Raw genomic sequence first — 60,948 nt, forward strand, 5'->3', positions numbered from 1 at the left:
CGAATTCAATACGAATTCGGAACAAAATGTTAGCTGGGTTGTTTACGTTTCCACTCACACTAGCGCAAGTTATAATAAGCAAATGTGTGTTTTGGCCATCACTGCTGTATATCTTCGCACGATTTAAGGCCTTTGGTGCACGAAACACGCTATATACATATGTCCGATTTCAATGAAATTTGGAATAAGCGACGCAATTTTGTGTAGAAATAAGTGTACCAAATTATATAGAAATCGGTTCAGATTTGGATATAGCTCCGATATATATTTTACATGTTCAGAGTGGTGTAGGGTATTATATAGTCGGCCCCGCCCGACTTTGATCATTTCCTTAATGGTCTATGCTGGTGTACACTGTATTCTTGCATACATACAGTATGCAAAGTTCATATTCGTACACCTCTAAAAAATGAATAAAATCGTTATTAATTCCATATTTTATGTGCAAATATAAAATAATTGATGAGAATTACCATAACGAAGAAAGTTTTGAGAATAAAATAACAAATTTTTAATTTATTCCGTCATTTAGGTATAGGTGGCGCCTGTGTGGTTGGCAAAATTCGTATTCGTACAACTATAAGCACTATATATTTGGAGTTTTTAAGGATTTTCAAAGCAAAATACCGCAGATTTTTGTTATTTTCTTCTTTCGGAATGCCTCTGCTTTAGAAATATGTACAAATAACGGTAATTTTATTAAAAATTTTGCATGAATAAAAAGTCGGACAAATATTCGAAATACAGTCAACCAAAAAAGTCTACATACACCATATAACTCTCGAGTTTTAAGGGTAAGGAAGCATTTTTATGAAAATCCAAGTACATAGATCTATTTCATATCCCTAATAAACAATATTATATATAATTATATTATAAATGCACAAAACGACCACGAAAACGCGACAAAATCGATTTGTTGTCAATGAGAGCCGTACCTAAATTTTTCTGAGCGACATTTTTGCAGAACATTTCGAAGCTGAAAAACGTCATCTTGTGGTACTTTTATAGCGGCTCTTAAAATAAAGGACGAAAAGGACATGGAAGGAAGCGAGTTCGAAGGTCGAAATGTTCTACGAAAAAGATCCTCATTAGATTTGACTGAAGAAATGTCATCTTAAAAATAAGCTAAAATAACTGCGAACAAAGATATACCGCTAGTTTCTGATGGCTTATAGGGTATCCAGTGAAAAATTCATCACGCCATAACTCAAAAGTTCGACTCACGGCGGATCTGCCCTTTGGGATTCTGAATATACTCATCAAGGGCTTTCACCCCCAAAAGGAATTTTCCACCCCCAGACCACGAGCTCCATTTTGTTGCACAGTGTTATTTAAACTAAGTTCGACTAAATATTCAAAAATAAGCAAAAATTCCCTTTATTTCTGCCGTTTTTATAATAAAATATAAACAGTTTTCTCTTTTCTAGGATAGCGTTTTTCCTTAGCCCTAAATTTTGATAATTTGCTAAGAAATATGATATTTGTGCACACAGGAACAAAGATTCTGTTCGAAATTATTAAAATGTATACTAGTATTGCAGAAAAAGTTCGATAATGACATGTTTTTGCTAAAATATTTAACAAAAGTTACAAAAACCGAATATTTTTGACGCATTGAAAACAGGGTTAACAACTTCTTCTTTGTTATTCTCACTTATAGGGTTGCCATGGATCCATGTTAAATACATTTTTAATTGCCACAGCACCCACATTTTTTTAAGTATTTGGTTTTTTGAATATTGGGTATGAGCTTCTAAAATACTGAGGTGTTATTGTTGGTGAAATTTAAAACCGAATATTTTTGACACTCACTGTATGTACTTGGATTTTCATAAAAATGTTTCCTTACCCTTAAAACCCGAGATTGATAGGGTGTATGTAGACTTTTTTGGTTGACTGTAATTAAGAAAAAAGTGCTAGATATGATTAACTATTGCAATTTATTCCCGAATTTTGGACGAAAATAGCTAATAGCAGTCCTTCTGAACAAATATTCGAGGTCTAATATGAAAATAAATGTTGTCAGCCTTCGGAAATTCAAAGAAACGTAATCCGAGCTTAAGTAAAGTAAACACATTTTTGGTTTTTACAGTGTTTTATTTAACTTGCCTTGGTGTGTGTTTAGTTCAAATCTGGTAACTCATTTTTAACACGGTTGCAGTTGACCAATCGAACTAAAACTTTGCACACTTCTCAGATTTGGATGACAATACATGAATATGAAACCAAAACCAATATGGGTCCATTTTTTCCTATAGCCTCCATATAAAGGTACCACCCGACTTCTGGTATTTTGAGGATTTTGTCTTCATTTTTAGCCCGAATTGGCTGTAACTTGGCATTTGGAGTTCTGAATAGTCCAGGAACTTCCCCACGTAGGTCAAGGTTTAATATAGCATCCATATAACTGTACCACCCAATTTCAAGCATCTTAATCTACATTTTCTGCTCAAATGGACTGTAATTCGGCATTTGGGGATCTCAGTGGTCAAAAAATGTATTTACTAAAAAGATAAAAATAAAAAATAATTTAAAAAAATTAAGTTTCAGTGTTTTTATTTAGAAATGCACTTAAAACTAAAAAATAATTTGTCGCATAGCCTCAATATATATATTCTTTCTAATGATAGAATCTCTCAAATAAAACGCTTGCCGTTTAATTTTGCCACCATTCATAATTTGAATGCAAGCGTTTTATTTGAGAGATTCTATCATGAGAAAGAATATATACAGTGAGTGTCGAAAATATTCGGTTTTAAGTTTCACCAATAATAACACCTCAGTATTTTAGAAGCCCATGCCCAATATCCAAAAATCCAAAAACTTAAAAAAATGTTGGTCCTATGGCAATTAAAAAGTGTATGTAACATGGATCCATGGCAACCCTATAAGCGAGAATAACAAAGAAAACGTTGTTAACCCTGTTTTCTATGCGTCAAAAATATTCGGTTTTTATAACTTTTGTTAAATATATTGGCAAAACCCGGTCAATATCGAACTTTTTCTGCAATATTAGTATAAATTTCAATAATTGCGAACAGAATCTTCGTTCCTGTGTGCAAAAATTTTACATTTTATAGCAAATTATTACAATTTAGCGCTAAGGAAAACGATATCCCAGAAAAGGGAAAACTGATCATATTTCATTATAAAAACAGCAGAAATAAAAGGAAATTTTTCTTATATTTAGTCGAATATAGTTGAAATAATATGCAAAAGTCACGAAAATATAGAAATAATCGATTTCGTGGAACACATAAGCCTGCCAAACCAAGGACTGGGAGGGAAAGTAGAGAAATCTCCTGAAAAATTACGGCTAAACCGCTCTTAATTTTCTTGAAATTGATCACCGAGCCCTAAATGACTTTCAGAAGATAGAAAATATGCACGTACTTTCCAAAAAAATCTTGAGGATAAGGCCTTTCATGGCCTTGCAACACATCATAAGTCATTGATATATAATTGCCTCCTAGAAGCTCCTTCGTACTTCTTGTGTTGGAGTACACAGAAAGGCCGGAAACTTGGTGGTATACTGATTTTCCTGCTAAGACATTCAAAACTAACTTCATTTCACCAAATTTCTGATGTACACCAAGTTTTGAAGGTACATCAAGGCGAAATTTGAACCAGATTTTTGGTTATGTAATAAGCCGATGGTGTGTAATGTGTTACAAGGCCGTGAAAGGCTTTATCCTTACGATTTTTTTGGAATGTAAGTGCATATTTTTTATCTTCTGAAAGTAATTTAGTACTCGGTGACTATTTTCAAGAAAATTAGGGGCGGTTTAGCCGTAATTTTTCGGGAGATTCCTCTACATTCCCTCCCAGTCCTTGCTTTGGCTGGCTTATGTGTTTCACGAAATCGATTATTTCTGTATTTTCTTGACTTTTGCACATTATTTCAACTATATTCGACCAATTATTAAAAAATAAGCAAAAATTTTCTTTATTTCTGCCGTTTTTATAATAAAATATAAACAGTTTTCTGTTTCTAGGATAGCGTTTTTCCTTAGCCGTAAATTTTTATAATTTGCTATGAAATATAATATTTTTGCACACAGGAACGAAGATTCTGTTCGCAATTATTGAAATTTATACTAATATTGCAGAAAAAGTTCGATATTGATCGGTTTTTTGCCAAAATATTTAACAAAAGTTACAAAAACCGAATATTTTTGACGCATAGAAAACAGGGTTAACAACTTATTATTTGTTATTCTCGCTTATAGGGTTGCCATGGATCCATGTTACATACACTTTTTAATTGCCACAGGACCAACATTTTTTTAAGTATTTGGTTTTTTGAATATTGGGCATGGGCTTCTAAAATACTGAGGTGTTATTATTGGTGAAATTTAAAACCGAATATTTTCGACACTCACTGTATATTGAGGCTAAGCGACAAATTATTTTTTAGTTTTAAGTGCATTTCTAAATAAAACACTGAAACTTAATTTTTTTAAATTATTTTTTATTACTTGGTGAAAATCGCACGTTTAGTTTTATATTCGACATTAAATGTATTGAAGTTTTAGAATACGGTTTCGAACATCATTTCATGTCAAGATATATCGGAAATTACGAGGAATAATAATTTTTTAAGGATGAAAATTTCCCCGAAAATAATGCATTTCTTCCAAAGGTTACCCCACGTTCTTTCCTGGACAATTTACTTCATTCTTTTGACATTTTTGCACTAATTTTGGATCCTTCGTTAAAGAAATATAATTTTCAAGAAATAAAAACCATTATTTTCCCAATTTTGGCAGCCATAACCCTCGTTCATAGTAAGCGTAGAATTTCAGTCGTACGCGGACAGTATGAAAACTTGTACAGTTTCATTTTTCTTCATAATTTCTCACAGTTTTTGACATAAAATGATTTTCGAAAGCGTATTCTAAAACTTCAATACATTTAATGTCAAATATGCAACGAAACTTACGATTTTCAAAAAGTAAAAACCAAAAATGTGTTTACTTTACCTAGGCCCGGATTACGTTTCTTCCCATTTCCAAACGCTGACAACATTTATTTTCATATTAGGCCTCGAATATTGTTACAGAAGGACTGCTATTAGCTATTTTCGTCCAAAATTCGGGAATAAATTGCAATAGTTAATCATATCTAGCAATTTTTTCTTAATTATTTCAAATATTCGTCCGACTTTTTATTCATGCAAAATTCTTAATAAAATTACCGTTATTTGTACATATTTCTATAGCAGAGGCATTCCAAAAGAAGAAAAGAACAAAAATCTGCGGTATTTTGCTTTGAAAATCCTTAAAAACTCCAAATATATAGTGCTTATAGGTGTACGAATACGAACTTTGCCACCCACACAGGCGCCATCTATACCTAAATGACGGAATAAATTAAAAATTTGTTTTGTTATTCTCAAATCTTTCTTCGTTATGGTAATTCCCATCAATTATTTCATATTTGCACATAAAATATGGAATTAATAACGATTTTATTCATTTTTTAGGGGTGTACGAATATGAACTTTGCATACTGTACCTTCTTCCTGTGCTGTCTGCGACACTGTTGCCAGTAATCTCATAGTGAACCCAGTAGCCGATGTCGATGTAAAAGTGAAAACCTATTGAAGACAGTAGTTAGATTACATGCAACTTCAAATTAGAGTTACAAAATCAACTTACCACTGCCCACTGTACCACAGTAAAAAATATTAGGAATAGGGGAATAGGAATGGGGAGGAATTTAAGGAAGGAAACGGGCATGCCCTTCTCTACGCAGCAAAAGGCTGCAAAAAGATTAAATTAGTAAAAAGATTTAATAAAAATGAGAACTTACTCATGCAGTGAAATAGAAGCCATTCTGGGGCATTCTGGGCATTGAAAAGACTTCACATGAGTTCTTTCATGGTTTTTGAGCTGGCTTGCTCTGATAAACCTCTTGCAGAACCTAGGACACTTAAACGGTTTTTCCGCCTGGTGCCTCAACATGTGCCTTTCTAAACATTTGACCGATGCCAGTACAGAATGGCACTGAAAAGAAGTAAATAAATGTAAGTCCCAATTTACATTGGGCGAGTTTACTTGCGGCAATTGTCATTTTGTAGGAGAGAGAGGTGAGGCATATGGTAACCCTTTGCCTCTCAGCACCCTCTCTCACCTGCAAACTGACAATTGCCGCAAGTAAACTCGCCTAATGTAAATTGAGACTAAATGTTTACTTGCAATATAAGCTGTGTTCCAGAACTAAAAAGTTTTTACAATTTTTACGACTTTTACACATTTTACTCGAAAAAGCGTTCCCGTACACAAAAAAGTTGTAAAATGTTCACTTCTCTTTAAACAAAAATGGCGCTGAATGACGCTCTCTTTAAAAACTTTTTACACGACAAATTTGGGCGAGCAAAAAAATAGTAACATGCTTGCCGGCGTCTGATTGGCTGATACGCCGACTTTGACATTTGTTCCAGTTTTTTTTGACGTATTTTCCATTTTTCCGTTCCCGAACTATTTCAGAAAACTTGTGTGTAAGAACAAATTTTTTGCAGTTCTCTCTTTTACGAGTTTTACCATTAAAAAGTACGGGAACGAAGCTATAATAATACGTACAATAGAGCAAATATGTTGGCTTCTGACTTCCTGCCTGACATCGTAGCCTCCTGAATTGCCGGCTTGCATTTCTTTTATGCAGGGTCACCATCTTCGTACTGTTCCATAATTTCTCCATATGTCTCCAGAACACTTTGTGTGGTACTATTGTGATCGTAGATTTCTGGTGGTGTCTGGGAAGTGGTGACAGAAGTGGTTCGGATAGTGGAGTTGATTTTGGTGTGGAGGTTATTGTAGGTAGGGGATTTCATTTTGATGGGGGGGGGTTGTTAGTGGAGTTGATTTTGGTGTGGAGGTTATTGTAGGTAGGGAAGTTGATTTTGATAGGGGGTTGGTAGTGGAGTTGATTTTGGTGTGGAGATTATTGTAGGTAGTGGTGTTGATTTTGGTGGGGGTTTGGTAGTGGAGGTTATTATAGGTGCGGAGAGGCTGCGCTCCGGTGCGGAGAGTCTTCGCTGCGGTACGGAGAGGCTTCCATAACCTTGCTGACTTCGCTTTTCATAGCCAGCAGCCTATTCCGCAACGCATCCCTCTCATTTTCGGCAGCCTTCCGCACCCTCTTCTTTGCCAAAAATTTGGCTTTCATAGCCAGCAGCCTATTCCGCAACGCATCCCTCTCATTTTCGGAAGCCTTCCGCTCCCTCTTCTTTGCCAAAAATTTGGCTTTCATGGCAAGCACCCTATTCCGCAGCGCATCCCCCCCCCCGTCAGGTTTGTATGGCGGATAAATTTAGATTAAGATTATTGTTGGAGTGTAGGAGTTTTGGAAATTCGTATATACGTACGAAAATTACTAAACGGTCGTGAATTTTGTACAATTTGGATTTGAGTGAACGGATAGAGTTTGAAATGTGAAATTTAGAATAATGATTACAATAGAAGTTTAGGATTGAGATATGGAGTTATTTTCGGAAATTCGTATTTAAAAGGTACTAAATTTAGTCCTATTTGGATTTATTGAACCGATAGAGAAGGAATTCTGAAATTTGGAATTAAGATTACTTTTGAAGAGTAGGATAGAGATATGAGGGTGGTTTTTGAATTTTGTGTACGAAAAGTACTAAATGGACAACTTAAGCGTTATTACAATAAGACCAGTCAAAACAATTTCCGTTGCTGTAACTAAATACATTTTGTTTGTTTCTTTTTAATTTATTTATCTACAGTGAATCACAGTCAAAAGTATCCACTTCAGTTTCTTTCATTAAAACGGCGATTGCTAAGAATTGTTTAATGATAGCGATTTCATTCCTTTTTATTATACCCTCCACCATAGTATGGAGGGTATATTAAGTTTGTTTTTCCGTTTGTAACGCATTGAAATACTCATTTGCGACCCTATAAAGTATATATATTCTTGATCAGGGTAAAATTCTAAGTCGATCTGAGCACGTCCGTCCGTCCGTCCGTCCGTCCGTCTGTGGTAATCACTCTAGCATCCACAAAAATAGAGATAGGACGCTGAAATTTTGGGAAAATGCGTCTTTTGTTTGCAGGCAGGTCAAGTTCGATGATGGGCTATATCGGTCCACGTTTTGGTATAGCCCCCATATAACGATACCCCCCGATTTACGGTATTTTGAAGTTTTTAGCTACATTTTCAGACCGATTTGGCTATAATTTGACATTTAGGGTTCTTAAGTGTCAACAAACATATATAACAAAACTTGTGGACATAGGTCCACGTTTTGGTATAGCCCCCATATAACGGTACCCCCCGATATGCGGTATTTTGACGTTTTTAGCTACATTTTTAGACCGATTTAGCTATAATTTGAAATTTAGGGTTCTTAAGTATCAATAAACTTATATAACAAAAGTTGTGGACATAGGTCCACGTTTTGGTATAGCCCCCATATAACGGTACCCCCCGATATACGGTATTTTGACGTTTTTAGCTACATTATCAGACCGATGTAGCTATAATTTGACATTCAGGGTTCTTAAGTGTTGATAAACTTATAAATTAGAAGTTGTGGACATAAGTCCACGTTTTGGTATAGCCCCCATATAACGGTACCCCCCGATTTGCGGTATTTTGACGTTTTTAGCTACATTTTCAGACCGATGTAGCTATAATTTGACATTTGGGGTTCTTAAAAGTCAATAAACTTATATAACAAAAGTTGTGGACATAGGTCCACGTATTGGTATAGCCCCCATATAACGGTACCCCCCGATTTACGGTATTTTGACGGGTTTAGCTACATTTTCAGACCGATTTAGCTATAATTTGACATTTAGGGTTCTTAAAAGTCAATAAACTTATATAACAAAAGTTGTGGACAGAGGTCCACGTATTGGTATAGCCCCCATATAACGGTACCCCCCGATTTACGGTATTTTGACGGGTTTAGCTACATTTTCAGACCGATTTAGCTATAATTTGACATTTGAAGTTCTTAAATGTCAGTAAACTTATGTGACAAAACTTGTGGACATAGGTCCACGTTTTGGTATAGCCCCCATATAACGGTACCCCCCGATTTACGGTATTTTGACGTTTTTAGCTACATTTTCAGACCGATATAGCTATAATTAGACATTTAGGGTTCTTAAGTGTAACTAAACTTATATAACAAAAGTTGTGGACCTAGGTCCAAGTTTTGGTATAGCCCCCATATAACGTTACCCCCGATTTACGGCATTTTGACGTTTTTATCTACATTTTCAGACCGATTTAGCTATCAATTGACATTTAGGGTTCTTAAATGTCAATAAACTTATATAACTAGTGGACATAGGTCCATGTTTTGGAATAGCCCCCATATAACGTTACTGCCCGATTTCAGGTATTTTGAGAATTTTACCAACAAGTTTTAACCGAATTATCTGTAATTTGAACATTTGACATTTGAAATTCTTAGTGGTCACCACACCTCTCCACCAAAAATTGTCAAGAAAGCCCCCATATAACGGTACCTCCCGATTTTCAGTAATTTGATGATTTTAGCTACAATATTAAACCGAACAAGCAGTAATTTGACATTTGAAGTTCTTAGTGGTCACAACACTCTCCATCAAAAATTGTCAACATAGGTCCATGTTCGGATATAGCTCCCATGTAACGGTACCTCCCAATTTTCAGTAATTTGGCAATTTTAGCTACAATTTTTAACAGAACTAACTGTAATTTGACATTTGAAGGTTGTAGTGGTCACCACACATCTGCATCAACAATTTTAACATAGCCCCAATATAACGATACTTCCCTATTTTCGGTACTTTGAGGATTTTACTTAAAATGTTTAACCGAACGTAGGTCCATGTTTTTGTATAGCCCCAAAACAAACCTCCCGATTTTCCGTACCTTAGCTTTATTTTTTGGACGAACTTTCTGTAATTTGAAATTTAAAAGTCAACAAAAATTCTGCAACAAAAATTGTTCATTTAAGTTCATATTTTCGTATAGCCCAGATACCTCCGAACTTGCTGTTAATGACATTTGAAGTTCCCACGTTATGTACCGATTTTCGATATTTTGAGGATTCTAGCTAAATTTTTTAACCGAATTAGGAGTTATTTGACATTAAAGGCTCCCATCAAAAACTGTCAACATAGGCCCATGTTTTATTATAACCCCTATATAACAGTACCTCCCAATTTCTAGCCCACCAAAAATTGTCAACAGTTAGATATAGGCACCATAAAAAAGGGCCTCCCGAATGAAGCATTTTATGTACATTATCTGACATTTTAACGTACTCACTTAAAGTTGGGGACAGGAATGAATATTTTATGGTGGAGGGTATGAAAAGTTCGGCCCGGCTGAACTTAATGCTTTTTTACTTGTTATATTATTACAATAGTGTCTTAACTTAAATATAATAACAAAAATTAACGAAATTCAGATAAATTTAGATACAAAAATAAAAATGGGTAAACAACTTCGATTTCTACCTTAAGCGCTCGGCACATACGATGCGTTGATCGTCGCGCTACAACAACCACATGAAAAATGTGTAGGTGATGCCAAGTTTTTTGAAAAACAACAACATGGCTGACGCATTAAAGTTAAACATAATTTAACTTTTTTGGGACAACGTGTGTCCCAACGTGTCACTAAACGGACCGTATGTGCCGAGGGCTTTACAGTGAAAAGTATTCACTCTAAAGGTTCATGAAACAAAAAGGATGTTTAAAAATTTAGCACTTGGTATGACATCCCTTGTTATCCTTTACAGCTTTTATCCTTTTTGGCAAAAATTTAACTAAATTTTCGGTGCACGATATCGGAATTTTCCCCATTCTTCTTGCAAGGCATATTTAGGGGGTTCCTATACTTTAGATGTTATAAATTCCTATATTTGTCTCCAAAATACTCGATAAATTGCCTATAAGATTCAAATCCGGGGTCGGGGAGGTGTTGGAATCACTTTTGGACAGTTACATAGCATCCATTTTGGAAAAATATGTGATTTGTGATCGGGCTCATATATTGATAAAATTGGAATGCTGTCCCAAATCCATTATGTCCCAAATCATTATTTCCGATATGTCTTGACATAAAATGATTTTCGAAACCGTATGCTAAAACTCCAATACATTTTATGTATGTCAAATATAAAACGAAACTTGCGATTTTTACCAAGTAAAAACAAAAAATTTGTTTACTTTACCTAAGCCCGGATTACGTTTCTTTGCATTTCCAAACGCAGGCAGCATTTATTTTCATATTAGACCTCGAATATTGTTACAGAAGGACTGCTATTAGCTATTTTCGTCCAAAATTCTGGAATAAATTGCAATAGTTAATAATATCTAGCAAATTTTTCTTATGTATTGCAAATATTCGTCCGACTTTTTATTCATGCAAAATTTTTTAATAAAATTACCGTTATTTTTACATATTTTTATAGCAAAGGATTTCCAAAAGAAGAAAAGAACAAAAAAGAACAAATGGAATGCAACTGGTGTTCTTATATAATATATAATATAATATAACATAATAAATAAATGAAAATAAAAAATTTATTACTTACCATTGTTGTTATTTCCTGTGGATTCTGTGTAAATAAATAAATATAATAAATAAATGAAAATAAAAAATTTATTACTTACCATAGTTGTTATTTCCTGTGGATCCTGTGGAATTGGTTGGTGGGGTGCGTGGAGTGGTTATTGGGGAAAATGAGGGAGATGGTGACATTGAAGAGGCTAGGCTGCGGGGGCTACGGCTTGGGGGGAAGGGACTGGGCTACGGCTTGGGGAAGGGCTTGGGGCTGGGCAGCGGAGAGGCTGCTGACGGAGCCATCTTATCTTTCATAGCCAGCATCCTCTGCAGAGCATCCCGCTCCATTTCAGCAGCCTTCCGCTCCCTCTTCCCTGCCAACCATCTCCCTTTCATTGCCTCCACCCTGTGCCGCAGAGCATCCCGCTCCATTTCCGCAGCCTTCCGCTCCCTCTTCTCTGCCAACCACTTCCCTTCCATTGGCTCCACCCTGTGCCGCATAGCATCCCGCTCCATTTCCGCAACCTGCTTCTCATCGGAGAGGCTTTGGATGGTAATTCCAAGAGAAGCATACTTTTCCCATGTCTCCTCCTCCATTTTACACGATGATAGTACAAGTCAAAATACGTCGTATGATACTAGAATGTCGCGTTTTTCTATATGTTTTGCCCTTGTCGAAAAAGGTCGTATGTCCATAAAACGCACAAATTTGAGTACGAAAAGGTCGTAAGTCCACAGGAAAATGTATACTTTAAAAGAATGCTACACCTAATGTAGTTCAGATAATAATGTCTCCACGGTTGGGGTACAATGCAAAGAACAGCCTAGATAGAACTAGCCTACTACTGATGATAATCGGATGATATTTGGAGTTGCCTGTGGACCCAACTTTTGAACAAAAATGTGATAATTTCTATATTGCAACGAAAATTTACATTTGAAATCTATTTTTATATGTTGCAGTATAAGTACTGATAATAAGGGTAGATACTTAGAGGCCTAGTTGGTTCCAATTTGAAATTTTCGAATTTCAAATGGAATAATTCAAATTACAAATGGAATAAATCGAATTACAAATGAAATAGTTCGATGGAAATTTTCGGATTTCAAATGGAATAATTCGAATTACATATCGAATTCTCGAATTACAATTGAAATGTTTCGAATTACAAGTAAATTGTTTCGAATTACATTGTCAGAATACATAGACAATGCTATGGTTTTTTGGATTTTTGTCACTGATTTTTTGTCGTTACGTTACCGTCCATCATATCATGCCTCCATTTTCTGTCAAAATACATATGTATATTGTCGTAGTTTGAAATTGAACAAAAAAAAAACATAGTTACCCATAGCAAAATTATCAAAACAAATTTTGGTTATTTCAACCATATGTTTAAGTTCTTTTGAAATATCGCGAATACAATTATCTTTTTGTTTTGTGGCGTTTATTGTTGTGTAATATAAAAGAAACCAAAAATAAATAATAACAAATTCAAAACGAAATAATTTTTATTCGCAGCAACAACAACTTTTATTTTATGTATTTTTTGGTGAATTTGCCGATTGGATGACCTTCTTTACTGGGCCATGAGTAACGCTAAAATTACTGCAAAATCTGCAAAATCTCAGCTACGCTATGAAAATATCAACTTTGAATGGGGAAAATTCCGATATCGTGCACCGAAAATTTAGTTAAATTTTCGCCAAAAAGGCTAAAAGCTGTAAAGGATAACAAAGGCTGTCATACCAAGTGCTAAACTCCTAAAAACTCCTTTTGGTTTCATAAAACTTTTAGAGTGGATACTTTTCACTGTGAGGTAGAAATCGAAGTTGTCTAACAATTTTTGTTTTTTTATCTAAACTTACCTGAATTTTGTTAATTTTATTTTATAATATTTAAGTTAAGACACTAATGTAACAATATAAAAAAGAATGAAATCGCTATCAATAATTAACTCTTAGAAATCGCAGTTTTAATGAAAGAAAGTGAAGTGGACACTTATGACTGTGATTCACTGTATGTATAAAAGTACAAAAAGAGTAAAAAATAAAAACCACTTTTGCTATGCTCCAGAATATTGTTGATAGAAAAGTATAGCAAAAATATCAAAAGTATACAAACTTATCGCAGGGAAAACAAAAACGCCATTCTCTTTGTTATAGTTAACAGACCTATTATTTCGATGAGGCATGTAAATGTTTTACTTGTGAAATGTTTGGCAACACTGAATGTGAACTTGTTGTTTATATTAGAACTTTGTTTTGATTCCCAGCTTTATCATCGGTTCTTCCAACTATCCATTCAATCGTTTCAGAGATGCCACATTGGTGTAATGCGTTTTGTTTTGATTCTATGGTCTGTAATCTTGTAATACCATTGAAAACACCTAACCGGAGGAGCTTCACATACATACATTATTGTGGATAATAAATTTCATTATTGTGTACAAAGACTGTTGGAAAGTAAAACTAAACAACAATGGGACAGGCACAGAGTTTGGCAGATTCTCTGCCGGATGTGGATAGCGTTCATATGCAGTTAGTACGTCATACAAAAGTTTTATCAGAAATGAATTCCTTAACTTATGAAGAGTTCAAAACTTGTCTGGGTAATTTAAATGCGCTGTAAGTTATCCGTGTCCAGTTATAAATGTTCATAATATTGATTTTTTCTTTTTTTCAATTAGTTCCCGAAAATGCATAGATCCCAATGGAAAGCAACTGGTGTTCTTGGTTAAAAATGGCACAGACACATCACTACTGTGGAAAGCTACCGTTAAGATAGCTTGTGTAAAAGTGAATCCCGAGACAAGACAAATCGTTTCATATAAATTTCTTAATCTCAAGCAATTTTTGTGTGTATTCAAGACATTTCAAGCCCACTTGGAGAGTCTGGTGAGCAGTGAAAAACGAAGGGTAATAATTTGTAAAGCATTTTATCATTCATATTAATTTTTAATATATTGTTGTGGATAATTTTTAGAGGGTATGGTAATTATTGATAAACTTTTTGTGAGAAAAGTTTAAGCGGCTTTAAGGGGAAATATTATTATTAAAAAGACGATATTAACAATGACTAAATAATTATGCACGGTTGGAATGAGTTGAGTGTACTACGTCCACAACACGAACAAATAAATATGTTCTTTATATATGGTGGCATTGGAAAGAAATGCTTTTGGTAAGGTTATTAAAGTTTTACATGCGAGTTAGTCATAATGTTAAAGGGAGAGATAACACTGTTCTTTAAATGTGCATTAAAAAATACATACGCCTAGTAAAGGAAGTAAAATTAATTACGTTGTTGTCTCAAGGAATAATCGCAAAAGTCTGTGCATTCAAGTAATTTTAAAGGCAAATTGACGAACACACCGAGAGTTACAGGACTATGAGTATGAATTCACATAAGACCTCTTCCATTTCATTCCAGGAGATATTATCACAGTTTACAATTGAATTCCGAATTCTGAGACATTTAGAAACGTGATTACCTTACTGAAGACTTCAATTTGTCGATAAACACCCCCATTGTTGCCGAATTCTAAAATTGGGAAGGATGTTTCGACAATTGAAGTCATCCAAGGTTATTAGCAATGTAGTGAAGTGTTTGGAAAAAATTGAATACTCTACCAGCTGACGGAAAAAATTTTAATTTTTTTTTTTTAATTGTAAGTTTTTTCTAAGTAGCCGGCCTTCGGCTGGGGATTTAAGACTTTCTTCTATGGAAAGGAGCCAATTTAGGGCACGAAAACATTTTTTTTAATTTAAAATTTTTTTCTTACTTTAACAAGGGAATTTTCGGAACTTAAGAGGCCCATATCTCGGGAAGTATGGACTTCCCCCGGAAAAGTTTATATATTTGTGATCAGGACAACAAGATCTACCTGTGGTAATTTTTCCAGATTTTTCCGCCTGGTGGGAGTGTATTCTATTTATGCCAAGTGTTTTAAAACGTTTGCGATGAAGCTGATGAAGTACTACCAAAATTGCGATGGATTATGTTACAGATGTATGTATCTACGGAATTTCAACGGCGATGTTAGAAAAGCTGGACGTACGAGGAGTCGAGTATTTCACTAAAGTCGTTAGTGACACTAATTCTTACACTACTGAAAGCGAAGACTGTGAATTCATTACAACTCTGCAGCTTAAACACGGTGTCTGAAGGCAACGTATCATCACATTTTTATTAATCGGCTCACTGCGTATATCATTATTCTTGTAGCCATCTTCTTCCATACGAGAAATATGAAAACTTCCGCCACTGAGTCCACGGCCACATTTTTACAACATCGAATGCCTGAATGTTCGTACACGTATGATTGTGCGTCAGAACATCAATATTTTCGGCGGTGGCAAATCCCCTTAATGTAATGTTGGCTAACATTTCCTGGGTATTTCAGTCATGAAAAACTTCTCTACAAGTGATGTCGTAAGACACGCCGATCGGACTCGGCTAAGTAGATCCCATATCATTGAGCCAATATGAATCGGCGGACTCTCATTGATATGAGAGGGAATGTTGTGAGAACGTATGCGTGTATGTGATTCTATCTAATTGATCTCGTAGCTCCTTCTATACGAGGACTATGAAATCAAGTCACATTTGTTTAGATAGATGGGTCAATATCTGCGCATTCCACAGCTATCTGTGATAAATTAAGAAGTAGGAGGTATCATAAGGAAACCTTGTTGGACATATTTTGGTTCAAATAACATTTTTTTAAATTTGAAAATTTTGCTTATTAGGGCAAAGATTATTTTTAATATTAATTTAATTCTCGTTGGAGTCGAGCTTAATGACCGATAATATTTTGCAATGTTTTTCATTATGTTTCGCGGTGGGCAGCGGCTCGTCAAACATATCGCCTGTGGAGTGGCTTTTGCAATTTATGTTTTACAGTGGTCGATATTTGTCCACACAATCTGTATGGTTTCCATGGCAAACGCTTAGCGCAGGCTTTGGAAGTACTGAGTTTTGGCTCTGAACGCTAACACGCCGTGAAAACATTTATTTTGTTGTTTACTCTCATATCATAAAATAGGAACTAAAACACTTTCTTAAATTACTTTTAAATTCATATGTATTTATAAATACTAATTAAATATTTTTTTATATTCAAAGGAACAACGACGAAATTCCCAATCAACACCAGATGATGAGGAGTCAGTAAATAGTCAACAACGGCACCCATTGCCATCGCAATTCACGACGTCAATGTTTATGAATGCCATGGGTAATAGTTCGGATAGTAGCAGCGGTCTTACTAGCCCATCAATGTCAACCTGTAACCATAATGATCACATCGATGAGTGTTCAATATGTTTAGACAGACAAACTGAGGTTATTCTACCATGTACACATTCCTTTTGTACACCATGTATTGAGCAATGGTAAACAATTTAATTAAACACTAGAAATATAAACTAACCTTATTGCCATTATTTTTCCAGGAATGTCAATAATAAAACCTGTCCCATATGTTGTGAAAGCTTAGAAAGTACGGATGAAACGTGGGTTATGTCGAACATACCAGAAGTTGAAGAGATAAATGAAGAAATTTGTGCTGAATTTATGAGTTTAGCCAAAGAAAAATGAATATAAATTTGGAGGATTATTTGTTTGTTTTTTGAAAAAGTAGAATTTTTAGAGCCAAAGACAAAGCATTATTTTATTATATGCAATATTTAAGTTGTAGTATACATATACATATGTACGAATGTTAAAATATCTCAATATTTAATAACAGTGTTTGTTTCCTTATGTAAGTTATTACTTATTCAAGTAGGAATAAAACCAATACCAGATTTATTTCAAAATTGTATTGAAAATCATCACGATTAGAATGGAACACTTATATCAATTAACTTGTAATAAATTATATATACAGATGTGATGCATTTTTATTGCTCAGTAGATCTCTTGTTAAAGAAAAAAACAATAACATGAAAATATTTATTTATTAATCAAGAATCGTTTCGAATCATACACCAGATTACAGCGGGAAAGAGGTTGAATCTTGAGTGCATGTGATTCCGGACTACATATATCGGCTGACTTTCGTATCGTCATTTCATAATATGTTTTTCAGTATTTTAGGTCATTATAAGCGAATTAATGGAAGTCAGGCTGACTTCCGTATCGTCCGTTGCTTGGCAAAAGACTGCAAATTTGTGAAGTACTATTTTTCTTAACGTCGTAATACTTAACAATTGCGAAGCTATGTGTTTTAAAACGTCAAAAATACGCATTTTTAACGCAGGTAAAAAGCAAATACAGTCAACCAAAAAAGTCTACATACACCCTATAAATCTCGGGTTTTAAGGGTAAGGAAGAATTTTTATGAAAATCCAAGAACACAGATCTATTTCATATCCCTTATAAACAATATTACATACAGCAAAAATACATTCCATAATACGAATAACGGTAAATTCAATAAAAATTAAAAAAATAATAGGGAAAAAGTTTACATACACCCAATGAAATATTAAGATTACCGTAAAATTTATGGAATAAGCAACACAAATTTTACATTTTATTGCTTAATCGAATGTCTCTGGTTGTCTATGATATATTTTAGACAAAATAGGAACATATTTGTGCTTTAATTGACGTTATTTAAGGTCAGACTTCGCGTATAGCTCGTTAAGGCGGACCCTTGCAGATTTCTTTGAGTTTTTCAGTCTGATAGTTTATGAAAACCCAGGAAATACAGTGGGACTAATTATTTTGAAATCCTAGAGCGCTTTGAAGTTGTTCTTATGGATAATATATGCCCCTGAGCTTCTCTAAAAATGCGAATTCCTGAGTTTTTCATAAATTTTATAGTTTTCACAGCATTCCAAGGGTCAAATTACAAGCAAGAACCTTGGAATTACCTTGTAATACATTTTTGGACCTTAACTCAATCAGAAATGTACAACATTATTCTACAAACCCGCCCCTAAAGTTTCCAAAGCATCAAAATAAAAGCACCACCAAAGAATGCATGAAATTTGTATGAAATTTACACTGTTACTTGTATGCTCTCGTATTATGATCGTTAGGGTCACTTGAAGCGCTATAAATGTCGGATACTTTTTCATTTCTGATTCAATGGATGCTCGATGATTCTACCAGACCTTATTACAAGGTAATTCGAAGGCTTCTGCATGTAATTTGCCCTTTGGAATGTTGTGAAAACTATAAAATTTATGAAAAACTCAGGAATTCGTATATTTAGCGAAGCTCAGGATCATATATTATCCATAAGGACAACTTCAAAGCGCTCTAGGATCTCAAAATAATTAGTCCCACTGTATTTCCTGGGGTTTCATAAAATACCAGACTGAAAAACTCAAAGAAATCTGCAAGGGTCTGCCTTAACGAGTTATACGCGAAGTCTGACCTTAAATAACGTCAATTAAAGTACAAATATGTTCCTAGTTTGTCTAAAATATATCATAGACAACCAGAGACATTCGATAAAGCAATAAAATGTAAAATTTGTATTGCTTATTCCATACATTTTACGGTAATCTTAATATTTCATTGGGTGTATGTACACTTTTTCCCTATTAATTTTTTAATTTTTATAGAATTTACCGTTATTCGTATTATGGAATATATTTTTGTTGTATGTAATATTGTTTATTAGGGATATGAAATAGATCTTTGTACTTGGATTCTCATAAAAATGCTTCCTTGCCCTTAAAACCCGGGATTTATAGGGTGTATGTAGTCTTTTTTGGTTGACTGTATATACGAGTACATAAAGTTATAGTTATCTAAAATGATAAGTTCAGTGGAACTATTTTTTGATGATAGTAAAGAAAAACTGTGTAAAATATGGATTGTTTCCAAATTAACCAAACTTTTTTTATTCAAAAACAAATTTCCCGGGCGTTGTCGGATGCATTGACGCAACACACGTACTTATAATGGGACCAAAGGAAGATGTTCGCCATTTATATCTGGATAGAAAAGGATATTTTAGTTTAAACGTTTTGTTGGCAAGTACGTTGTAAATTTTTACTTCATTTTGAGGCTTTTCATTTTCTACCTCAGCAGTTTGTTTAATTTCACTGTTATTATGATCCCATGTCTCTTCAATTCCGTACATCGCACCTGCAGGATTTGAAACCACATTGATTTGCAGTAAGTCTGCTACCACTTGCTCCATCGACGACAAACATATTTCTTGTGATGGTCCACCTCCTGTAGCTGTAATGTTCTTCTTATTTTGAGAAACTTTTTCTTTAGTTTGGATTTAAACTACTCTGTGCCACAACTATTTAATTGCTCCGCAACATTCTTTCACACCTCATCAAAAGTGGCTTTAGTTTCGCCAAAATGTTTGGCTCCACGAGCTACGTTTGGTTGGGCATCCATTTTTTCAAGCAGCATTTCAAATTGCTGTTTTGTAGAAATTTTTACCAATATAAATACTGAAACACCAATCGGAATTTTCCCCATTCTTCTAGCAAAGCATTTTTCAGGGTTCCTATACTTTAGATGTTATGACTTCTTATATTTGTCTCTAAAATACTCCATCAATTTTCTATAGGGTTCAAATCCGGGGATTGGGGAGGTCTTTGAATCACTAGTTATATAGCATCCATTCTCGAACAATGTTTGAATTGTGCTTGGGTTATTATTATCTTGGAATGTTATCCCAAATCCTATTTTTCAGCGCAACATTTCAAATTATCCATCAGAGTGTTTAAATAACACATCTTATCCATAATTCCTTAGATAAAGACAATATTCCCGATACCGGAAGCACTCATACAACCCCATACTATAACAGATTCTCTTCCGTGCTTTACGGTTGAAATTGTTTGGTTAGGATCCAAGGCCTTATTTGATATACGCCATACCTTAATTGGTCGATCTATCCTAAACAGACCGTTATTTTTGCCAATGAAAGCAAATTTAACATGTTTGGGTTGGATGGACCAAACCAACGTATAAGGTGTTGGTATTGGACCTACTTCAGCAGGAGGATTACAGGGCGAAACAAATGTATCAGGTGCCGCAACGCACGAATACAAAGTTTGGCGATAACTTGTCACAGATGACCTTCGCAAGCAATTTTCCCCATATATGACCCATTCAACATTTTAGACATACGCATGCACAATTTGGACTCCAATGTATATGTATGAAATGGCCAAACCTCGATAAGAATATTACCACCTGATAGCCGAGAGGTCTACAAAATACAAACGAAACTGGAAGAAAAACGGATCAAGAGAAAGAAACAACAACTTATACAAATGCTGCAACAACAGCAAGGGATTGGGCCTACTTCAGCAGGTGGATTACCGGACTAACAAGTGCCTTCTGGTGGTCATTCACGATAACAGCAAATGCAGTACTAAATACGACACATAGGAGGCGTTGGTGGTCCTAAGGAGACCAATATCAATATCTAACCGTTATCATAGGCTTGTTTTTATAACCTTAAACAGTGTTACACGTCTAATTCCTTTTTAATTTCTAATGTTGTGTAACAAAATGTTTAATATTTAACAATGATCAACCGCGCGTTTTAATTATGTCATAGTGCAGACATAACAAAAATGTTATATATATAAAAGCTACACGAATGTGTCATTTCTGTGAAGGACCATCATTATCAATATTAATATTCCGTATCGTAATTATCTGCTAAGCATCTACAATTGAACCTACAATGAAAGATTGTTAATTTTTCTTTTAAATAACTTAATTAAAAAACAAAATATTTTTTATATAAATACATTATATTTAAACAATAAAAATCTTAATACCTATTACCTTCAGAGACTAAACAAAGTTTCTTCTTTGAGGAATTTTTAAGTATATTTTTTTGGAAAATCACGTTTCACAGTGATCGATGTTTTGTTTTATGGATAAGACTATGTTTAAAAACGACGTTATTGTTAATCATTTTCTAAAACATTACAATGCGTATTTACACAAAAAGAAACTTTTTTTGGTGAGAAAACAAAAAAGAAACGACTTGATGGATATTTTTGTATTAAAATGAAAGGAAAAAACAATAAATTAATTGCAATTATACATAAAAAAGAAACTAAAACATATAATAAAAATTATTTCGATATTCTCTCTTTACAATAAACGATTAATTTTATATCGCTTGGTTGGAAGATTTTATAAGAAGAAAACTATTATTAATAATAAAAACTAAATCAACAGTTCAATGCTTTACAAAAAAAACTAAAGACTTTTGTTTTCCTAAGCAGAAATATAATAAAATATGTATATGATAAATTAATTTAATTTATTAATGGATGGTGGAGTAAAAGCAACTGCTGGTTGTTGTTTAGAAGTGTTAAGGTGTCATCAGTTGGCACGTCGTTTTATTGTCACCTTACCCTTGGCTAAATGGGACATATTGATTTTAACCTTACTACTGCTACTGTCATTGACCTTTTTAACCCAAACCTAAAAACCGGAAATAAGTTAAACATATGTCATTGCTTTATTACATTGATTTGTTAATAGATTTACCACTTCATTTCCTATGGCGGTAATGGTAGCTGCAAATTTTGGCAGATCCTTGCCCTCTACATAAATTTGTTGGCCACGATGAAACCAACGTTTCTCATATAATAGTTTGCCATCTTCTATGCGCGTTTCCACATACTGAGTAGTACCATTATCAGATACCATGGGGGATTGTTGGTGATTATTCGAACCATATGAGCTACTGACAGAAACTCCATTCTGTTGTAATGCTAAAATTGTATAAATGTATAATTTTGTATGTTTAAGGTTTACTCCATAATAAACACTTACTTGGTGTTAAAGGTTTTCCCCTTTGTATTGTTTTAAGATCATTTTCAATTTCTTTTTCATCTAACAAATATACCAAAAATTGGCCGGTGGTAGGTTTACGTCTTTTTTCAACTACTGGCACTGGATCATTAGGTCTTCTACGCAATTTACGTGTCACTGTGGGTTTAATCTGTTTACAAATAGATGCATTAATACCGCAATTCAATAACAAAAAAAAACTTAATTGTAATTACGAACCTCCATTGAGTCATTTGTTAATTCCAGACTATAACGTTCATTTTCTATTAGTTTCCGTCGTTCTTCAAAATCTGTTAAAATGTTGTCTTTTAAATCGATCTGAAAATATACAATTTTTCAAGCAATGTTCTTTTAAAATTTGTGTACAAATGAATTGCGAGGCGATATCGTATGAAAAAACTTGTCTTTGGGGTCAATTAATGAATGTAATGTGTTTTGTGGAAATGAAACAACTATTATATATTCCGTAAAATTCTTTTTTTCTTTACCCTGATGGTATCAATACAAGAAATATGCAGTTTTCAGTACAAAATTTCCGATGATGAGAAGACCGAAGAACATCTTTATCACGTAAATCGAGTCCAGATCGATTTCAAGTTCTACTGACTGAAGATTCTCATATTTATAACTACTAAAACAACTCCTATTACCAAAGGGTCACACAATCAGATATTTTATCTGATGATCTCTCCACGCAATACTGTACGCAATCTCTTCCTCTATATCACAAAGATTAGGCTTGGCGGGACAGTTGAAAAGGTGCAGGGTGTTGTGCGGACCTGTAACGCATGCTGGGCACATGTTTTGGCCCTTTCTTGATATGCTTGCTGATCTAGGAGTTCTCTCTTATTTCATAGAACATCTCTAGCCAGATCACAAAGATCAGTCTTGAAATGCCTGGGCAGTTCCCAGGGCGGCGCACAGTGGTTCAGAATCGTTTTTTCCTGGTCAAAATTCTGTAACTTTTGAACGGATAGAGATATATTCATAATTCTTTTTTTTTTGTTAGACAGATAACACAATCAGCTTTCAGACGAATTATAAACGGTCATGTTCGGTCCGGTAGTTGCAGAGAAATTCATAGGTCAAAGTTAAACTTTTGAGTTTTTTAATTATTTTTCATCAAAATATGAGTGTTTTTGTGGTTTTTATATCTTCCTATGTATTAAAGATGGTCAAACACCAACAAATAAACAAAATAATTATCAAAAAAACTAAAAAAAAAAAATTCGAAAAAATGTCGAAAAAAAATTTTTCAAAAATTTGCAAAAAAAAAAAATTTAACAAAAAAAATTAAAATTTTTTCAAAAATTAAAAAAATTCTCCTTGGGTTTTAATAAAACTTATATAACTCGTATAAAAACTCATATACTCAAAAAATTCATACGGAAACAGTATAGAAAAATACACATTTTTACCCATGTAATTTCAATCAATTGAAAAAAGTGTTAAACGGACGGAACGGGACGGGTACAAAAGTACATATGGGCTGGAAGAGGAGACTTTCGGGCATCTTTCCGTGAAAACAGAACATGTTGTTCCACAAAAGTTCTAGTCCACTAAATTTGGAATTTCATAAAATTTAGTACCCGAGGAAAAATAAAATAGATCATGTTGTGTAAACGCTATGGTAATTTACTGAAACTATTTTTAAAGGCCACAATCCTACCTACCTTACAAAAAAAACAATGAACACAAAAACTGTTATAGTTTCAGAGACATAGCTTCGTCTTTCTCCAGAAATTTGCAAAAATTACGTATTTCCCAAAAATTGGGAAAATGCTTGTCTTCCAATATTTGTAATTTTTTGGTTTCCTTAGTTTCAATATGTTTACTATCGAATCCCATATAGAAATTAAATATCTTTGACAAAACAAAATTTTGATTTTTGGCCAGGAAAATCGATTCCTGAGCCATTGTGCGGCGTTCTGACAGGTTTGAATGTTCTTTAATCGCGTTGCACTTATGTTCGCGGACCACGCTGGCACCGCACACCTTGCCACAGACCGGCATATTGCATTATATGTGATCAGCAAGGTTGACCCCCAAGTGCTGCCGGCAAGGGACTTGAGAACCTTGTTCATACATCTCAGGTCACTATTGACCAGGACATTCAACTATTTGCTCATCCCTGCAGTACATGGCGTGAACAGAGTGGCCGTAGGCTTAGTGGCGGATATTTTATATTTCTCGCGTGGAAAATGTGGTAACATACATCAAATAGAAGTCCAGCCTTGCGCAAATGACATCAGGGAAGGAATCTGACGCCAAGATCGTAGAATCATTTACATAAGTTACGATTTCAATACCGTCTGGAGGGGCGGGTTACAAGAGCTTAAACAGTTCCGGAAATCCCCGTCCCACTCTACTCTTGTTCATGAATTCCACATACGACTGGCATCCACAGATATAACTGTTACCCAACGTTTCAAATTTGGTCGAAGGATAGTTTGCGGAGTGCTTGATAGTATCAAAGGCTTTTGATAAGTCGAGTGGGTGCCACCAAAACTTTCCTCTCGCACGGGTTGTTCTGGTTGAGTCGTTGCTTCGGGGTAGCGGAACTACCTTGATTATTTTCCAGACTTCGGGCACGATGTGAGATTCGTGAAATACTCCCGGCTCATCCAGCTGTTTCAACATAACCGTGGAGATACAGTGAAGATCTAAAGCTTCGAATGATTTGCCGTACCTAATAACATTTCCTCCATTGTAAATTTTGATCGCTCCTCCACGGCGTGGTTTAACCCAGGCACTGGCAGTATAAACGCCAATCAAAAAACAAGGGATTAGCATATAAAGATACACCTATATTACCCTCCCAAGTTTTTTGGCTGCAGGAAAAGATACCTTTTAGAAAAAAGTTATTTTTTTCAAAAACACAATTTTCATAAAAAATTTTAAGTTTTCTCGCAAAAATATTCTCGGCGCTAATTGACATAATTTCCTATGTCATCAGAACATAAATTAAGACAAAAGTTAAACATCGAAAGGTGGAACGGACGCTCGCCACTCTGAACCATCAACAGACAAAGAATTTCAATCGCCATGTAGTTAAATCATCAGTGCAAGCGATTCCTGAAAACATCGATTTTCAAGCGAAAAAGTCATGTCAAATGCTACCTTAATCTTACACCGGCCCTTCAAGGCATTCTACTTGTTTTAAAGATAAACTTCATAGATTCAATATATACAAGCAAACCTGTCATTCCGTACAGCGTCCATTATTGAACTTTCAAATTTATTTAAACTCCCAAGAAGGTATATATTTGTCCTTACCCCTACTCTATACTTGTTGGTGTCAATGTTGGAGATGTTTTTAGAAAGTGTTGATTTAAATATTTTACTTTAATTTCGTCAACTTACCTTCTTTTCATCATATTCTTTTTGAGCTGCTTTCTTTTCCAATATATAATCTCTCTCGACACATTCTTTTAAATAGTCTCGATAGATTTCATTTAATTTTAATCTTTCCTTATATTGATACTCCAGCTTCTTAAGGCGCTTTAAATACTCCGGATGTGTTAGATTCTTTAGTTCTTCGAGTTGTTTATTCAAGCTGGCCAATTTGTGTTGATACATCCTGACGAAAAAAGAAGAAAAATCCAAATATCAACTTCAATCAAACACCCTGTATCTTATATTGTTTACGTACTGTTCTTTAAGTTCATGGTTGTGGTTGTTGGTGTTGTTGGTGCCATTTGTTGTTTGATTGGAACTAGAATAGCTGGGAGTTCGTCCATTGTTACGAAATTCTGTTTCACTGGCATCATCCGTATCTTTAAGAAATATATTAGTCCAACAATTATTACACGAATTAATTAACAAAGTAATGTATTTTTGCCTTTCACTCTCATCTTACCTTCTTCACTATCATAGTTGTTCGGTTCAAAGTTATTATTGGAACGAGAATCATCATTATAGTCTGCAAATCGTTCATCATCACTTGCGACACCGTAATTTGGGTACGACATAATGATTTCCTTATAATTATTATTTCAAAATTATTGTTCTTTAAAGTGTTTTGTTAAAACACAAAAAGTTTTGTACACTTTAATTTATTAGGACAAAATGTAGGGTTGTATAAGTGGACTTTTGATCGATTGCAGCGATTATTTTCATGTACTTGTTGTGACATTGATTCGATAATCAAACCGTCATCGATAACTTAAAGCAAACTGGCGACACCTCAAATGTTTATAACTAAAAACTTAATTGGTCTGTTCCAGTACTGCACATTTCTACACATTTTTACTATTTTTTTCGATAACATAAAGGAAAAATCGGTTATCGGAGTAAAAATGTGTAGAAATGTGTAGTACGGGAACAGACCATTTAACATGGTATAAGTAAAGAGGTAGATTTAAATGAAAAAATCTATAGAACCCTTGTTTTTCTTGAATTCCTAAAACTTCAAAATAAAAGCAACAAGTGGGTTTGTTTACAATGAATTTTTTGAGCATTTTATAAAAAATGCGAAAAATGAATGAAGCGTTAAGTTTTCTCCACATAATCGAGTTGTGAATATGATGAACTGATTGTTTCCATGCAAATCTCACCAATTTCTTCCATACAAATGGTCTAAAAACAATTTTAAAAATCATTGAATTCGATTTTTTTTAAAATTGTTTGGCATATTCAGTGTTCGAAAAGAAACAGTACACTAAAATAACGTACCGTACCAGGTACGGTATCACTAAAAAATATTTTAGTGTACCGTACCGGTACGCAACCACTAAAAAATATTTTAGCGTACCGTACCGGAGCACAACGAAAATTGTAGTGAACCGCAGTCGGTACACTAAAAAATCGTAGCGTACCGCAGTCGGTACACTAAAATATCGTAGTGTACCACTGGTCGGTTCACTAAAAAATAACGTACCGGTAATGTACCACACATGTGTTTTTTAATTATGAGAAATTATGAATTGTTATATGCTTTCTTGGGAAAGAAGGCAAGTATAATAAATAAAATTCAATATTGTATAAATTAATTACATTTTAATCGTTTATAAATATTGAGAAAATTACTAGAAAATATAATGTTGTTTAAGAAAATCGTGAATTATAAAATCATTTACATGAATGAGTAAAGAATAATTTTACTTTTTTTGATGTTATTAGCATTTTTTGGAAAAAGATTATTCAGAAAAATTTAATATTTGCTATACAATCCACATTAATATTACCAGTACCAACAAAAAATACCCATCTATTTTGTTTGTAGCGAACAGTACTGTTCATCACTAAGGTTTTTTTCCAAGCTATGTTTATTTACACATTTAAAAGTATTTGTAGCCAAATTACAAATTTTATTATGATTTTTTCAATATGGAATGTATTTATCATAACACCAGTATGAGGTTACTAATTGATGTCATAAGGATGTTTAAAAATCCCCTCGTGCAAAATCATTATTATTGGCGGCACCAATAACAGAAAATCTATTCATAGCAAGGTAATGTGGACGATCAACGAGAATTTTGCCTGTTACTTTGTGGTACTACTGAAAAGGACGAAGCCGTAAAACTTCGTAGTTCGTATTGTTGGAACAATGAAAATAATATACGTATCTGTAATGTAACATACATGTGTTTTTATGAATTATGAGAAAATGTAAAATATTTAATGGTTTTTTGTTTTATTATGGAAGACTATATAAATTGACCCCATAATTGTGTTATATACATATGTATATCCAAAATATTTGTATAAAGTAATAAGGCACGTGTTGGTGTCACATTGATGTTTTTTTGGCCAAACGAACAGTGGAAAAAATACAGATATAGCGCGCCAAAACTTAAAAAAATCACATACGCCTATGTAAAAATTATTGGTGCAGTATTGATCTAAGGTGTCCACAGAATCTAACGACAGTTACAATAATTTGTTTTACATCAGCCAAAGCAAAATAACGTTTAATTTTTTGTTCACAATTTATGGACTGGTTTTTATAATATATTTTAGTAGTAAATTTGCGATCGTCGTATGCAGTCTTCCTACAAAGTAATTTTAAAGCTTTTCGTGAAGACAGGTGAGCAAAAAATATTTTATATAATATGTTATTTATTGTAACTCGGATTTTACACATATGTAAATCACGTGACATCCGCTTTTCTTTCAAATTCTGTACTTTGTTAAAGCATCTTAGTAGGGAGTGTCGCGGGATGGCGCGTAGATTTTTTATTTTATTTTTAGTACATATATTTCTTACCAAATTTGTAAAGTTTTAGCTGCAACAAAGTGCAACAAAATATTTTATAATTGTTTTTATTATTATTTTCTATCTAATATTAGCAAAATTCGAGCGGTACATTTCTATGGGGGTCATATCAAAACATGAACCTGTGCAGACAATTCTCCGTCGGAATATTTTATACTCCCAACATAGACTAAATGCCAAGTTTCAACTAATTCGGTTGGATAACGTGGCTACAACCTTCAAAATAATCAATATCGGCGGAACCGTTCTATGGGGGCTATATAAAAACGTGGACCTGTACCGAAAATTCTTATAGGAATGCATATATAACCCCAACGGACACTAGATACCAAATCTAAGCCATTTCGGTGGGATAAATTATGGACAAACGTAAACGTATTCTACCAGCAGAAAGTTTGAGTTTTTGGAGGCATTATTCTCATATTCTTACCATGGCAGAACTACCAGGAAGTGGTATCACACCAGCTGATCAAATATGAAAAGTAAAATCACTTTATAAAAAAATTATTTTTGTTGTAATTTCCCCAACAACATAAAGAAAGTTTTGACATAACATATTCAAATTTTTACATTGCCACTACCTGTGTAATTGTGCCTTGATTCTTACCATTTTTTTTGTTACCTATTACAAACGGATTTTATGTTTTATGCAATTTTATTTTAATTAATTCAAACATATCAACATTAAAACTTCAACAGAATAAACATATTAAAATTTTAAAATATACTACCTGGAGACTCAATCTTTAGTGATCCGACTGTGGCTGTTTTGTTTGTTCATGTGGATTGGACAACAAACATAACCTTTCTATGAATTGACTTTTGCCGCAAATAAACATCCTTATGACACCAACATATTAACGTTATTCTTTTCCATTCATAGAAATGGTTTTATGATACATGCATTATCACCCCTTTTTACTTGTAAAAACTGTCTAATTTTTAACTAGGGAACAAATAATATTTAAAAAGCAGTGTTTTAATATGTACATTGACTACAAGGACCCTAATGAGCCCATAATAAAATTTTCTCAAAGCGAGTAAATAGAAATACATACATTAATATTATGGGTTTTAAACCTAATACTATAATAGAGGGCAAATTTATTAAAATATGTATTGGTTGGAAATTTTAGCTAATTTCATATTTTATACTAATTTTCTTAACATTCGTATACCGACCGAATTTACCACATTCATGCATTTAATTTATATAATCTTGAATTTTAGTTACTATTCTTGCCCTTATTTTCAAAAACATCAAACATATAATTTTTCATCACAATTTACAAAAAACACACGTGCGGTACATTACCGGTACGTTATGTTTTAGTGAACCGACCAGTGGTACACTACGATATTCGTACTGTACCGCAGTCGGTTCACTAAAAAATCGTAGCGTACCGCAGTCGGTACACTAAAAATCGTTGTGTACCGCAGTCGGTACAGTAAGATTTTCGTTGTGCTCCGGTACAGTATCACTAAAATATTTTTTAGTGTTTGTGTACCGGTACGGTACATTATCGTAGCGTACCTATCCACCTTGGTACGGTACAGAACGATACGGTACGATTCCATAGTGTTTATTTTCGAACACTGGGCATATTATTCAAACACCACACACACATACACAGTTTATTTATATTGTTTTGAAGTTTTAGGCATACTCGAATGAAAAAAATTTAAATTGACATAAGGCTTTGGCTAACCTTTCTTATTAAACCATGCTTTTTACAATTTTTACCACTTTTACACATTTTACTCGAAAAAGCGTTCCCGTACACAAAAAAGTTGTAAAATGTTCACTTCTCTTTAAACAAAAACGGCGCTGAATGACGCTCTTTTAAAAAACTTTTTACTCGAAGAATTTGAGCGTGTAAATAATAGTAAAGTGGTTGCCGGCGTCTGATTGGCTTATACGCTGACCTTGACATTTGTTTCAATTGTTTTGACGTATTTTGCATTTTTTCGTTCCCGAACCATTTCAAAAAACCTTTATGTGAGAATAATTTTTTTACAGTTCTCTCTTTTACGAGTTTTACTATTAAAAAGTACGAGAACAAAGCTAATATTTGGTATGTTCCAGAACTGCCAGAATCTACTAATTTTTACTATTTTTTCCGATAACATAAAGGAAAAAATGTTATCGTAGTAAAAAAAATAGTAGCTTCTTGCATGTTCTGGAACAGAGCAATTATTGGTCTGTTCCTTAACTTTTGAAAGTGGTAAAACCGGCAAAAGTAGCAAAAGTTGTAATCTGCTTCCAATGAATTGTATGGTGTCTGAAGTAAAGGAACGCTTTTCGAGTAAAAAGTTGTAAAACTTGAAGATTCTTGCACGTAAAGGAACAGAGCTTATGCTACTCATGGTACAATAATACAGGTAGCATTATCATGCCAGCTGATGGTAACATAAGCTTCGTTCCAGAACTAAAAAGTTTTTACACATTTAACACATTTTGAACATTTTTCACCGAAATGCGTTCCCGTACACCAAAGAAGTTGCAAAATGTTCACTTCTCTTTGAACAAAAATGGCGCTGAATGGCTCTCTCTTTAGAAACTTTTTACACGACAAATTTGAGCGAGCAAAAATGTGCTACATGTTTGCCGGCTTCCGATTGGCTGACACGCCGACTTTGACATTTGTTCCAGTTTTTTTGACATTTCTGCCATTTTTTCGTTCCTGTACATTTAGGAAAAATGTGTGCGTTGAACTCGTTTTTGACGGTTTTCTCTTTTGAACATTTTAGCATTAAAAAAGTACTGGAACGGAGCTATAATGTGCATGGCCCAATTACACAGGTCAACAGGACTTTTGTTTCAATGGAAGTTGCAGTTGTTTCTAGATGAAATCGGCGAGTTAGTTTCAAATCCGGTCCCGGTTTTTTTTCCATCAGCTCTTGTTTTTGAGATATAGTTCAAAATCAGTTTTGAGAGTTTAACCCGGACTTTCGTTATTTTCGGGTACAAAAAAATATTTTTGTGGGTTTTTCGACATTAATATATTAAGGAGATGTTGTACGCTCGATACAAATCGTTTTTGCAATAGTTATGGTGAGTATATAGGTGTTTACGATAACCCAATAATTTGTACAAATTCGTACAAATTTTTACTGAATGTTGTTCGATAACAAATTTATCCAGCAAAAGAGAGCGAGTTTGGAGAGATTTTTGGAGAGTTTTGTGACTGAGAAAATTTGTTCCGCAAAAATTTGCAAGTCTGATCAGCTGACTTTTAATCACCCGTTCAATGTAAACAACTCGGAATGTTAACACTTTTAACAAAGAAAATTTCACAATTGCACATTTTTTTATATTCTAAATCGTTGTGGATAGGATTAAATAAGTAAACTGTAATTTTAAAATATATGTTTTTGTTCCGTTTGGTTTAAATATCAAAACAAAAACAAATTTCATACATTTTCGGAAACAGCTGACTTTCTTGCAAGTTTTTGCGAAATGGTGTTCGATAACTTTCTGCAATTTTTCTTGTTTGAGAGAGTAAAATTCACTGAGAGAGGTTGCTGGAACTGACTGAGTAATTATTGCTGGGAAAGTTATCGTACACACCTTATATCAAAAAAAAATGTAGAAAATATACGACGGACCTTGTAAAAATTGCATATTTTGAGTACTTTAAGCTGTAATTACGTCATCGGTTGAAGTCGTAGGATCTTCATATGGTACTCCGAATATGCTTAGAGTGTCTACTATATAATCCAGTATTCAAATATATAATATAAAGTTCATAGCCCCCATGATTCGGCCATAAACTAAAAATCGCCATGAAGACTGCTAAAGGGAAATAATTTGCCAGTGATATCATTACCACATAAGCCATTTACTTTTCAATGGCAGTCTTCATGATGATTTTTAGGTTATGGCCGAATTATCGGCGCTATGAACTTTATATTATATATTTGAATACTGGACTATATAGTAGACACCCTAAGCATATCCGCATTGCCATATGAAGATCCTATGACTTCCCCCGATGACGTAATTACAGCTTAAAGTACTCAAAATAAGCAATTTTTACAAGGTACAATAGAGTAGTTCCAAAAACATAAATACATTTTGAAAATCCTCTAAAATAGAACAATATTCAATCAAAATTTAAAAATAAAGCATTCAGAACTGTCGTAGATCATTATTATTACACGTTTACGAATAGACCCTATTATATTTTGAAAACCAAATTTACAAAAAAGTAAAAATATAGCTGATTGTCACTTCTACCTCATATAAATAGACCTTGCCTTGATATTTTTATTTCCTATGTACATTACGGATATACATTTTTTGAGAGCAAAATATCATTCAGAATAAAATCTATTTCCCACGAATATCTCCGAAGATGAAACGGGAAGACCTCTCTCATATGCATGAAAGATTCTTCTAGTCCGAACGAACTGCCTCACATATTATGACACATATTGTTGTTGCAACCTAAAAGAATACAAAGAAACAAATTGTTAGTTCTTGACATGTCACATCCACCCAAAAACACACCAACATTAATTACATACTTTTGTTGCAATTGTTGTTGCTTGAGCTTGTGTTTGATATTTGGACAGAAAGGCACTGGACACTTTTGCTCTTGGCAATGTTTGGCATGATAACAGCACAGAGCAATAAGTTGCTTGCAAATGGGACAGTTCTTTGTGTGCTGCACCACACGTTTCATCTTCTGGCACGAAGGTAGTCGACAATTGGCATCGCGACACTGACAAGCATGAACCAAAGATTGTATACAACGCTGTATGGATTGCTTCCATTGTACGGTGTGTGATGTAAGTAGAATTTTATTCAAATCTCACAAAATGTTTTATATTTTTACCACTTGTAATTGTTTTCATTTGTCTCCATCCTCTCCTTTTTAGGACTTTGACTTGTGTACAATATGTAATGAAAAGATTGGCCATCCTCACAAAATGGAGAAACTGGGCTTCGATCTGGATGATGGCTCTTCTCCAGCCGATTTGAAACAAGCCAATTTTGCAATTGTTGCAGGTGTAGACAAATTTGTCTTGTCCTTGATTATGTATTGAAACCCAATTTTGCAATTGTTGCAGGTGTAGACAAATTTGTCTTGTCCTTGATTATGTAACTCGTACAACATACATAATGTGGAAAATTGTGCTCTGCGCAATGATGAGAATTCGTAGTGTTTATCACGAGCCAAGGTAAGGAATGCATCACGACCATCCATGAGATCGCATTGTAACAATGGATCAGGATCTTGAATGGGCTGTTGGAGTATGGAAAGATATATATTCAATTTATCATTGACATTTTGTTATATGTGGCGTAATATGTATAACATACCGCTAAACTGGCCGCTGACTGGGCGGAATGCAGCCTTATAACGAAGAACACTTCTTTGTGCTTTTCCATGGTGGCATAGATTTTCGCCGAAAGATCATTACCCGCCTGTTGTTCATTGGACTTTTTGTTGTTTTTGCGTTGAGCAGCCTTTGATTTGTTTGATTTTTTGGCCTTCTTCTGGCCCTTCTTTTTACCATCTCCGCTAACATCACTGTCCTCAATTGAGAAAATCTATTGGAAAGAAATTGTAAATTACAGAAACAAAAATTGCATTCTCTAAGAAAAACATACATTTGCGGCAGCAGCAGCTGCTGCTTCGGCAGCTTCAGCTTGTTTACGCTTTTCCTCTTCCTCTTGATCGAGCTCCTTTATACTTTCCTCCAAAACATTTGGCCAGAAATCACCCTCGAAATACGGCAGTTCAGCTGCCGACGTTAGTTTATCTTCTACAGCCTGCTTGAGGATATCCTTGTAGTCTTGGATGGTACGTTCAATCATACCTTTATCTAACATTTTCTTATACCATTCTTGTAAACGTTTTGGTTTGGGTATTCTCTGATCTGTAGGATGGCAGTGGAATATATAATCATCACCTTCCGATGGCGGACAAGCCCAAATATGAGCCATTGTATAGCCCAATTGTTTGACATAGTCCATGTAACCAAGTAAAATTTCATGGTATACTGCAGTACGATATTGACGGGGTCTAAAGAAATGCACCGAATCCAAATAGGCAATATATACACGTCTGGTATTCGGAGGTGGACATTCTGACCCGTATTCTTGTACATGCATGCCAAAGAAACAAACATCAATGCCATCAACTTCCTCGAAAGCGAACAATGCTTTTGCTCTGTATGGGAATTCTGCATTCATTTCACCATTTTCCACGGTTTCACTTCTACGCACTTATCCGATGATGAGACAACACGAATGTGTACTTCACCAGCACCAGCTTCTTTTTTCTTGAGGAAATTATTGACGCGTGTCTCAATGTAAATACCCAATTTAGTGGTGTGTAAACGTTTAGCATTGAATTTATTCTCTTTTCGTTTGGAATTCTTCTTCTCCAGACAACGGGCACAAACAAAACCACCTGGCCATATGGAATCCAACCATAAAACACAAATTTGATGCTGTTTACGACCGCATTCTTGGCAATCAACAAATGGTTCAAGTTCCAAATGATCATTTTTCATTTCTTTGAATTGATCCTTTTTAATTTGACTAGAAAAGGGAGGGGGGGAAGAAGAAAGGTAGGCAATAAGATAAGAGTTTAAATGATAAATTGTGTAATCAAAATTTGAGTCACAGTAGTAGATTGATATAACCAATCCCTCAATCAATCTCACGATTTTGTCAAAGCTTTTTTATACCAAGGTGTCCTGTAATTTGTTCAATGGATATTCTTCAATAAGATGAACGATTGGTAAGCAAACGATAGAGAAGAAGTTGGTATGTTCCTCAAAGCGTGTCGTTCTAATGCAGGGATGACTATCATTTTCCGAACTTCTATGCCAACATCTTCGTTAATTTTTTCCTCCTTTGTTGTTAACTAAATGCCGACAACAATGTTCGTGCATCAGTCAAAATTTTCTTAAATTTCTTTATTGGAGAGCGCCCTAAACAAGTGGTAGACTTAACTAAATATATTTGGTGAGGTAATATGAGCAACTAAGATCAATATGAAATTCGAGGCATCCACTGATAAAAAGCGACTGAACCCAGCTTCCCAGCAAAAATAATACAAATCCACTTACTATACTAATTCATTATTTTAACAAGGATTTGTCCCGCGAAATACGTGTTTTTTGGGCCACTAAAATAAGTAGTTAAATAAGTGCTTTCTAGAAGTCGTAAACACTTATTTTAGAGGCCTAAAAATAACCAAACACTTCGCACGACATGTCCCTCTTAAAATAGTAGGTTAGTAAGGGGTTTTGTAATGAAGGCTCTGTTGTGAAGAGTTGTTGTCACCATCAACGAGCAATGTTCCAAAAAGGTCATCCTATAGAAGACTTAAATTTCTTCCTATTAGAGACTAACAGGTCTTCCTATAAATAACCAAAAGATATTCCTATAGAAGAACAAAAAGTCTTCCTATAAAGGACCAAAGGTCTTCCTATAAAAGACCAAATGATATTCCTATAGATGACCAAATGGTCTTCAAATAAAATCCTGTAGAAGACTAAAATTTCTTCCTATAAAAGACAAAAATCTTTCTATAGAAGACCAAAAGTTCTTCCTATAGAGGACGAAAAGGTATTTAAATAGAAGACGTAAAAGTCTTCCTATAGAAGACCAAAATTTATTTCTATAGATTTCAAAAGTTTTTCATATAGAAGAAGGTTTTTCTATAGAAGACCAAAATGTGTTCCTATAGAATATCAAAAGGTCTTCCTTTAGAAAATCAAACGGTCTTCAAATAGAAGGCCAAAAGGAATTCATATAGAAGAGCATAAGGTTTTCCTGTATAGGAGCAAAAGGTCTTCAAATAGAATACCAAATGGTCTTTAAATACAAGACCAAATGGTCTTCCTATAGAAGACCAAATGGTCCTCCCTCCTACAGAATATCAAAAGGTCTGCCTATAGAAGACCTAAAGGTCATTCTTTTGAAGACCTGAAGGCCTTTCTATAGAAGACCAAAAAGGTCTTTCCATTGAAGACTAAATGGTTTTCCTATAGAAGAGTAAAAAAGAAGACCAAAAGGTCTTTCTAGAGAATATATAAATTGAAGACTAAAAGGTCTTTCTTTAAAAGACGATGTCTTCAAATAGAAGACCAACAGAAAGAACAAAATGTCTTCGTATAGAAGACAAAAAATTCTTTACATAGAAAAAGAAATTGACTCCCTATAGAAAATTAAAATGTCTTCCTATAGAAGATCAGATGGTCTTCACATAGTGGTCAGATTGGTCTTTCTATAGAAGACCAAAAATTCTTTATATTGAAGACTATAATTTCTTTCTTTAGAATATTAAAATGCCCTCTAATAGAAGACCAATAGAGCTTCCACCATGGTACAAATACACAGGTAGCCGCATCGGCAATTGTTGGTAACATAAGATGTCAAAATTTGACATCAATTCAATGCAATTGACACATTATATTACCATCAGCTGGCTTGATAATGCTACCTGTATTATTGTACCATGGCTTCCACATATTACATTTAATGTTAAATAATAGTTATGTTCCTGAATAAACAAGTTTTTACAATTTTAAATAACATTGCATATTACTCAAAAAAAAAAAAAAAACTTTCCGTACTCCAAAAAGTTGCAAACTGCTCACTTCTCTTTTTAGAAAATGGCAATGAATAGCGTTCTCATAAGAAACCTTTTACACAACAAAGTTGGGGGAGTAAAAAGTAGCGACATGATAGATTGCTGGCTAGATTTTTGACGTTTCTACATTTTATGTTTGCTTACTTTTTGAACAAATTTTTATGTGGAAATAATTTCGGACGAAACATACTGCATATATTTGATAATAACTTTATTTGATAACTGAATTTTTCCTGTATAATCTTTTCAGATAAAATTTCTTAAAATTATCGTGACTCCATCATTCTTATAAATAAAATATTAGCGGTTTTCACTCATATATGTACTAGGGTACTGTTGTATATGTACTAGGGTTTTTTACAACGAAGTGTGAACGTTGTTTTATGAATATTGTAAACAAATCAAAACATCATCTTCAGTATATTATTTAGTTTCAGTTTTATTGTCCTTTTCCATAAAAAATTTTATTTTCTTGCGCTCCATTCTTTCATTCTTTTTATTTTTCCCATTTTGTCTACCACAAAACAAGACTACAACAAAATAAAACTCACAACAAAACTGTTCTCATCAGCTGTTCTGCACCCTAGTAAAAGTACACTGCAATGTTTACAATACTTTTAGGTCGAGTAAATTAACAACCCTGTAGTAAATTAAGCTTGCTTGTATTTTGTTGGTATGGTATTGTAAACTGTTGTAGATCTACAATATTAACAACATGTACAATATCTACAATGCCACTTTACCACCATGAGTGAATACCGCGCTATTTACATAATAAAATTTCAAATGTTGTTACTTACGTTTGTGACTGCAGTGGATCATCTCCCAGTGTAACGGTGTCTCCTTGGATGTCATTAAAGCACTTCTGGCAGAAGGTATATCTGTTTGAGGCAACACCATAATCCTTTAGACTATTATTCGTTCATTATAAGAATTTGATATAAGGTTTTGTAATTGATTATATAGATTTATTGTGTGTTTGTGGTTGTTTTTTGGTTGATTGGTTGGTTTGGTGGTGAAGGATGGTGGTACGCGCGCAACAATCCAAAATTAATTAATACAAACAAGCAGAGCGATCGTATATTTTTTAGCGGCAGTTTTTTGGTTTTTGATGGTGAATAATGGCAGTTTTTTGTATGTTTTTGTGCGTGCGAACAATTTTGATATTCATTTACAACAACATAGAATTTGAAAGGCGAGGGGGGGGGCGGACACAGGGAAATAATGATTAGGATATGGAACAAATAATATAAAAATACAATACGATATCAAGGAGTTAGAAAGTAGAGAAGGTGTTATGAATAAGCAAGAAAATATTCAAATGTTTTTTTTATAGATTAACAGGAAAAGCGTATAGAAAATAAATAATTGAATAATATTGATAAATAATAGTTTAAAAACATTTGGCATATGACAATTAATATTGTTTTTTTTTTTTTTTTTTTTTTTTTTGATTCATTAAAAGTGTCATTAGTTGTTTTTTTTTTTTTGTGGGGGAAGACAACATCAATTTCAGTACCAACGCCGCCAACACCACCACCCCCTGCTACATTACTGGGTCCAGCTCCAACTCCTCCAGCACCAACCCCTTGTTGTTGCTGTTGCTGCTGCATTTGAATAAGTTGTTGTTCCTTCCTCTTGATCCTTTTTTCCTCCAGTTCCTTCTGAATTTTGTAGATCTTATCGGCTACCAGGTGGTAGTATTCTGATCGAGATTTGGCCATTTCGTACATATCACGCTCGACCTTTTCTGCGTAGGAGACAAGATTGTGCATGCGTTTGTCTAACATGGTGGCTGGGTCGGATGTGGGGTACATTGCTTGTACTAATTTGTGCACTAAATGCTTACGAAGGTCATCTGTGACAAGTTCTCGCCAATCTTTGTTTTCGTCCGTTCCCCCACCAGAAGCATTTGTTCCACCTGATCCACCCCCAGGTACACCACCAGAATTTTGTGAAGTAGTCGGCACACCTCCGGCTCCGGAATTATTAGGTCCGCCAGGAACATTTGGTACACCTTGCATGCCACCAGACGCATTTTGATTGCCTGCTACATTGTTATTGGGAGCGGCATTATTAGGGCCACCCACTAAGCCACCGGCTCCACCTCCTGCTTGGGCTTGCATTTTCATCTTGGCCAATTCTTGTGGTGTAAGTTGTTTATTTGGTGGTGCTCCACCAACAGGCCCACCGGCTCCAACCATATCACCGGCATTTCCACCACCCAGAAGGTTGTTTATATTGGAATTATTGAAATTGTTGTGTACATTGACCGAGAGGGGAATGTTCGATTGTTGCTGCTGTTGTTGTTGCTGATTAAGGGCATTCGCTTGAACTTGGTTGGGATCTGTCGGTACCTTGACACCGGGTTTCAGCAAATCAGATAGACGAGGCGTGGGCACTGACATTTGAAATTTATTAGGTCCACCTGCTCCGCCTTGCAGCAGCATTTGTTGCTGTTGGTTTTGCATTCCTCCATCGGGACCTGGACCATTTCCACCACCACTAATCAAAAGATTATTAACAACTTGACGCATGCCGCCTTGATCATTATTTCCGGCAGAGGATGGACCTACTGGCACACCGCCACCTCCAGGTCCTCCAACCGCTGTAGACATTACGCGCGCAGTTGGCGGAACTCCGGCCATTCGAATGCCTTGCATTTGTTGTTGTTGTGCATTCACGGCATTACCCTGTAACATATTATTTGGTCCGCCCGCATTGCCCACAGCTCCCTGCATACCCATGCTATCGAATCTTCTAATCTCTTGATTGGGATTCTGAGAGGCATTTTGCATTTGCTGTTGCATATCACCAGCATTAGGTTTCATATTCATTTGGCCTTGATTAGGTCCGACTAATCCCGGACCTACTGGCATGCCGCCTGCGCCAGCCGTAACATTTGGAGCAACACCGCCACCTTGTTGTACTCCTCCAACACCACTTGGCTGCTGTGGACCACCAACCTGTTGTGGACCGCCAACTCCTCCTGGAACTTGTTTATCGTTGGCATTAGGTTGTCCTTGTTGTTGATTGGCATTGTTAGGTCCCCCGCCGCCACCAGCATTGCCTCCATGATTTTGACGGAATGGGAAGCAAATAATACAATCGGATCGCTGGCAAGTCTTGTAATGCAGAAGAATTTGTCTCGATGATATGCAGTGCTGCATGGTACAATCTCGACTCTGCTTACACGTAGCCATGTGTGTAAGAACATCCTGCATTGGTTTACAATATTGGACGTTACATTTCTCGCGATTTGGATTGAGACTTTCTCGCCGATTACACTTGTGTGCGTGCAATAGCAGCATAAGTTGCTGTTGATTTTGTTTTTTACGCTCATCCGAGATATGTTGACCTCCAGTGCCACCACCACCTGCACCACTGCCAGCACCTGCATTGCCACCACCGCCGGCGTTACCACCTTGTTGAGATGTTCCTGGCTGTTGTTGTTGCTGTTGTTGTTGTTGTTGCGACAACATCATGGAATTTTGTTGTGGACCGCCGGGTCCAGCGCCCGCTTGTGGTGGTCGAATACCACCCATAACACCAGCACCCATTAGACCGCCCTGTGGGTTTTGTTGTTGATTGGGATTCATTTGAGCATTGTTCATCTGTTGTTGCTGTGGTCCACCGACCAAACCAGCACCATCAGTACCACCTACACCGGCGCCACCCATTCCGAGTGGTACACCGCCTGGTCCACGTTGTCCCTGTTGCATAGCCGCAGTCATGTTTGGTGGTACTCCACCATGCTGCGCTGCGATCTGTTGAGCTAACATTTGTTGCTGGGGATTATTGGCATTGACATTGATGCCACCTTGAGGACCGCCAGGGCCTCCATAGTTGCCAACGTTGCCGACACCAACCCCACCGACATAGGGTCCGTTCGGTCCAACACCGCCACCAACCATGTTGTTCATTTGACCTATAACACCAACGAAGGAATCGAACAAATAATTATGGACCATTAGGAGTTTTAGATAATGATGAGAAAATATTAGTAACATAAAAGTGGCTTATGCTTGACAATTGCATCTAAAATAAGTAAATAATAAGGCGCCGATTTGTTGTTTTATCATTCCGGCACCACCTACTCCCATGCCACCCATTCCACTATTTGTTAGCACCATATTACCCATATTTCCCTGAGCAATGGTGTTCATACCTTGAGAAAAAAGAAGATTACACAGTCATATAGTGGTTTCTAATATATGTATAATTTTATGCATAGGGGGATGAGGTAATTTCCCATTCTTATAATTATAGTAAGAAGAAAGACACCGAATAACTGATTTTAAAACGTCGGCTGAAAGTCTGAAACATCTGCACGTCTCCCACTGTTAGTTTAAAATTGTCATTCCATAACGCTATGGGATATAGCCCAAAAGCATGGCCCAATTATAGGTCCTCCGGCAAAATCAGATGATTTCGATTTGAGCTGTCAAAATTCATATTTGTCATTTGAATTCGCTGTGAGGTATTGAAATGTCGAATTGTATAGAAACAGGTAGATGTATCTCGAAAAAAGAAAACAAATAAACTTAATGTTGAACACGTAGAATGTCATCATTTGTTGTGTTTGTATGAGAATTTAATTTACAATAACTTATTTTAGCAGTTCAAGTTCGATCAGCTGGTATATTCTGTTTCGTCAAACAAAAATAACTACGGTAACAACTTTCTCTCGGAAAATGTTTTGTATGTATCTACCTGAATTGACAGAAAAGAAATTCGCCTTAAACATTTTTTCGCCTCTGTTTATGAATTTTGACATTTAAAATCTTTGTTTTTCTTTGAATTCGCTTGATGGAGGACCTATTATTGGGCCATGCCCAAAAGTGACTCATGCTATGATCAAGAACTTTGTTCCCGTATTGCCTTAAAAAGTCTAATAAATGTTGCTTTGAATAATGTTTCATTTCTTCAAAATCATAGCTACTATATTAACTCTAAAATCGGTTAACAACGTAAATCAAGCTCAATAAGACCAAGGGATTTTATTTTAACGCCACAGGCCACAAAACTTTCGTATTACGCGAATTAATGAAATATACGCGAAACTCCTTCGAAATAAAATCTGTCAGATGGAATTGCATATACCTATATACCCACTTGCAAATCAGGGAAAATAGGATACAAATTGTGTCTGCAACTTATGAACTAAACCAAGACATCCAGCAACGTAGCCTCAAACCATCAATGTCAAGATATTTTAAATAGTTATAATTGCACGCAGAAACTTTTTTGGGCCATACCCATTTGAAATTGTTCTATTTATTGCTCTTGACGGTGAAATAAAACACTTCTTTACTGCACGAGTACGTTTTTGCGATTGATCATCTTGCAAATTTATTCTTTGCGGTTTTGTTGAGGTTTCTTTTTGCGGTACAGACCCCATGTACGAAATAGTTAAATTTATATAAAGATGGGAATTTACCCATTAAAACAATTATTGCCGACTGTTTCGTTGGGCAACAACAAATTCTCCAGTTCGATTGGATAAAATGTTGATTCTTTATATAAATATGATTGCTGTTTATTGTGTTTCTTTTCTTACTACAACAAAGATTACCTTTTGTAATCGTGGGTTGGCGCTAGAGCTGGCAAACCATCGATATTCCCAACATTAGATATTTTCGATATAATAGTTTATAATATCGATTACTATCGATATTATCGGTAAGCTGTCAACACCATTAATTTGGAAATGAAAATGGCGGAAATGTCAATGCTTTTCTTGAAATTTTTCACAAGTAGTTCACAGAAATGCAAAGGAGAATAACAAATTGCTTTTATCTTATAAAAATATTAAAAAAAATCATTTTACCTTTCCGAAAAATATTTACGTGTGACTACGGGCTTATTTTCTCACACACACAAAACCAAAAATCAGCGAAATTTCTATTTATTTTATGGTCTGTTCCTTTACTTTAAAAAATGGTAACAGTGGCAAAAAATGGTAAAAGTGGTGAACTGGTCTCATATAAATCGTATGCTTGTTAAAGTAAAGGAACGTTTTGCAGGTTAAAAATGGTAAGAAATGGTAACCTCAGGCAGGTAAAGGAACAAAGCTTTAATGAGTTTTGGGTTGGGGGTTTTTGTTCCGATAATATCGATAGGCAAAACTATCTATCGATATTTAATTTTTAAAAAACAATCGATTTTATCGATAGTGCCATCGATTTTTTGCCAGCTCTAGTTGGCGCAGAGGCCTTGATGCTTTCGCTTCTAGAGATAAAACAAAAGTGAACGCAGAGGTTCACGTGGATCGCAGAGGATCTTAGTGATCGCAGAGGATCGTGTTGATCGCAGAGGATCTTCGTTTATTACTACTACAACTACAATTATTCCAGTGAGAGAACAGTCTCTCATACATATATGTATCAAAATGAGCAAACCAACAACAACCGTCGCCCGTTGGTATCTACACTCTCCGGTCTCCGCAGAGGGAACTTGTAGAGGTGATACCCGAGCTGTCAATCAGCATCCGTGATCGACTGGGCTCAAGAAGTTGAAGGCCAACGTATCTAACTTATACACCGACAATTCTATTCCCCAATAATTATGTATTAGGAGGTCTTCAGATTTGTGACAATTTGCCCACGAAAAATATAATATCGCTGTAAGCAGGACAACAAGTAGAAAAAATTCAAAGAATCTTCGAACAGACCCCAAACTGCACTCAAACAAAAATGTTGAACTTTTGTAGGGGAGAGAGGTACTCTAAGGAGAAAACTGATATGGACTATTATGAGTAAAACTAAATTTGACTGTTCTGTTCGAGAGTTATCTTACGCCGCACTAAACTTTGTGCCGTAGGTCTGTTCACAGCTTTCGAGCCATTTTATTAGGAAATAAGGACAAGTCCCTGCAAAAGACTTGTACCTTCGTACACAAGTTTTTTTTTTGCCAAAAGAATCAAAGCTGTTCGAATACAGGTTTTGAACTGCATTTTCCCAAATTTTGTGTGGGAGGAACACGAAAGAGTGGACATATAGAGTAAATATTCAAAGATCTAGGTCTAACAGAAATATTACGATGTGCAATGTATGGACCAAATCGCTTACTGCTTTGCTTCGTAGGAACCGAAGGAGTGGACCGATTTTTCCCCATCTTCGAACATATAAACTAAGTTTGGACAAAATATTGCGAAATCCAAATTCTTAGCTGGATCATGGCTTAAATCGACGCCAAATTGTCTGAAACGTATTTCGTCCAAAACCATGATTTCGATGAGGTACATTTTGATCGTATACACCCTCGTTAGCCTTAAATATGAGGATATAAAAATGCTAGCACATAAACCAAATAGAAAGAGATGCTCATTATGCTAATGTCCGTCCCATGCATAAAGATGCGAATTTGGCAAATACCTATAATATGAGTAAGTTGGTGTAATAAAAATTGTTCCACAAACATCACAAAACGGACATTCTCTTATATCAATGAGCGCACCACGATTCATATTAGCTCAATTATATGGGACCTACTGTTTATCGCCGGGTCCGACCGGCGTGTACTAAGAGACAATTTCTAATAACCGGAAACGGAAAGATTGTAACGAATTGTCGGTATGCGGATTATCGAATTTCCACTGTGTTTCACGAAGTAGCAAAGATTAAAAAAAAAACTTGAAACCCAAATTTTTATGCTTCCCTTTCTCTTCAGTTTTTTTCCTTTTTCTTTGGACCGCTGGTCACCGAGTGAAGAAGCTGTCTACAATAATGACAGCTGCGAATAATCCAGACTATGACTCGAACGCTTCAAAAACCCTGTCCCCCAAATAAATTGGTTTGCCCAAACCTGATAACTCATAAATTTACAAAACTTTTTGTGCACGTAGCAGGCAATGGATCCGTCCCGAGAAATATTGAAGTATATTCTAAATGGTACTTGCATTTTTGTATGAGCAGAAAAGAATTTTATTTCGACAAAAAATTAAAAAAGCTATATTAAATAATGGGTATTTGTTCTTTTTGTAGGCTGAGATATATTCTGCGGACAAAACTGACTGCAACTGTTTTTCTCGAGACAACATTTGGTGAGTTAATAACAATGGTATAGATTTATTCTGTATAGGATTTTCCCTAAGCCGACAAAATATTTTTTGAATGACAATTTGGGTATTTTTTGCAATTATTTATATTTCAATGCTTCAAGTATAAGAAAATAAAAAGTTTTGACACAATATCCAACAAGAATTATGAAAAAAATTGAAAATACACAAAACGCCTTAATATTTAAAGGTCAAAACATATGAAACTGAGGCAAAACATATGAAACAGAGGCAAATCGCATGCAATATTCTTCAATATTTTGTAAAATGTAATTTGCTGTGTTCCAGAACCTGCAAGAAGCTACTATTTTTTACTACGATAACATTTTTTCCTTTATGTTATCGGAAAAAATAGTAGATTCTTGCAGTACTGGAACAGACCAATTTTTAATATGATTAAAATTAGTCCATATTTACATTAGGCGATTTTCCTTGCGGCAATTGTCAGTTTGTCGGTGAGAGAGGGTGTTGAGAGGCAAAGGGTTACCATATGCCTCACCTCTCTCTCCTACAAATTGACAATTGCCGCAAGGAAAATTGCCTAATGTAAATATGGACTTATTTGTTTTCTTGTTTTGGGAAGTTCAAAAGTCATTAAAGGGTCTGTTCCAGAACTGCAAGAATCTACTCATTTTTATTATTTTTTCCGATAACATAAAGGAAAAATGTTATCGTAGTAAAAAATAGTAGCTTCTTGCAGGTTCTGGAACAAAGCAAATATTTGTAATTTTGCATGAATTACATGGTACAATAATACAGGTAGCATTATCATGCCAGCTGATGGTAACATAAGCTTCGTTCCAGAACTAAAAAGTTTTTACACATTTAACACATTTTGAACATTTTTCACCGAAATGCGTTCCCGTACACCAAAGAAGTTGCAAAATGTTCACTTCTCTTTGAACAAAAATGGCGCTGAATGGCTCTCTCTTTAGAAACTTTTTACACGACAAATTTGAGCGAGCAAAAATGTGCTACATGTTTGCCGGCTTCCGATTGGCTGACACGCCGACTTTGACATTTGTTCCAGTTTTTTTGACATTTCTGCCATTTTTTCGTTCCTGTACATTTAGGAAAAATGTGTGCGTTGAACTCGTTTTTGACGGTTTTCTCTTTTGAACATTTTAGCATTAAAAAAGTACTGGAACGGAGCTATAATGTGCATGGCCCAATTACACAGGTCAACAGGACTTTTGTTTCAATGGAAGTTGCAGTTGTTTCTAGATGAAATCGGCGAGTTAGTTTCAAATCCGGTCCCGGTTTTTTCCATCAGCTCTTGTTTTTGAGATATAGTTCAAAATCAGTTTTGAGAGTTTAACCCGGACTTTCGTTATTTTCGGATACAAAAAAATATTTTTGTGGGTTTTTCGACATTAATATATTAAGGAGATGTTGTACGCTCGATACAAATCGTTTTTGCAATAGTTATGGTGAGTATATAGGTGTTTACGATAACCCAATAATTTGTACAAATTCGTACAAATTTTTACTGAATGTTGTTCGATAACAAATTTATCCAGCAAAAGAGAGCGCGTTTGGAGAGATTTTTGGAGAGTTTTGTGACTGAGAAAATTTGTTCCGCAAAAATTTGCAAGTCTGATCAGCTGACTTTTAATCACCCGTTCAATGTAAACAACTCGGAATGTTAACACTTTTAACAAAGAAAATTTCACAATTGCACATTTTTTTATATTCTAAATCGTTGTGGATAGGATTAAAGCATTAAATAAGTAAACTGTAATTTTAAAATTTATGTTTTTGTTCCGTTTGGTTTAAATATCAAAAGAAACAAAAACAAATTTCATACATTTTCGGAAACAGCTGACTTTCTTGCAAGTTTTTGCGAAATGGTGTTCGATAACTTTCTGCAATTTTTCTTGTTTGAGAGAGTAAAATTCACTGAGAGAGGTTGCTGGAACTGACTGAGTAATTATTGCTGGGAAAGTTATCGTACACACCTTATATCAAAAAAAAATGTAGAAAATATACGACGGACCTTGTAAAAATTGCATATTTTGAGTACTTTAAGCTGTAATTACGTCATCGGTTGAAGTCGTAGGATCTTCATATGGTACTCCGAATATGCTTAGAGTGTCTACTATATAATCCAGTATTCAAATATATAATATAAAGTTCATAGCCCCCATGATTCGGCCATAAACTAAAAATCGCCATGAAGACTGCTAAAGGGAAATAATTTGCCAGTGATATCATTACCACATAAGCCATTTACTTTTCAATGGCAGTCTTCATGATGATTTTTAGGTTATGGCCGAATTATCGGCGCTATGAACTTTATATTATATATTTGAATACTGGACTATATAGTAGACACCCTAAGCATATCCGCATTGCCATATGAAGATCCTATGACTTCCCCCGATGACGTAATTACAGCTTAAAGTACTCAAAATAAGCAATTTTTACAAGGTACAATAGAGTAGTTCCAAAAACATAAATACATTTTGAAAATCCTCTAAAATAGAACAATATTCAATCAAAATTTAAAAATAAAGCATTCAGAACTGTCGTAGATCATTATTATTACACGTTTACGAATAGACCCTATTATATTTTGAAAACCAAATTTACGAAAAAGTAAAAATATAGCTGATTGTCACTTCTACCTCATATAAATAGACCTTGCCTTGATATTTTTATTTCCTATGTACATTACGGATATACATTTTTTGAGAGCAAAATATCATTCAGAATAAAATCTATTTCCCACGAATATCTCCGAAGATGAAACGGGAAGACCTCTCTCATATGCATGAAAGATTCTTCTAGTCCGAACGAACTGCCTCACATATTATGACACCACATATGGGGTCGTTTCTCCAGAACAATTTCGTGAGGGATTTTAGCCAACGCCAAGGCGGACTACACAATAATAAGATTTATTACGGTTGGCGTAGTCGTATCCAAAATTGCAAGTTGACATCATTTCGAAACGACTGATTGGTATTATGAATATATTCGTCCTTTAAAGCTAAAATATCAAATTTTAATGAATTCTTTTGGTAAAAAATAATATAATTGTTAGTATATCATGTTTTAACTTTTATTCCAGTAGACCAGTAGCCCTATTCTGTAACTTTTATCGATTGAAAAGTTGTTAAAATTTCTTTTGTTTTTGTAACTACAAAACAAACAAATGAAATTGTTGTAAAATAAACAATGAGTATAGCTGTTAAAAGGTTACAGAATAGGCCTACAGGGAATGATGAATATGTTTCTTTCGATATTTTACGGATCTATGATGCTATAAAAGATGTAAACTAGTACGCCTACGATATTTGAACGAATACGACTACACCAACTGTAATAACCCCCAATATCGATCTTCACACTGCGATCTTGCTCATTATGGACATATTTGTGTCATTGGCTGACTTCCGTATCGTTAGATGCTTGGCGTTTTTGTGTTGTGAAAATTAAAAACTTAACAAATTCAAAGATATGCATTTCAAAACCTCACAATTGTGCATTTTTAACGCAGGTAAAAAGGAAACATGTATCATTTTTATTTCTGATGCATTTAGTTGCATTTTCGAGGAACAATGCATACGTGTGTAACTGAAATATATTGACAGAGTTTAAAAACTGCAAAGTATCTGACGATACGAAAGTCAGCCATTTTTTGTTATATGCACAACCTAGTGTCAATTTAAGATAATGTTTGCAATATGTGATTCCGTCCAGAAGAAGAGAATGTTTCCGAGGGTAGGCTAAAGGAATGATAAGGCTGGTGACGGATTCGACGAAAAAAGGTGGTTCCCATATCATACAGTCAATATGAATCGGCGTGCACTCACTCATTGATATGAGAGAAGTCTCACTTATCCCTTCGGAAATGTTGTGGGAAGTACATTTAAAATCAGACATAATGGGAGTTGTTCTGAATGAAACGGCAGAGAGACAAAACCCACGGGGAGTTTTCATTCAGAATAACCTCCAAAATGCCAGTTTGGTTCCTTCCTGTTCATGTATAGCGGTAATTAATTTTTAAATTTTGTACCATGGTCACAGCAGTTCGACTGTATATTCATAAAAGATTCCCCTGGTAAATTTACTGAGAGCCAATACTGCCGATTGTAGCATATGCCTATTACTGGGCAATATTGTGAGCGGTACCGTTCTAAATAATGTCGAAAGGCCAAATAAGCACTTTTCCATTTTGCTTTCCCACAAATCAAAAATTTCTCATAATTATTTTAAAATCTGGGAAAAAGTTGAGTTGACGCATTATGCTCAAAATTTATTTTTAAATTGTATTTTTTTTAAGTAGCCGGCCTTTGGCCTGCTAGGGCACGGGAACAACATTTTTTAAATTTAAAATTTTTCTCTTATCAGCTGGTCTTTAACAAAGGCATTTTTGGAACTTCAAGGGCCCATATATCGGGAAGTATGGACTTTAGCAACAAATGTTATATATATTTGTGATCAGGATGGCGAGATCTACCTGTGATAAAAATTTCATTTCGATCCAAGCATAGCTGGTCAGCTCATCTTATGCCAAAATCTGTCATAGATAGACTTGTTCAAAAGCAAAAATAATACTATGTAATTCTCCGTGGGACCCACCCAATTCAAATTTGGATGTGGTTATATTCGGAGTTAATATCACTGTTACGGTTTCTTCGGATTTAAATAGTTTACTTTATGACTGAATGTTTCTACTTCAATAATTGGAAAACTATTTCCCTTCTCAACATTTAAAATCATTTTTCGATTACACTCAAATTGTATTTTCCACATCTTCAGTTTCTAACACACGCACAAGTTTGTTTACATAGTGGGCCGTCGGGCCTTCACATATTCACACTATTTTGCACATTTTAAATATTCCCACTTTTTAATTATTTCTAACATTCAACTGTTTCCTTCTTCCTGTCCACCTTCTTCAATAACTGATGAATTGTTACTTATGTTTGATTTCCTTTTATCTTTTTTGTATTTTGTTGTTTATCATTTTTTAAATAGAAAAAAACATTATCTTTTTATCAAATTAAAAAGATTTACATCTAGCCGGATGATGTTTCTAATCCATCACCATATATCCACTAGTAGTAGTTTATTGGGGGCGACCACGACCGAAACCTCCACGGAATTCAACATCACCAGCGCCAGGGCCAACATCACCCTTCTTGTCAGCACCACCAGGAGCACGTCTGTAAGCAGAACGATCTTCACCAGTTTTGCTGGCATCAGCAGTACGCTGACCGGCAGCAGCTGGGCGGGGACGAACAGTTTCGGGTCTGGTGGGACGCTTGAGTGTGGCGGGAACGATTTCAGGGGGCAAGTGCAAGTAACTGCGCAAGAATTCGATACCTTCGTTGGTCAAGTACCAGTAGTAATGTCTCCAGGCGAATTGTTCCTTAACCAAGCCACGGGAGTGGAGGGACTGCATTGTTTTGATGACATGCAAGTTGGGGATGCTCTCAAGTTCAGGGTGCTTGGGGGCATGGGTATCTTTTTTGGCTACGATAACACCCTCTTTGAAGAGGTATTCGTAGATAGCAACGCGATGAGCCTTTGGCATAAACATCCTAAAAAGAAAAAAAGCACACACACACAGTAAATTAGTTAAATTCTCATTTAGAAATTTTGTAATTTGGTTGTAAACATTAATCACTATTTATCTGAATTGAGATTGTCGTTTTGTTTTCAAACTAACGTTGGCACTTAGCACTAAACATTTTGCAAAAATTTAGTCTTTCACTATTGTTGGCATGAATAATTAATTTCACATTGTAAAAAATACGATTGCATAGATTTTTAAAGATTTTTTACGGAATTTTACATACTTTAGCGTCTTTAATGGAGCAGTCACCGGAAAGAAAGGAAAATCGAGTTGACAGCTGTCATTGTGATGACATTTCAATTAGTTTTACTATATTGTGGTAGGTGGCGCTGTGCACTGCATGGTTGTATTTATTTAGGCACGCGCTTACTGAACACAGCCCGTGATGTTAAGGGATGCTCACATAGATTAGCCTAAAATGTGTAAAATTACGAAGAAATTGTTTTCAAATTTAAAAACAACAAGTTTAAAGTGGGATGTGAATCTAAAAATTACGAAAAAACACTAAATATTTTATATATTTAAAGCATGGTAGAACAACATAAGTTAACAGAAATACACAGCTGATTGAACTGGGCTGTAATGTTAGTGTCAAATTCCGTAGTCTGTGTTTAGACACACAAATTTCTCGGGAAAGTAAATTGAGTTTTTTTGGGAGAGAGCGGAGAGGAAAGAGCTCCTCAACCTCCCACCCCCTATTGCCCAAAAACTCAATTTACTTTCCCGAGAAATTTGTGTGTCTAAACACGGACGTACGACATTTTATATATTTATTTATATTTTCGATATATGTATATTAGGGATATATATTTTTGACAAAAAAATATATCATTAAAGTACAGTACACATTGTCAGTTTTGAATGACGATGTTTTGCAATTATCGATAACTGTCCAACCGTCCAGCAACCACAAAATATTTTGTGGTTGCATGATGAATAACAAAACTGAACGGCCACACTAGCACGCAACAACAAAGCTGACATTTAAAACTGACAATGTGTACCCAGCTTAAGAAAAAAACTATTTCCCATAAAGACTTCTTCATATCAATAACATGTAACCTCCTCCAAGTCTGAACGACGCACAGTGTTGCTGCGTGGACAAAAATAAAAAAAAGTGATGTTAACATTTACATACACTGCCGCTCACTTGAATAGAACCCCACTGCAAAATTTTTTCAACCTCCATTTTTTTCGAATTATACATGATATGAAGTTTTTAAGTTTTATTATATTTTGCTTCATGTGTTTGGAGGAAACTTAGTCATTCATTTGCATCCAAATCCAATTTGTATAAGAATTATGAAAGGAAAACAAAATAAAGTCAAAAATTGAAGTAAATAATTGGCTCATTTGAATAGAACCCCCCTTTAAAACTTGGGAATACAGAAAGATTGTATTAGAATATCGATGCATATTCACTCTATATTGAAAACGAAATACTTTCAGTAGTATTCAGTAAAAGTATATCCCTCCTGATTAAGGATACACCCGTATATCCTTCTTTGGCAAGGATTTTTTAAATAATCAGGTGTAATGTCCAACAGAGCTGGCTTTTTTCATTCAACAAGTTTATTTTTGGAAGCGTACTGTCTCCTTTAGTCGTATATTTTACGAATATGTCATTCCCATACATTTTAGAGAATATTTACCACTGTAGAATATGGCGGTCTCTCCAGGATATCCGCATTTCTTTTAAAAAATTTAAGTTTTGATGACTCGAAGTGTACACAAGTTTATAAAATCGTGATGAAATTTCCACTCGGATATCCAAAAATGTTACTCACTACTGGATATGTCTGTTTCAGAACTCCTTTGTAAGTTGTCGTGCACATTAAGGGTGAAGTAAATTGACGCCCATGTCCTTACCACAGGTAGGGCTTGCAGTGCTGATCATATATATATATATATATATATATATATATATATATATATATATATATATATATCAAGCTTTTTGTAGAAAATTAACTTATGTTGAAACTGTGGTATGGGGCATTGTAACTCGCGATCAGTTTTACTATACCATAACTTTTGACCGCATTTCGGTAAAATAAACTGTTTTAGCCCGATTCACCGAGGGGTTTCTTAAAATAATAATTTGAGCGGAAGCTGTGGTCGTACTAATGTAAAAAAATCGGAAAAAATCGTTGAAAAAAACGAGTTTTACTATGTTATTTTCCAATTAGTGGTTTTACAACACAATGTAGAGCTTAATGCTCAAAGGAGAAGTTAAAGAGTACACTTCAGAGTTGATGTTTCTAATGTATGATTTTTTAATATATCCACTGTATCTACCTCAAACGGATGCTGACATTTTGAAACGAGAAAAATGGTTTTTTTTGAATTTTTGCTCTAATCGGGACGCGCAGCTGGATTTCCCTAAAAGCTTATTACTTGATTGTAGTACTCGCGATTTCGCATTTTTTAATGTATAACATGAGGGTGTAGCCCTCACAGGATCACAGTAATCTGCGCCCAAACACGAAATTTTTGTGCGTAAATTTTTCTCAAAAACCTATTTTTTTGGTTTAAAATTTACAAACGTCAATCGATTTCCGTGGAAACCCGCGTAAATTTAGTTTTTTTGCGTTCTGAATCTAACAAGCCACGACGCGTAAAAATCCGCCCACTAGATCGGCGGATATGATACCCCTCAAATTTCGAAAATTTGCAAAAAACTATTTTGAAAATATCGCATAATAAAACGCGTTTTGGATGTGTCAGTTCTACTCAAATAAATAGTTCGATACGCGTGTTTAAACTGCGCGAAAACAGATATTTAAAAACTCTCGTAAATCCAGAGATATAATAGATTTTTTCTAAAAATTGAGTGCTATGCTACATCCACGGTTCTTGATGGATCGCATTGAAACGGCATAGAATGATGTATTTTTTAATGGTGATTATTGAAATCGGATGCGCATAAAATGTAAATGAACTTCGCGGAAATTATGACCATTTTACAGTATTTTGCACCCTAATATGCAGCAGATGCTACATCGTGGTCGCTAAAAAGAATTTGACAAACTGTACATCAAATAAAAGGGATTGATTCGCTGTGTTGGAAAATCGGATGCGCATCATGTCATTTTCATAATTGCGCGGTTTATATGCATCTCAAATGTTGTAATATTCAATATAACATTATTTTAACGTTATGCCACCATTGGAATTCCTTGTGATTTGATATAAGGTTCTAATAATATTATCCAATAGGAAAACTATAAGCGAAAAATTTGTTACAACGAAATATCATCATTATTGCGTGAAATTTTGACGAAAATGCCGAAGAACTCAAAAATTTTTTCTCCAACTTTTCCTAGAAAACCATAAAAAAATAAAAGTAGAATAATATGATTTTAATTTTTTCGTAATATTTTCTTCGTATTTTTGCAAATAACTTGAATACTATAGCTCCAACCTTCACAACTTAGGTTTCATTTTACTCCTCAAAATGTCTGGATGCTGTTATAATTTTTTTATATATTTTTCGTAAGTATGAACGCTATTGTTTCAAAAATATGTTTGTAAATACGTGAAATTATTTAACAAATTTGATTTTTCGCGAATCCATTGAGACTTTGCGATTTTTTTTGCGTCATCGCAAAGGTTACGAATTCAGTTCACGATAATAGGATATAACAGCTAACAATATTAAGCCGCGATTTTTTTAGAATTTAGAACAGTCATATCTTTTGCGCGCAACGATCGAAGTTAGTAACGAAAACAGATTTGGAATGCTGATTTTTTTCTTAATCTATGTACCAAAAACCATTGATGTAGTATCAAAATTTTTTTTTGATTTTTTTGAAATGAAAAAGACAATTTTAGACATTTTTCCTGATATATATATATATATATATATATATATATATATATATATATATATATATATATATATATATATATATATATATATCATGGGCAAGAAGTCCATGCTTCCCGAGATATAGGCTCCGAAAGTTCAAAATCCCTTGGTTTCGACGATAGTTTTAATCGAATTTTTTCATATTTAGCGGATATTTAAGACTTTCTCCTATGGACAGGGAGAAATCTCGGCTAACGCGAACAAAATTTTCCTTTAAATCGAAATTTTTTTATTATCGATCCGAATCTAGTCCGTATATTCAACTTATGTCAAGCTTTCATTTGTTTGTCACACGAATACAAACATCAACCGCTATGAAAACCAAATTGTCTTCGTTCATGAAATCGATGAACGAATGGGCAAACACTTTTTACAAAAACAGGTTGTTAAACGCAGCCATAATTGACACAGGTACAATAAAAAATATACACATTTGCTCTCTTCCATGGCCTGCAAGAAGCTATTTTTTACTACGATAAGATTTTTTCCTTTATGTTATCGGAAAAAATAGTAAAAATTAGTATATTCTTGCAGTTCTGGAACAGACCAATACTTTTATAAATATTTTTAAACAATATGCAACTTTTACTATTTTTGAACACAATTAAAGTTTTAAAACATAAAAAGTTAAGAAAAGCCAACAAAAATGCAGTGTGAAATATTTAAGAGAAAATGTGTCAGATTCTCTTTGTGCATCCCTGCTACTATCATGCGTCAACACGCATAACAAAAATGAACCAATTTTCGATTCACAAATTAAATTATTTTCTCTCTACTTGCTTACAATATATGTATATTGCCAGACGCGTCGGACGTCCGACGTTTGGTTTGCTGGGAACGTATTGTTGTGGTAGGAAAGTGAATATTTGTGTACGTCCCGTCGTGAGTTAGGTATACATAGCTGTTAAGTCAGGTATTTACGAGTTGTACGCCTGCGAAGAAAACGTAGTAATTTCAATTCAATTTTGCCAAAGGCCATATTTATTTGGATAGATATCTTACATGCTAACAGAATGGCTTACTTACTGTACTATTTTAAAAGAAATCCCGTAGCTACTTCGCTACCTACTCCATAAAAACGTAGTAATTTGAGGATTATATCCTTTGGTAAAACGATGTTTATTAAACGACTGCTTAACAAAACTCCATTATATTTTTTCTTTTTTAAGCAGGTAGGCGTGAGTCACAGTTTAAATAAGTCTGCTCTGTGAGCCGTGCGAAGACGAACTCAGTCTTAAGTCTTTTCCCGCACAAACAAGTTCATTCCTTAATAAACATTTAGTTATAGTATTAACACATTGCTGTTTCAATAGATAAAACAACACAATGCCATGCAACAGCAGGTAAGCAATTTAATCCGATAAGTCGTAAGAAAACAATTTTAATAAATGTGTATTTTTATTTTTATACCCTATACCACAATGTGGAAAAGGGTATAATAAGTTTGTTTTCCCAAAAATTCATGTAACGCCGCGAAATATTCGTCGTAGACCCCTCATGTGGTATACCAAACTTCATATCTCGACGAGATAAAGCGATTTAGCGATGTGTGTCCGTCCGTCCGTCCGTCCGTCTGTCCGTCCATTAAAAATTGTAATCAAGCTAGAGGCCGCAATTATGGACCGATTGTCACGAAATTTAGTATGGAGGTCGGGTTTGGACCAGAATAGAACTGATTAGTTTTTGGCGATGATCGTGAAATGTTAAAGGGATGAAATGGACCAAAAACAAAATTTTTGCTCGATTTTGTAGCCGCTCTGTAGGTCGCAATAATAGTCCGATCGGCGCGAAATTTTAAACGTAGTTTTGGTTTGAGATGAAGAAGTAGCGTGCAAGTCAACGGTATGATCGGATAATATTTAGCGGGTTAAATTGATCAAAACTTTTGCGTGAAAATTGGTAAAATTTCTAATGCACATCTTATAACTTTATCCCAAGAAGACGCGTTTAGTGGTATAGGGTATCACATGGTCGGCCCCGTCCGACTATAGTCTGTTCTTACTTGTTTTTATTTTAGTTCAGACAATATGCCAGAAAATGTCCAAATAAGTGGTAATAATAATCCCGGCTCTGGTGTAGGAATACGACCCCAAGGTCAGCATCCCAATGATGGAGGTGTTGATGGCTCAGCACAAATGCAAAATGCTCCACCAAACAATCAATTGATTATACAGCAGATGCACCAACTCGCGAAAAAGGAAAATCCTACAAATGAAAACCACTTACAAATGTTGCAACTATTGAAACAAAATCCACAAATAATGGCTGCAATTATTAAGCAAAGGCAACAGAGTCAAAACAATGCCACTGCTGGTGGTCAGCAAGGTGGAGGTGCTGCCGGAGCTGATGTTGGTGCTGCGGATTGTCCTCAGCAGCAACTCCAAGAAGAGCAGTTTCAGCAGGGACAAGTACGTACATGTAACAATTTCATAACTTCATGTAATATCCTCCAAAGCCCTGGGGAGCCAAAGCGAACAATTTTTAAAGAGGTTATCTGCTGAAAATTGTTGATGTTGCTGTTTACAGAATATAATAGCATCATTGGGAGTCTATATAAAGACAAGCAGATGGTGATTTGTAGAAGAGCAGGAATGGAGTCTTTATAAAAGAGCAGGGAGCAAGAGACTCTTTATAAGGGAGGAAAAGGGAAACACCGCAACGTAGACTTCAGAAGAATATAAAAAGCATTTTATTAGACGTACAGACTGGAAGACTCTAGTTGAATTGAATGGACGACAACTGGGAAGTCCACAGATCGTTATAGACCACTAGAAGAAAGTCTTAATTGGAGGTGGTATTATAGTCGATTAAAATTATTAAATTGATCCGAAGAAGGTCTTGTATTGTTAATATTAAAATTTACATAAAAAAGGACATAAATAGAAAGAAGGTCTTTAAAGACTGACTAAAGGGAGTTTTTATAGACGACTAGAGAAGAGTTTTTATAGACGACCCGAAAGAAGTCTTTGGAGACGGCCCGAATGGTTATTTATAGACGGCTCGAACAAAATATACGCCGGGAGGGAGTATTTATAACCCCCTGTTTTTGTAAAAAATTCTATTCTTCTCACACGAATTGTCAAATTTTGTAGATCGATTTATTCGTTTTAGCGAAAATGTAGAGCGCTGATTTGTAAATGGGGAATTCTTAGCGATATATGGAACGGGTATACGAAAAATTAGGTATGTATGCTTCAGGGGGCTTAGCCATGGATGCCTAAATTATTACGAAAATAGACGAACAAAAATAAGTTACAAAAACAGGGGGTAAGTCTAGAAGAGGGGGGTATTTGTGAAGATATTTCTGGTGGCGTTGGTAATGTGGGACACATGGTTATGACTAATAACTTAACAACAAAAATGACAATCAAGTCCAGTGTCAACCCAATCAAAATCAGGTGATGCAACCTAATGCCGCAACAACAAGTAATGCACTCAAACCCATACGATAAGTCATAACGAAAACATTTCTAATAAAAGTGTATTTTTATTTTTCTAATTTTAGGTTGGTGCTGCAGGTTCTAAGGAAATGCCCGGAATTTCAGGTCCTGGTGCAGGATTACGACCCCAAGGCCAGCATCCCACCAATTCTGGAGGAGTTGATGGCTCAGAACAAATGTCAAACGTTCCGCTTAACAATCAATTGAATATACAGCAGTTGCAGCAAATGATGCAAAAGATCAAGGACAGTCCCACCAATGAAAGCCACCTATTAATTTTAGAGCTGTTGAAAAAAAATCCACAAATAATGACTGAAATTATCAAGCGAAGGAAACAAAGAGAAAACAATGCCAATGCTGGTGGTCAGCAGGGCGGATGTGCTGGGGGAAATGGTTCCCAGGAACAACAGCAGTAGCAGCAACTCCAACAACAGCAGTTTATGCAGCAACAGCAACTACAAATGCAACTGTCATAATGTAAACATGGTTTATGGTCTATTCCAGAACTACAAGAATGTATAATGTTTTACTATTTTATTTTTGATATCATAAATGGTCAGTTCCAGAACCTGCAAGAAGCTACTATTTTTTACTACGATAACATTTGTTCCTTTATGTTATCGGAAAAAATAGTAGATTCTTGCAGTTCTGGAACAGACCAATAGTATCATATTGATGCCTTCGCATGATACAATAAGAAGGTAGCAGCAACTGCCGTTTTTGGTAACATAAGATGTCACAATTTGACATAAATTCAATGCAATTGACACATTATGTTACCATCAGCTGGGCTGATAATGCTACCTTCTTATTAGTTGTGTCTTTTTTACTTTTTCAGTAATAATTATTCAGTAACTTCTTTTCAGAGAGTAAGAGAGATTTTACTCTTTAATACGAAAATAGAGAAAAAAGTAAAAAGACAGCATTTAGTAAACTTTAGCAAGATAACAGTTGATAACCAAAACAAAAACATTGGCGCCAATGCATGAAAGAAAAACTAACTCCAAAGAAATGAAAAAGTTCTTAAATTTTAAGCTAAATAAATAAAAATAATTAATATATTAATAAAACAATCAATAAATATAGCTGATTTGTAATATTTATAGTATTTTTCCACAAAAATAAGATAAACATTGAGCAGCTGACCATTAGCAGATGATTAAAAAACAGCTGATCGAACTTGCTAAATGTTGCTGGGAAAAATTCTTTCAGCAACTTTTAGCAATTTCTCAGCAAACAATTGTCAAAATTGTTCTCTCACATCGCTCTCTTTTACTGAACTTTTGTGTAAAAAGACAGCATTTAGTAACATTTCGTAATAATTATTACAAATTATCACGTAAAAAGACACACCTATTGTATCATGTGCCTTCGTAATGTAATTAGTTTTGTTTATGTTTTGGATCAATGTGAAGTGTCTGTCAACCCCCAATTGTTTTAAAGTAATTTCCATATAGAGAACAACATAACATATCCCAATATATCGAATCCATTACCTATTTAATGTGCCTTGTTTTGGATTGAACAAAATCAATAAATAAAAAGAAACATATGTATGTACATACACAAAGCTTTTTACCAATGATAATTTGTACACACTTGTGTACGACTTTTTTGCCCGCCACTTAAATAACATTTGGCCTGTTCCCGTACTTTATAAAGTGGTAAAAGTCGTAAACGATTTTAATATAAATTTTGTGTACGGGAACGCAAAATGTGTAAAAGTGGTAAAAATTTTAAAAACTTTTTTGTTTTGGAACAGAGCTATTCTAATTACAATTTTTTCCGAGGAACGTTTTTTCTGAACTTAATGCAAACTTATGGTCTGTTCCAGAACCTGCAAGAAGCTACTATTTTTTACTACGATAAAATTTTTTCCTTTATGTTATCGGAAAAAATAGTAAAAGTTAGTAGATTCTTGCAGTACTGGAACAGACCATTAATCTTTATGAATAGAATAAAAGGCTTAACTCTAGTTTAGTAAAAACTCTCCGATTTTTTTGAAAATTTTTCCAGAGGTAGATATTGTTGTGCTGATCACGGAAATGTATAGGGGGTTATCATGAACGGCAATTCCCGGTGAATTTTTTCACTTTCTCCCTTAAGTTGCAACGGCGGAAAAACAAAACTCACGGGGAAATTTCATTCATGATAACCCCCATAATTTTCTTGGGGGACGGACCCGGTTATTGGACCCGAAAGTCCGGGTACAAAACACGGGTTAGACCCGGCTATACTATTGAGTATCATTGGAAAGCTTATGGAAATACCTATCTAACAAGTGGTCATATGACGGGGTTAGTTTCAGGTGGTCAGGTGATATGACCCAAAAACTGATTTTTGGACCCGAATTTTTCCATAAAACCCTCAAAAACTAGAAGCCAGATTGTAGCTCACACTTTAACCTTTTCAAAATGTGTTGTAATACCTTCCCTGGATCCAGAGATATGGCTCTCAGAATCTCGACAACCCGGTTTCCCTAAGTGGCTACTTATAGAAAAATTATAATTTAAAAGAACATTTTGTTCCCGTCATCGAGATTTGCACCTGTCCATAGGAGAAAGACTTAAATCCCCGGCCGAAGGCCGGCTATGTTGAGAAACATTTATAATTTAAAAGAAAAATGTGTTCCCGTTCCCGAGATTTGCGCCTGTCCATAGAAGAAAGTCTTAAATCCCCGGCCGAAGGCCGGCTATCTATAGAAAAAAATATAATTTAAAGGAAAATTTTGTTAAATTTAGAACTTTAAATTTTTCCATAGACACCTATAATGTAAAGAAATGAGCCCTACAGAATCGAGTTCTC

The 60,948-nt window shown here is 34.9% G+C and overlaps 5 protein-coding genes across 17 annotated transcripts; 2 read left to right on the forward strand and 3 right to left on the reverse strand.

Moving 5' to 3' along the window:
• Window positions 1-13,854: 13,854 nt before the first annotated feature.
• Window positions 13,855-17,433, forward strand: LOC141398149 (RING finger protein 141-like). Of its 2 annotated transcripts, none has more exons than XM_073975382.1 (4): window positions 13,855-14,166; window positions 14,229-14,436; window positions 16,667-16,935; window positions 16,996-17,433. In XM_073975382.1, exons 1-4 carry the CDS (start codon window positions 14,021-14,023, stop codon window positions 17,138-17,140), a joined length of 768 nt encoding a protein of 255 aa, XP_073831483.1. In that variant the 5' UTR covers window positions 13,855-14,020; the 3' UTR covers window positions 17,141-17,433. The 2 variants fall into 2 exon arrangements, with proteins under 2 accessions (XP_073831483.1, XP_073831482.1); XM_073975381.1 differs by having other exon boundaries at window positions 13,860-14,166; window positions 14,229-14,457.
• A 3,911-nt stretch (window positions 17,434-21,344) lies between these two features.
• LOC141398148 (sin3 histone deacetylase corepressor complex component SDS3) lies at window positions 21,345-26,450 on the reverse strand. Its single transcript, XM_073975380.1, has 7 exons — window positions 26,208-26,450; window positions 26,001-26,124; window positions 25,712-25,928; window positions 22,568-22,666; window positions 22,331-22,499; window positions 22,043-22,269; window positions 21,345-21,976 (listed from the first exon to the last, which is right to left on the reverse strand). The coding sequence occupies exons 1-7, from the start codon at window positions 26,317-26,319 to the stop codon at window positions 21,875-21,877; spliced, it is 1,050 nt and encodes a 349-aa protein (XP_073831481.1). The 5' UTR covers window positions 26,320-26,450; the 3' UTR covers window positions 21,345-21,874.
• Window positions 26,451-32,795: 6,345 nt separating this feature from the next.
• LOC141398227 (uncharacterized) lies at window positions 32,796-42,814 on the reverse strand. 5 transcript variants are annotated; one of them, XM_073975490.1, is made up of 6 exons: window positions 42,762-42,814; window positions 37,987-41,114; window positions 34,189-35,124; window positions 33,898-34,128; window positions 33,099-33,820; window positions 32,796-33,018 (listed from the first exon to the last, which is right to left on the reverse strand). In XM_073975490.1, exon 2 carries the CDS (start codon window positions 41,107-41,109, stop codon window positions 38,524-38,526), a length of 2,586 nt encoding a protein of 861 aa, XP_073831591.1. In that variant the 5' UTR covers window positions 41,110-41,114; window positions 42,762-42,814; the 3' UTR covers window positions 32,796-33,018; window positions 33,099-33,820; window positions 33,898-34,128; window positions 34,189-35,124; window positions 37,987-38,523. The 5 variants fall into 5 exon arrangements, with proteins under 5 accessions (XP_073831591.1, XP_073831587.1, XP_073831589.1 ...); XM_073975486.1 differs by having other exon boundaries at window positions 42,445-42,772; XM_073975488.1 differs by lacking the exon at window positions 42,762-42,814 and adding an exon at window positions 42,290-42,749.
• Window positions 42,815-45,195: 2,381 nt separating this feature from the next.
• Window positions 45,196-59,485, forward strand: LOC141398229 (uncharacterized). Of its 8 annotated transcripts, none has more exons than XM_073975499.1 (5): window positions 55,695-55,810; window positions 55,873-55,937; window positions 55,986-56,046; window positions 56,721-57,111; window positions 58,209-59,484. In XM_073975499.1, exons 3-5 carry the CDS (start codon window positions 56,030-56,032, stop codon window positions 58,557-58,559), a joined length of 759 nt encoding a protein of 252 aa, XP_073831600.1. In that variant the 5' UTR covers window positions 55,695-55,810; window positions 55,873-55,937; window positions 55,986-56,029; the 3' UTR covers window positions 58,560-59,484. The 8 variants fall into 8 exon arrangements, with proteins under 8 accessions (XP_073831596.1, XP_073831595.1, XP_073831598.1 ...); XM_073975498.1 differs by having other exon boundaries at window positions 55,992-56,046; XM_073975495.1 differs by lacking the exon at window positions 55,695-55,810 and adding an exon at window positions 45,196-45,230 and having other exon boundaries at window positions 55,873-56,046; window positions 58,209-59,483.
• RpS10b (Ribosomal protein S10b) lies at window positions 50,167-51,127 on the reverse strand. Its single transcript, XM_073975386.1, has 2 exons — window positions 51,056-51,127; window positions 50,167-50,797 (listed from the first exon to the last, which is right to left on the reverse strand). Exon 2 carries the CDS (start codon window positions 50,794-50,796, stop codon window positions 50,323-50,325), a length of 474 nt encoding a protein of 157 aa, XP_073831487.1. The 5' UTR covers window position 50,797; window positions 51,056-51,127; the 3' UTR covers window positions 50,167-50,322.
• Window positions 59,486-60,948: the final 1,463 nt, after the last annotated feature.

This window comes from Musca autumnalis, unplaced genomic scaffold (genome assembly GCF_047663935.1).
Source record: "Musca autumnalis isolate F117 unplaced genomic scaffold, ASM4766393v1 scaffold_3, whole genome shotgun sequence".
NCBI classification, from domain to species: domain Eukaryota; kingdom Metazoa; phylum Arthropoda; class Insecta; order Diptera; family Muscidae; genus Musca; species Musca autumnalis.

What these genes read in the sequence shown, in the direction of transcription:
- LOC141398229 (XM_073975495.1), top strand. An exon ending in AGCAGTTTCAGCAGGGACAA is followed by an intron (nt 57,112 to 58,208) that starts GTACGTACATGT and finishes TTCTAATTTTAG; the next exon opens with GTTGGTGCTGCAGGTTCTAA.
- LOC141398148 (XM_073975380.1), bottom strand. Translation starts at nt 26,319, where the DNA reads ATGTCGTACCCAAATTACGGTGTCGCAAGTGATGATGAACGATTTGCA. An exon ending in CAACTATGATAGTGAAGAAG is followed by an intron (nt 26,125 to 26,207) that starts GTAAGATGAGAG and finishes TATTTCTTAAAG; the next exon opens with ATACGGATGATGCCAGTGAA. An exon ending in AACCATGAACTTAAAGAACA is followed by an intron (nt 25,929 to 26,000) that starts GTACGTAAACAA and finishes TTTTTTCGTCAG; the next exon opens with GATGTATCAACACAAATTGG.
- RpS10b (XM_073975386.1), bottom strand. Translation starts at nt 50,796, where the DNA reads ATGTTTATGCCAAAGGCTCATCGCGTTGCTATCTACGAATACCTCTTC.
- LOC141398149 (XM_073975381.1), top strand. Translation starts at nt 14,021, where the DNA reads ATGGGACAGGCACAGAGTTTGGCAGATTCTCTGCCGGATGTGGATAGC. An exon ending in TGAGCAGTGAAAAACGAAGG is followed by an intron (nt 14,458 to 16,666) that starts GTAATAATTTGT and finishes TTATATTCAAAG; the next exon opens with GAACAACGACGAAATTCCCA. An exon ending in ACACCATGTATTGAGCAATG is followed by an intron (nt 16,936 to 16,995) that starts GTAAACAATTTA and finishes TTATTTTTCCAG; the next exon opens with GAATGTCAATAATAAAACCT.